We start from the raw sequence: 69313 nt of genomic DNA on the forward strand, positions 1-69313 counted from the left end.
CCCTGGTTACCCAGATACCTTAATTCCAGGATGGAATGGGGACTTGCCGGGGAGGGGAGGCAAACACTTAGAGAGCAAAAGCACTTTTGTCTGTTCCTGGACCACCACCTACCTCCTCCCCACCAACCCCATTCTCCCTGGCTGATAAACTGGTCAGGTGTGTAACAAAATCCCTTGGGAATTTGGCTAGTGAGAATTCTTGGTCAGATAACTTTTATCTGATCACCCGATCCCCAAGGGGCATACCGAAGAAGCTGCCAAGCTAAGGAGAGCGGGGGCAGAGGCTGTCTCTGTTCTTTTATTTGATGCCCATAGCAGCCCAGTGAGGCGATCACAACTATTATCCCACTTGACAGGTGAGAAAACCAAGGATGAGCCCTTCAGCAGCTTCCTCAGGTTGCATAGCAAATAAGAAGCAAGATTTGCAGGGGGCTACTGTTCTCCAGAGCAGATGCTGGCAACCACTGCGCCAGAGGCTCGTGCTTCCACTCAAACATACGCCCCCTCAGGGCCCTTCGAGGGCTGGGTAGCACCCCTTTCCACAGTGTCATCTCAGACTCTCTTCCTCGCTCACTGTGCTCCAGCCCACTGGCTCCTCTTCTCCTCCAAGGCCCTAAACCTGCTCTTGCTTTAGGGCCTCCAAGCCTGCCGTTCCTTCAGTCTGGAAACCTCTTTTTTTTTTTCTTCACATCCTACGGTCTTATTTTAAATATCACTTCCCCAACGAGTCCTTCCCTAACTCCTCTAGTCACGCAGCTATTCCCATCCTCTGTGCCCCCACTGGGGTCCCAGGGTGGTGTAAATGGTTAACGCACCTGGCTGTTAACCCAAAGGCTGGATGTTCCAGTCCACCTAGAGGTGCCTTGGAAGAAAGGCCTGGTGATCTACTTCTGAAAAACCAGCCATTGAAAACCCTGTGGAGCACAGTTCTACTCTGACACATACAGGGTCCCCAGGAGTTGGACATGACTGGACAGCAATTGGTCTTTTTGGTGCCCCTGTTAACTTCCATCTCAGCCCCTTGATGTTTATTTTTCCAGATGGCTTCACAATTTGTAATTGCTGATCTATTCACTTGGCTAGTGCTAACTTCCCAGGCCCTTGGTAGACTGTGAGTTCCCAGAATTTGGGTCTTTTCACTCACTTTGGTACCCCCTAGCACCTGCTGTCATACAGCAAGAGCTCACTAAGCATTTGAGGAATGAATGAGTGAACAAATGAACAAACAAGAAAATGAACAAATGAACTAGTGGATGAACGAATGAATGACCTTCCATGCCCCCTCTCAGGCTCCTGCTCTGGAGGCCCCTCAGGCCAGCCCCTGAGATTTAGGCCCATCAAGGGCAGCAGCAGATGGGAGTTATAAACCAGGGGCAGCAAATGGACTGTGCAAAGTTTTCTGAGAGGAAACTCAAAGATGCAGTGCTATTAAAAATTGATATTTCAATGAGATAATCCCTCTCCTAGGCTTTTAATTGATTGTCTAAAAAGCCTTCCTCTGTTGTTGTGCTTCTTTATTTGCAAGGACCATTAATTTTTTTATGGACGATCAAACCCAGATAGAGTGGAAGGGCTGCCGCTCGGCTGACTCAAAACAGTAACTGAGGCGCCAGGGGCCAACACCTGGGGGGCAAGCTGGGAGAGTGAACATGGCCGTGGAGCTGGCCTTGGCTCTGGACACTGGCAGGTTGGGTGTGACTCCCTTGAGGAAGAGGGGAAGCCCATGCATGTCCAGGACACACAGACATCTGCCCCCAACCCCAACAGATAGGCTTCATTATGGGAGGTGGAGCAGAAGGTGAGGATCCCTCACCAGGCCCTCCGCCTGTGGGGGAGAGCCCCTCTCTGGAATTTGGGACCACTGGGTTCCAAGTCCCCCTTGCCACTGGTGGCTGGTTCCTCACCACCTCCCAGCCTCTGTTCTCCCACCTGTCCCTTGCAGGGTGGGGCTAGAGGTAGACGAGGAAGACAGATGAGCAGGAGTCGGACCTCTGGGTTCTTCCTCCTCACCTCTCTGGGCCTCTGTTTTCTCGTATGTCCAGTGGAGGTGACCTTGGAACCTACCTTGCAGTTTGGCTTTGAGGGCCGAACAGCCTGACGCCTGGTGAGTGTGTGGTAAGTGGCCACCACTGCTCACACTGTTGTTCATCTCAGCATCCTTCTCCCTGGCTCTGTGGGCGGCCCTCAAATCTTTGCTCCTCCCTAGGGTGATCTTGGCCTCCTCCGTCCTCTTCCCTTCCTGAACGGCCCTGAATCAGTCCCCAGGCTCTGCTGTGGGCTTGTGGCTGCAGAGGTGTTCCGTGAGCACCTGTCTGCCGGTTCTCTGGCTCATTACGGTGATGGCACTTGCGTCTTCCCTACCCCATCCACCCATCTCTGCTGGCCTGACAGGCAGCCTCAAGGAGGCCCCAGAGGGTCCCCGGCTGCATTGGCAATGGGCCAGGGGTGGCTGCGCTGGCCCTCCGCCCTTCTTAACAGACTTTTCCCTGTGCTGGCTGCCCCTACTTTCTCTCTGCTGCTCAGTGCCCTAAACCTACGAGGGAGTGACACGCTAAGCAGGGCTGGTTTCATGGGCCTCATTTGTGGACTGAAGAAGTGATGTTTCACCTAAGCAGGTCTGACTCTCACCAAGTGGAAGCATGGAGGCCACAGAGCAGATGACGTACAAATTAATTTAAACGATCTGTGGAATTCATAATAGCTTTTGGTCAACTTGTATTTTTTTTCTCAGGCAGAGAATATTAAAGGTACAACTGCTTTGACCTTATGGATGCTGAAAAAAAAAAGGCTTCCTCCTCGGGAGCTGGAGTATCTGTTCTCAGAGGGCAAAGGGGTAGAAATTCCTGTAAGGAAGAAAATGCAGCAAAATGCAGCAAAACCAAAGACAGTTCTCATTTACAAATCTATCCTAGAAAAGTCTGCGAGCAGGCGTAAAGGATAAGTATGGGTCAAATGTCTGGCCACACAAGTGTGCAGGGTACCCATGGTTTATAAAAGCAAAAAGAGAAACAGCTAAATGGACAGCGATCGGGGGCTGCTGAAGTACATGACAGTGCATTTCTCCAGGGGGATGCTGGACAGTCAGCAAAATCGACCTTATTGTAGAAGAACGAGGGAGTGAAGAATCAGATTTGAATATAGCACACAAGGCCGGCCTGGTTTTCTGTCTGTGTCTGTGGAAAGAATTGACCCCTCAGTGTCAGCAGTGGTTATATGTTGGGGGATGGGTTACTGGCCATTGCTTTTCTTCTTTTTGACCCTTGACTCTCCTGGCTTCCAGTGGCCAATCATCACAGACTTAGGGACACTTGGGTTTCTGAGGATCCGTCAGCTCTGTCCACTGTCCTCCACGTTCCCTACCACCACCCAGGCCAAACCACATGCCTCTCTCCTGTGAGATCAGCCCTCACTTCCTATTTTGTACTCCCAAATCTACTCAGGCTCCCCTACCTATTCTCCACTAGCAACCAGAGGGATTTTTTCAAAACGTAAACTGGGTCCTGTCCCCTTTCCTTTTTAAAACCTTTGACTGTGTTGCCGTTGCTCTTAACATGGAGGCTAAGTCTTTGAGCTGGCCTTCAAGACCCTGCATGGCCAGCCTCATTGACCATCATGCTTCCTCTCTTCCCTCCATGCTCCAGCCATTCTGGCCTCCTCCCAGGCTCTTACACAGGCCAGGCTGTCTTCTGCCACAGGACCTTTGCACGTGCAGTTCCCTCAGCCCAGAACACTCTCTTTACCTGGTTAACTCACCCTTTCACTCTCACCTTACACTCTCAGCTCACCTCACTTTCTCGATAAGCCTTCCCAGAGAGGTGAAGTCGCCCCATATCTCTTCTAGCCCCAGGTAGCCCCTTTCTCTCCCTCTCTGCCCTTCTCACAATTGCACACTCAACTGTGGAATTCTTCAATCAATGCTTATCTCTTTCATTAGACCATGAACTCCTCAAGGGCATGAGCTGTTCTTGCTGGCCGCTGTGTCCCCAGCGCCTAGTGCCCAGATCCTGACACAAAGTAGGTGCTCAGATATTTGTTGAATGACTCAGTGAGGACAGGAGGCTGGCCCAAGCACCCTGATCCCTTTGATGCTGGCTGGCAAGCCTGTCCAGTAAGCAGTTGTCAGACCCGTGATTAGCATATCACACATAAGCTCAGGAAATCAGCCTGGGGAGGACTGCCCAGAGACCAGAGACAGCCATTGGCTGGGAGGCCAAGCCGGAATGCCGTCCTGGGCCTCCTTCCTGCAAGCTGCTCTCTGCGTCCATTGGAAATCGCCCCTCGCCCTGCCTCCTTGGGTGGAAGCAGAGGGATCAAGGGGCCCCATCTCCTTCCTCTCCTCCGCCCCTCCTGGTCAGTCCCCTTTGATGTGAAAGTTCCTAGTGAGGCTGGTTTGTGTCACTGTCAAGCTGGGGGAGGGAGACAGGACAGGCCAAGTCTTAACTGGTGAGCTGGCCCATATCTCAGGGCTCCTGTATAGCTGAGGGGCCAGGTTCTCCTGAAGGACGCCAGTGACTCACCAACATCATCTGAAAAGAATTCGCCAACCTGATGGCTGCGGTGGGGCTGCCTGGGATTCCAGGGACTCCTCGTGGCTCCAGATTTTATCACCTCTGGGTTAGGCTGGGTCAAACCTGCCCTTTTCCTAAGAGCAGACTGGGAGAGCTTGGAGCTTGCAAGAGGGCCCCTGGCGGGGCAGGGTGGGGAGGATGCTGACATGGCTCAGGGTCCCCATCATTCTAGGTTACGTCAAGTTCCCAAGAAACAGAGACTCAACAGCCACTAGTTTGGGTTCTGCTGTGACTGTGTCCTCTTGGACAGATTCTTTCCACTTCCACTTACTGGGCCTCAGTTTCTCTACCTGTGACTGCCATGCCTAGCCTGGAGGGCTGCTGTGCCATTTAAATGAGACAGGAAGTGTTTTCCCGGTATGGATTCATACCACTACTGTGAACAGGATAGTGTGGGTCACACGCCCCCAAACAGCCCTAACCCACATTGAGTGGCTCCATGAGAAAGTAGTGCCCTGTTCAGTTCTCTTTTCACCCTCTGGCTGCGGTCAAGGAGAAAGTCTCAGACAGGTGGTAGGGTGGGGTTAACACCTACCTTTTTTTTTTTTTCTCATACTTGCTGATCTCCTTAGTGTTTGTTTTTTTTTAATAATATTTTATTGTGTTTTCAGTGAAAGTTTACACAGAGAATCAGGTTTCTAACACATTTTTTTATACAAATTGTTCAGTGATGTTAGTTACATTTTTCACAATGTGTCAACATTCTCTCCGGTTGCATTCTGGTTGTTCCCTTCTCCTTAGTGTTCTTTAGGCAGGCAACACTAGCCAGAAGAAACTTAATGTGCTTGTCTTATTTTCAAGGTATTTTATTTATACAGTTTGCTCTTGAGACAAATCAATAATGTGATTGACTTAAAGAAAGGCATTAAGCAAGTACTAGTACAAAAGAGGCTTGAATGTGGCAAGAGTCACGAAGCGACTAGAGTGGTTGAGGCTTGGGAAATACTATAGTGGTATGGATGAAAATACTTTGAAAACCGTCAAGTGATGTACAAGTACTTGGTGGGGTCAGGGGAACTGAAGGTCATCGTCAGAGACAGGCTTTGCATTTCCTGGGAAAAAACCTTAGGCTTGAGTGGCGAAGGCCCAAAGAGTATTTATTTTATTTTATTTTGTTGTCGTTGACAATATACACCGCAGATCATACGTCAAGTCAACAGTTTCTACGTGTGCAATTTGGTGACATGGGTTACATTCTTCGAGTTGTGCAACCGTTCTCACCCTCCTTTTTCTAATTGTTCCTCCCCCATTAACATAAGCTCACTACCCCCTAACGTTCCTACCTAATCTTTTGAGTTGCTGTTGTCAGTGTGACCCCATATAGATAGATCTTAAACAGCACAGTGCTCAAGGCAGGCATTCTTTACTAGTTATGCTAAGCTATTGTTTGGTTTTAAGACGACTTCAAGGGATAGTTTTGGTTTAAGGTTTAAAGAATATCTCAGGACACTAGTTTCAGGGGTTCATCCAGCCTCCATGGCTCCAGAAAGTCTGGAGTCCATGTGAATTTTAAATTCTGTTTTATATTTCCCCCCTTTGAATCAGGGTTCTTCAGTAGACCAGAGAGTATCATTAATGACGACTTAAAACTAGTAACAAGAAATAATAGCCCTCCACACACACACTCTATATGCCAGGCATTGGGTAGATGCTGGCATAAATGGTATTTCATTTAACCCCATTGTTCTCATCTCTAGGAGAAGAAACTGAGGCTTCGAATGGTGAAGGATCTTGCGACAGAGCTGGGATTGGCTCCCAGAAACTGCCCTGCCTGTCTTTAGTTAGGGTTTTCTAATGCCTGTGGGTGGGCCCTCCTGCCTGTCTACTCCCAGAGGGACACCTGGGTTGGACCCCGAGGCCTAGGCTGCCCTCTGCACCCAGGCAGTAATCAGAATCACTATGTCCCTTCACACCCCTCCTCCTCCAAATAGCCCCACTGGAGAAGGTGAGGGAGAGGGGGAATTAATCAAATCCAAAAAAAAAAAAAATTTTTTTTTCTTTAACTTAAAGGAACAGATTTTGTATTTAAAACATTTTTTTTAGTTGCAAATGCTACACATGGCCATTTTAGAAAAATTTAGAAAACCAATAGACAAAACAGAAGGAAATAAAAAGAATACTGTGGATAATAGCTAACCCATTTTGGCCATGAGCTAGAGCGCTGTGCCATGTTGACACCATCCTCATTTAGCTTCCCTTAGTCAGTGCTAAAGGAGTCCTGGTGGCACATTGGTTAAGCGCTTGGCTACTAATTGAAAGGTCAGCGGCTTGAATCCATCAGCCACTCTGTGGGAGAAATATGTGGCAGTCTGCTTCCATAAAGATTACAACCTTGGCAACCCTATAGGACAATTCTACTCTGTCCTATAGGGTCACTTTGAGTCAGAATTGACTTGATGGCAATGGGTAGTCAGTACTAAAGGAGCCCTGGTCGTAACGGTTAAGTGGTCAACTGCTGACCAAAGGTTGGTGGTTCAAATCCACCGGCAGCTCCTGGGGAGGAAAAACCTGTAAAGATTACACCCTAGGAAACCCTATGGGGTGGTTCTACTCTGTCCTATAGGGTAGCTATGAGTTGGAATCAACTCCACAGCACACAACAACAGTCAGTGTTAACTGAAAGGTTGGTGGTTTGAACCCCTCCGGAGGCACCTTGGAGGAAAGCCTTGGCTATCTGCTTCCCAAAGGTCACAGCCTTGAAAACCCCACAGAGCACAGTTCTACTCTGCGATGTATGGGGTCGCCACGAGTCTGAATCAACTGGTTTGGTTTGTGTTTTTAGTCAGTGCTTGGTAGAGAGGAGAGCATTCATCTGTAAATTTAGGGGCAACCCTGGTCCCACCCATGACTTTAAACATGAGAGGCCTGAGGTTCTGGGAGGGGAAACTTGCTGATGGCCTCACAGTCAGAGGGAAGTCAGGCTGGGCCTGGGATGGACTCTCCAGCCTCCACCTAAGGCTTTTCTCCCCATCCACACCCAAAGGTTGAAAGTACATCTACTGGGGGCAACCTCTGAGTTCAGGTTTGAAAGTGGACCCTGAGGAGGGCTTTCAGAGTGGTATTTTGATTGTTGGTAGCACATGAACGAAACAGTTCCATACCATATATGATATAGGGTATACCTGTGTACGTTATGGAAACCCTGGTGGCGTAGTGGTTAAGTGCTACAGCTGCTAACCAAAAAGTCAGCAGTTCAAATCCACCAGGCGCTCCTTGGAAACTCTATGGGGCAGTTCTACTCTGTCCTATAGGGTCACTATGAGATGGAATTGACTCGACAGCAATGGGTTTTGGGAATGGGTATATGTTACATATATATACATATGTGTATATATATATATATATATATATAAAACACATATCATATATGAGCCTTTACCTAAGTGTCACACCTTATATAAAAATTAACTTAAAACGGATCATGGACTTAAATGTAAAATATGAAACTATAGAAATCCAAAAACCCAAACTCGTTGCTATCGAGTCGATTCTGACTCATAACAACCCTATAGATTTTCAGGAAAAAAAAATTTTTTTTTTCCTAGAGCTAGGCAAAGACTCCTTAGACCTAATAACAACAGCAAAATGTTTTTATCTAGTTTTTTATCTGAAATAAAACAAAAACAAACAAAACTAAACCATGTTAAAAGAATGAAAAGGCAAGGTACAGAGTAGGAGAAAACATTTTCAAACCATTAGACAAAGGACTAATATCTACAATACATAAATAACTCTCAAAACTCAATAGTAAAAATACAAACAATCCAGTTAGAAAATGGGCAAAAGACACAATGAGAAATTTCACTGAAAAAGATGTACACACTGCAAGTAATCACATGAAAAGATGTTCAACATCATTAGCCATTAAAACTCATTGGCATCGACTCAAATTTCGACTCATAGTGACCCCATAGGACAGAGTAGAACTTCCCCACAGAGTTTCCAAGGAGAGCCATTAGGGAAGTACAAATTAAAACCACAGCATGACTACATACCTTGCAGAAGGGCTAAATAAAAAATAGTGACAACACAAAATGCTGGCAAGGGTGCAGAGAAACTGAATCACGCATACATTGCTGATGGGAATGTAAAATGGTACAGTCATTCTACAAAATATTTAAACACTTGCTTTAAAAACTAAACATGCAACTACCATACAACCCAGCAATTGCACTCCTGGGCATTTATACCCAAGAAATAGACTTATTTTCACACAAAAACCTGTACAAACATTTATAGCAGCTTTATTCCTGATAGCCAAAAACTGGAAACAACTTGTCAGTGGTTGAATGGTTAAACAAACTGGTACATCCTTATCCTAGAAAACTACTCAGCAATAAAAAAGAATAAAAGATTGCACATGCAACCACTTGGATAAATCTCCAAAGAATTATGCTAAGGGGAAAAAGCCAATTCCCAAAGGTCACATTCTTATGGTTCCATTTCTACACAGTAATATTCTTGAAATGACAAAACTATAGACATGGAGAAGAGATTTGTGATTTTTAGTGGCTAGGGTGACAATGTTCACCTTATGAATAGCAGCGGAACATTGTCCGATATAGTGCTGGAAGATGAGCCCCCCCAGGTTGGAAGGCACTCAAAAGATGACTGGGAAAGAGCTGCCTCCTCAAAGTAGAGTCGACCTTAATGACATGGATGGAGTAAAGCTTTCGGGACCTTCACTTGCTGATGTGGCTCGACTCAAAATGAGAAGAAACAGCTGCAAACATCCATTAATAATCGGAACCTGGAATGTATGAAGTATGAATCTAGGAAAATTGGAAATCATCAAAAATGAAATGGAACGCATAAACATCAATATCCTAGGCATTAGTGAGCTAAAATAGACTGGTATTGGCCATTTTGAATCAGACAATCATACAGTCTACTATGCTGGGAATGACAACTGGAAGAGGAATGGTGTTGCATTCATCGTCAAAAAGAATGTTTCAAGATCTATCCTGAAGTACAACGCTGTCAGTGATAGGATAATATCCATATGGCTACAAGGAAGACCAGTTAATACAACTATTACTCAAATTTACGCACCAACCACTAGGGCCAAAGATGAAGAAATAGAAGGTTTTTATCAGCTGCTGCAGTCTGAAATTGATCGAACATGCAATCAAGATGCATTGATAATTACTGGCGATTGGAATGTGAAAGTTGGAAACAAAGAAGAAGGACCAGTAGTTGGAAAATATGGCCTTGGTGATAGAAACAATGCTGGAGATCGAATGATAGAATTTTGCAAGACCAACAACTTCTTCATTGCAAATATCTTCTTTCACCAATATAAAGAGCAACTATACACATGGACCTCGCCAGATGGAACACACAGAAATCAAACTGACTACATCTGTGGAAAGAGATGATGGAAAAGCTCAATATCATCAGTCAGAACAAGGTCAGGGGCCGAATGTCGAACAGACCATCAACTGCTCATATGCAAGTTCAAGCCGAAACTGAAGAAAATCAGAGCAAGTCCACGAGAGCCAAAATATGACCTTGAGTATATCCCACCTGAATTTAGAGGCCATCTCAAGAATAGATTTGATGCATTGATCACTAGTGACCGAAGACCAGACGAGTTGTGGAATGACATCAAGGACATCATCCGTGAAGAAAGCAAGAGGTCTTTGAAAAGACAGGAAAGAAAGAAAAGACCAAGATGGATGTTAGAGGAGACTCTGAAACTTGCTTTTGAGCGTCAAGCAGCTAAAGCAAAAGGAAGAATTGATGAAATTAAAGAACTCAACAGAAGATGTCCAAGGGCCTCTCAAGAAGACAAAATATTCTTAATGACATGTGCAAAGAGCTGGAGATGGAAAACCAAAAGGGAAGAACACGATCAGCGTTTCTCAAGCTGAAAGAACTGAAGAAAAAATTCAAGCCTCGAGTTGCAATAGTGAAGGAATCCATGGGGAAAATATTAAACGATACAGAAAGCATCAAAAAAAAAGATGGAAGGAATACACAGAGTCATTATACCAAAAAGAATTAGTCGATATTCAACCATTTCAAGAGGTGGCATATGATCAGGAACCGATGGTACTGAAGGAAGAAGTCCAAGCTGCTCTGAAGGCATTGGTGAAAAACAAGGCTCTAGGAATTGATGGAATATCAGTTGAGATGTTTCAACAAACAGATACAGCACTGGAGGTGCTCACTCATCTATGCCAAGAAATATGGAAAACAGCTTCCTGGCCAACTGACTGGAAGAGATCCATGTGATCCAACCGAATGTGGAAATTATAGAACAATATCATTATTATCACACGCAAGCAAAATTTTGCTGAAGATCATTCAAAAACGGCTGCAGCAGTATATCAGGAGGGAACTGCCAGAAATTCAGGCCGGTTTCAGACGAGAACGTGGAACCAGGGATATCATTGCTGATGTCAGATGGATCCTGGCTGAAAGCAGAGAATACCACAAGGATGTTTACCTGTGTTTTATTGATTATGCAAAGGCATTTGACTGTGTGGATTAAAATAAACTATGGATAACACTGCGAAGAATGGGAATTCCAGAACACTTAATTGTGCTCTTGAGGAACCTTTCCATAGATCAAGAGGCAGTTGTTCGGACAGAACAAGGGGATACTGATTGGTTTAAAGTCAGGAAAGGTGTGCCTCAGGGTTGTATTCTTTCACCATACCTATTCAATCTGTATGCTGAACAAATAATCCTAGAAGCTGGACTATATGAAGAAGAATGGGGCATCAGGATTGGAGGAAGACTCATTAACAACCTGCATTATGCAGATGACACAACCTTGCTTGCTGAAAGTGGAGAGGACTTAAAGCACTTACTAATGAAGATCAAAGACCACAGCCTTCAGTATGGATTACACCTCAACATAAAGAAAAAAAAATCCTCCCAACTGGACCAATGAGCAACATCGTGATAAATGGAGAAAAGACTGAAGTTGTCAAGGATTTCATTTTACTTGGATCCACAATCAGCAGCCATGGAAGCAGCAGTCAAGAAATCAAAAGACGCATTGTATTGGGCAAATCTGCTGCAAAGGACCTCTTCAAAGTGTTGAAGAGCAAATATGTCACCTTGAAGACTAAGGTGCGCCTGACCCAGGCCATGGTATTTTCAATCACATCATATGCATGTGAAAGCTGGACAATGAATAAAGAAGACCGAAGAAGAGTTGATGCCTTTGAATTGTGGTGTTGGCAAAGAATATTGAATATACCATGGACTGCCAAAAGAAGAACAAATCTGTCTTGGAAGAAGTGCAGCCAGAATGCTTCTTAGAGGCAGGGATGGTGAGACTGTGTCTTACATACTTTGGACATGTTGTCAGGAGGGATCAGTCCGTGGAGAAGGACATCATGCTTGGCAGAGTACAGGGTCAGCGGAAAAGAGGAAGACCCTCAACGAGGTGGATTGACACAGTGGCTGCAACAATGAGCTCAAGCATAACAACGATTGTAAGGATGGCGCAGGACCGGGCAGTGTTTTGTTCTGTTTGTGCATAAGGTCACTATGAGTCAGAACCAACTCGATGGCACCTAATAACAACAGGACAGGGTGAAGGCTGGAGGGAAGTGGGTGTAGCTGTAAAAGGTAACGCACAGATTCCTTGTGCTGATGAAGAAGGTCTGTATCTTCACTCTATCAATATGAAGGTGGTGATATTTTAATTACTTATTTTTTTAAATATAGTTAACACAACATTTGCGTTTGTCACTTGTACAATTCAATGAAACCAATTACATCAGTCATGTTGTACACCCATCACCAATATCTAGGGCCAAATACTATAGTTTTGCAAGATGTTACCATTGGGGGAAGCTGGGTAAAGAGTACACAGGGTCCTTCTGTATTATTTCGTATGACTGCATGTGTATGTACAAATATCCCAAAATAAAAATCTAAAGAAAAGTGAGTTGGCATAAAGAAATTATTTAGGAGACAATAGTAGAGATGGAGAGAGGACTGGGCAAAAAATGATGAGGATGAGAGAATGAAGATGTTTGGGAAGACCTGCTCTAGAGAAGACCTCATTTTATCGTGAAAACTGATTTTTCTCATTGGCCAAAACTACAGAGGTTTCTGGCGGCAAAACAGTACGCTGTGATGAATCAAGTGCCGGGGGTTTTATGGACTGTGGTTTGATGCAAAGCAGGTGGGGTCAAGTTTGGAAGATGCATGGGAGGTCAGAAGGTCGAAGCCCAGACCATTTTGGCCAGCAAGGACTGGGGTGGCCACCTCCCCCACCTGGCAGTCAGGGGTTGGTTAGCTCAGGCCCAGGGACCCCTTTGCTGGTCTCATCCCCACAGTAATTATCCCAGGACATTTTCAGGGGGAGGGTAGCAGCCCCCGTAGAAGATGTTCTTGGACAAGCCTAGACAAAGTTAAGACGCAGGTGTCTTGGAGGCAGGGGACTGGACTGCAATAGTGAATGTCATTCTTGGTCCCTGCTGCATTTGGTCTATTCATCTGGGAAGTCTGGGCAATGACTGGCCTTGAAGGGATGTTCTTCACTCAGGATTTTAGTTATTCACGTGCAGCCTATTGTTTTCCTTTGTACACATTATCTAAAGCAGTGGTTCTCAAAAGTTTGGAAGAATCACTTGAGGGGCCTATTAAAACACAGATTGCTGGCCACCACCCCCAGAGATTCTCATTTCACAGGTCTGGGGTGGGGCCAGGAATTCACAACTAACAAGTTTCAAGGGGATACTGATGCTGCTGATCCACAGACCAGGCTTTGAGAACCACTGGTGTAAAAGGGTGAGAACAGGGCTAGAGGGGTGAGACCATCCCTCCTGAGGGGCGAGGTCAGGCATCTTTCTGTCTTCCCTGCCCCACACAGCTGAAGAGGCCCTTGTGATCCCGGCATCGTGGTGACCCAGCACTTGGCCCGGGCCTGAGGGGCAGTGAGTGAGGTGAGTGTGAGTGAGTGTGTGTGTTTGGGGGGCGGTGACCAATGGGGTTTGGACTTGAGGGCAAAGTCTCAGGGGGACCTAGAATGAGAATACTGGGTGTTTTGAGGGTGGAGAGGAGGCCAGGGGAGTGAAGGAGAGGCTGGTAGACAGCCAGGGGAGCTGAGGGGTCTGGAATAGAGGCGATGATGCAACTACGGGAGTGCGGGGGCCGGGGTAGTGGTGAGAAGAGGGAGGTCACTGGGGGTCTGGGGGAGGCCGGAGTGTAGAGGGCCCAGGGAGTCTTGTAGGGACTTGGGGAGCAATGGGTTCCTATGCTGCTCCTGAAGAAGTTGGGGGAGTGAGATTTTGGGTCTGGGAGCTGATGCGTGTTTCAGTTTTCAGCGTCTGAGGGACGATGTGAGATTGGGATTTGGGGTCCAGGGCGCGGTCGTGGGGCTGAGCCACGAGTATCGAGGACTGTGTGTAGGGCCGCAAAGGCGCCGGGAGAACCGCGGAGAGCGGAGCGGAAGCCTGTGCCCCGCGGCTCGAAGGAATACGGCGGGGGCCGGCCGCCTAGAGGCCGAGCTGGAGGGGCGGGGCGGGGCGGTAGGATCGGGCCGAGGAGGGTGCGGAGCTGAGTCCCAGCCAGAGCTGGAGCCCGGCGGCCGCGCCTCCTTCGCCGTCCCCGCCCGGAGCCCGGCGCCGCCGCCGCCCCGCCGCCCCGCCGCCCCCGCCGGTCGCGCTGTGACGCGGGCATGAGCCTGCCCCGCGGCTCCGCCGAGCCTGCGCCCCCGGCCCGGGCCGCTGCGCCCAGGTAAATATGGGGGCGTGTGGCAGGGAGGGGACCTAGACCGCGTCCGAGCCCGCGAAACCCTCGGCGACCCCAACCCTTGGGGACCTTCAGTCACTTCCCGATCCTCCTGTGATCTGGTAGTGAGAACTCTCCAGCGCCATGGGATCTTCTACTCAGTCGGGGGGCTCAGAGACCCGCCCCCAAAAGGCAGCCCAAGGCCCCAGACACCCCCTGAACTATACCCACCCCCAGCAGTCCTCTTCTGCTGGGAAGTCCAGGCCGAGGTGGGGACCTGACATCGGCTCACTCTACACGCACGCTCCATCGAAGAAGTCCCAGGCACCTGTACTCCCCGCCCTGGGCCTGCCATCCGGAAGGGGCTGAAAACCCACTGCTACCCAGCCTCCTCCCTCCCTCCATTCCTGCTCTTCCCAACCTCCTCCCTCCCTCCGTTCCTGCTCTTCCCTTGCTTCCTGCTCTCAACTCCTCTGAATTCCAGGAGACTATTTCTCTAAACCTCTACGCCCTCTCACCTGCAAATGCAGTTCCAACCCCCCAGCTTAACCTCACGGTCAGCTGCCCCCTCTCCTCTAACCTTTCTCCCCTGGCCTGGGGTCCTGTCCACCTCCTGCCCCATACCCCCAGAGCCTTGTTTCCAGTTGAATGCTTTCTGTCACTGCAAAGGGGCCTGAGCGGAGCTGGGTACTGGGTGATGAGGGTTGAGCAGGGGCCCTGTGCAGCCTGCCTGTCCCAGGCTGTGGGGGCATGGTAGCTGCCAGGGCACTTGGATGGAGGGCTTGGGGTGCAGGGGTCTGATAACCACAGGCAGTGATGGGTCCCCTGGCAGGGGTCACCTCAGTGGCTAGATGCCGGCCTTTCAGAGGAATAGGCCTCTAGCTCAGGCCATTTCTGATGCCCTACTGGGGATGGATCCCAGGACTTGTGCCCCCACCCCCCTCCAAACAGCCACTTGCCTGTGTGTGCCCAGGTGCTGGCTACCCCGAGCCCTTCCCTCCTGGGCAGGGCATTGGGGTTGGACATGACCTCACCCAATCGCCCTGGCCAAGGTGGGGCCGCCCGCCTGACCAGGCATGGATACTGTGTCAGCAGTGTTCTCTCCTGAGGCAGCTTTTAACTCAGCTGTGGGTTTTGGGTCCCGGTGGTTCCCAGCAGCAGAGGTTTGCTAGCCATGACAATCAGTACTGGAATCCAAGGAGATGGGGCGGGGCGGGTGCTGCTGGTCTCACACCTCTACACTGGGTTGAACCAGAGGGACATTGGTGGTGGTGCAGGGGAAGGTGTGAGGAAGACAGGTCCTGGAGAGAGTTATGCTCTCAGTTGCCAACTGTCTTTCAAGCACCTACTCCACATGGGATGGAGTGGTTGACTAGACAGACGAGGCCCAGCTATCAAGGAGCTGGGGTTTTAGGTATGTATGGAGGAGACAGAGCAGCTGAGTAACAAACGGGCAGATGAAGGAACAAGAGAATTTCACAGTGATTCCTGTGATGAAGACAGGAGAACTGGATGCTGAGGTGTTGGTGCATCGGTGGGGGCGCCTTTGGCCAGGGTAGTCAGAGAAGGCCCCTCTCTGAGACCTCAGTCAGGCCGTGGAATGAGCCTTGTGACTATCAGAGGAAAGGTGGAGGAACAGCAGGTGCGGTGGCTCTGAGTGACCAGGAGTTTGGCGTGTTGAGAAAGGGAAAGAAGGCTAGTGTGGCTGGGCCACTGAGGTGGCCAGATGAGGTTGAAGGGCAGGTGGGGACCAGAGAAAACAGAGGTGCTGGCTTTAGGGTTGAGGGGCCCACCCTTCCTTTCTGCTCAGTATGGTATTTGATCTGTCTTTGCCCCCACCTTGGATGAGACCTGCAATGTTTTGGGTGGTGGCTCCTTGTGAGGATTGGGGGGTCGGGCAGACTCCCCACTGGCCCCTGATAAGAGTCACCCTGGGGGAGAGAGGGCCAGACCAGTTGGCAATGGGAAATACCCCTGGTGTTGGCAGAATCTCGCTGATAGAATCTCTTCCTGTGGGGTGGGAACATTGATTGACATGGGGGCCAGGTAGGGCTGTCCCTGAAGCCCTGATAATATCCGATCTGTCATGGGGTGGGGAGCCCAGTGAGGCAGGCGGCCGTTCCCACTCAGTCATTGGCTGCCAACCTCAGCGAGTAGCGTTTGTTCTGGAGCCAAAGCCTCCAGGCAGAATCCAGGTGCAGGTAGGGCGTGCTCAGAGTGCTGCCCCACCAGGCAGGTGGGCAGGAGAGCCCATCTGCCCCTCTGCTGGGTACCTAACCCCTCCCTCTGGGACACACCTGTCCTTTCTAGGAAGGGGGACATTTCTGAGCCTGGCTCCCTCTGTGGGGAAGCCAGTGGTCTCTGGTTGAGCAGCTGTGTTGATGCTGGGCTGGATGGAGGAGTAGGGGTCCCCTGGCTCACCCTTTGCAGCAGGAGGGGCTGCTGGACACCCTGCTTAGCTCCTTTGGCTGCTCAGAGCTGAGCTCATGGCCTTGATGCCCAGTGCTGGGGAAGAGTCTGGAGACCTCAGGGCTTCTCAAAGTAGTGGGGTATCCTCCCTGCAGCTGCCTGATAGGCCAGAGCTGGCGTTGGCTTAGGAGCAAGGGGAGCTAGGCGGATGAGGGGAATGGTGGTCCCAGGGGCAAGTGGGGCAGGGTCTGTGTCAGCCCAGTTCCTGGCTGCCGAGCCGCCACTGCCCTCCTCTGTTGGGTCTGCATAGCCTAAACCTGGGGGCCCCCTCTCTTGCCACAGTGCAGCCCCTGACGGGGGTAGCTTGGTCCCCAGTTCCCCGTACACCTGGATCCCATTGCCCCTCAAATTTGGGGGGCCACCTGTGTGTCCTCCCCTCTCCCTGCCTGCTCAGTCCCCCTTGGCTGTACCACTTTGGGTCCCAGGCCATGCCTTGCCTGTAGCCAAGCTCACCAGTGACTGAGTGTGACCAGGAGTCCCTGTGCCTCTGGGGCAGAGTACACTGCCAGGCCTTTTGCCACCTAGGCTGTCCTGCTGGTTTATTTCTGTGGGGCTGATTCTAGGGGTGGGGTACGGGGTGGGGTAGGGCCTATGGGCAGGCATGGTGGAGACACTCCTGAGAGCTTAGTGGCATAATCACTCACGGTGTCACTGGAAGATGGCTGATGGAGTGGAAAGGAGCAGGCCTGCATCAGGCAGGTGGAAGGCTGGCTTGTGGGGGCTTTGCAGTCCCTACAAAGAGGGGACAGATGCATGACCGGGCAACAGCTCTTAAAAAAAAAACAGCTGTCCTTGGAGTTTTCAAGGCAGAACTCTGGGTCCAAAATGGCCAGGCAGGTACATGCTCCTGTGCCCAGAATTTGGGATAAGGTGCCTCGTGGACTCATTTCCTCATTTAAAGAAGGTGGATTTATCCCCATTTATTTATTTTTTAACCAGTGGGGAAACTGAGGCACAGGGAAGTTAAGTGGCTTGCCCTGGATTCACACTCCATAAGCTCAACCCTTCCTGGCTGTCCACGTGGCCTCCTGGCTATGCCATGTCCTGGGCCACCTTGCTGGTCGTAGGTGTATTCTAAAAGGGCCTTCCATGGTGTAGGTCCAGCCTGCTGTCACCTTGGAAGGGAAGTTCACGGCAAGGCAGCCCAGAGGCAGGCAGTGGAGACAGAGCTGGGGAAACTGACTTATCTCTGACTGCCAGGGCCCAGGTGCCGTGTGGCTCTTGGGAGTCAGTGCCAGGGAGGGGACCTGAGACCTGACCTTATAGGAAGAAAGCAGGCCACTTGAATGTGAGAGGGTCTTAGACCCCAGGTGCCTGGGATAGATGGGGCGAATAGCAGGAAAGGAGCTGAGGGGTGCTGAGGAGGGCCTTCAGGGTGGGAGTGGGATGGGGGAGTGCCACCCTGTCTGTGCCTTCCCATGTTTTTGTGTGCCCACAGGGTAGCCCCATCTGTTCCTTGTTAGGGACTCAACAGACAAGCCTCCAGGAGATTAATTAATGCCAAGCTACTGGCAGATCCAGCAGCATGCCTGCCCCAGGGGCCCACCCTGGTAGCCCAGATGCCCAGCTGACCCCAGAAATGCTGCTCTCTTCTCATCCAGCAATCCTGGAGACACAGGGGGCCATGTCACTGGCTCAGTCCTGTCCCTGAGGCTGGGTGATAGAGAGGGCTTAGGTGATAGCAGAGATGGCTGCAGGACATTCCACTCCCAGGCCTGCCTCCATCGCCCATCCTGGCACTTCTCATCCATCCCTGGCTGTGCCCTTGATGTGCTGTGTGACCTTAGATACGTTGCTTCCCCTCTGAGCAACTTTCTTTTCCCTATCACTAAAATGGGAATGTTGGACTGGGTCATCACTGACGTCCCTCCTGAGTCTTTGTTATCCATTCTCTCTGCCTATTTCTGGAGTGGCCCTTGATGGCACCTCCCCCCCGCCCCCCCGCCCAGTTCTCACTCCATATTGACTTCTCCTTGGTCCCCCACAGTATCTCTTGCATCCTTCTGGGCTGTGCCCTCTGCTTAGGTCCCAGGTGATTGCTAGTTCTCCCTGTAATTAGCTCCACCTGTGCCCAGGACATGGCGGCCTGCCTGGTCGGCCCAACTGGGGCCCAGACCCTGCCCACACAGGCCAGCCCAGTCTCCCCGGCACCAGAGCCAGGGCAGGACGTCTGCTTTCACAGCGGCCACCTCCCAGCGGCCCAGCACATTCCTCGGGCTTATCTGGGGGCCCGCCCCACTGGACTCTGCCCTCCCACCCAGGAAGCAGTACCCTGAGAAGCTGCCAAAGAGTTCCAGGGACTGGGGTGGGGTGGGGGGAGAGGTGAGGCAGAGAGGGAGGGGCCAGAGTGGGCTCGAGGGGAGGGTTCTCGCCTCAGGTCTGGGGCTGGAGAGAACTAGATATAGGGCAGGGTGGGGCAGAGGGATTTGGGAGTTGGCTGAAGCTGACAAGGCAGATTGTCCTTAACCTCGGGGAGCTTGGGTTCACTCAGACGACAGAGTCTTTGCCATCTCCTGGGACAGCCTGCCTGCAGCTCTGGGAAGGCTCTCCCTGGGGACTCATGTGCATAGGAGGGGGCCTTGCTCTGGGCAAGTTGCCCTAAGCCTGCCCCAAAGTTGTAACAGGCGATAGAGCTGCCAGGGCCCGAGAGCTGAGGGACAGCAGCTCTGTGCCACAGCGCAGACATCCTGGTCACCTCCCTTCCTCTGCCCCCACCTCCACCGCCAGAGCCGAGCCAGTCCTCCCAGGAAGGGGTTAACCGCCAGCCATGAGGGAGGGGACTGGGCTGGACCATTTTCCTTCGCTGCTGCCTCCACCTCAGTTTTCCTGAATGGTTCTGTCGTCCTGGGGTGGGGAGGAAAGGGAAGGAAGAATGGCGGGCGGGTGGAGGGAGGGAAGGAGGGAGGAAAGGAGGGAGGAGTGTGGGAAGAGGAAGGAAAAAAAGAGAGCGAGACAGCGAGGGGAAGAGAAAGATGTCACTGTCTCTAATCTCCCTGTCATTTTTATATCCAGCAGGCGCCGGGCGAAGGAGCTGCTAGAACAATGTTGAGGCAGGCAAGGTGAGGAGCAGCCCGGCCAGCGCGGTGGCCCCAACGGAGTGTCTCGAACAGGTGATCGGAGGAGCGGAAACCGAGGCCACCTGGGCATCCCTCAGAGGCCACCTGGGCATCCCTCACCTCGCCTCAGCCAGCCCGGCGCGCCCCAGAGACGGCGGAGAACCATGGCGACCAATTTCAACGACATCGTCAAGCAAGGCTACGTGAAGATGAAGAGCAGGAAGCTCGGGGTGAGCGACCCTCCGAGGGGCACCGCCGAGGGATGGGTGCTGAGGACTCGGTCTGGAGAATCAGGGTGGCGGGGTGCACGGTGCCCCCCTGCTGCCGGGCGTCGTGCATTTGTAGTCCTGACGCTTCTGGCTGGCTGGCCACCTGGCATGTGCCTGGGCCCGGCTCTGCCTGCTGCAGCCCCCGTCTCAGTCCGGCTGGCTGGCATCCCAGCGGCAGGGCCGGTGGTGGCGGTGGCCGGTGGGCAGGAGACTCCCCTCCTATTGTTGAAGTTGTCACCACAGCAGCAGTGGCTGGAAATGCCAGGCTGTGTCTGAGCGGAGAACCAGCTTCTCACTTCCCTTTGCCTCCCTGCTTGTCCCCTCCCCTCCCCTCTTTTAAGTACATCATCTCCCCCTACTTCCAATGGCTTCTGTGCACAGATACATTTATTCATTTATTTTTGGATGTTGGTTTTAATGTCACAGCTGTGTGTGAAGAGGAGCATGGTTGATTGTGGGGGGCAGCACCATGAGGGGTCATTTGTCTGGTTTATGAATGAGAACTTGGGTGGGATGCCTGGTGCACTGGAGTAAGCTGCTTTTCCTCTGAGTTGTCAGCTGTGGGCTCCATGCTTACCCAAGGCTTAACCCCAAACTGGGGCTTGGAGGGGCTTCTCAGAAGAGGCCTCAGGCACACCCCTGCTGGGAGTGTACCCTCTCCCACCCCTGTAGGCCCCCTACTGGTGAAGACCCCCCCAGAAGGCATGAACAGGGACCCCAGGGACCAACTTAACTGATCTTGGTGAGCTCCCTGTATTCCTCACCGACCCCCCACCTCCACAGCCAATGAGGGCTCCAGCAGCTGCCCCCTCCCCAATAGGGAGGAAAGCTCTGGTGACTGAGGCGGCCCTTCTTGTTGTTTTACCTTGGACTCCTGCCCCTCCCTCTCCCACTCCCCATTGCCTTGGTAGGGAGTTGGGGGTGGGGGGGGGATGAGGAGAGGAGGAGCAGGGCTCTGATAGAGCGCTTCCCTGCCTGGGTACCAGATAGCAGGGCTGGCCTTAGCGAGGCTTGGTTCTGGCTCCCCCTCTCCCTCCTGTGGCCCCACAGGCCCCTGAGGGTTATGCCTTGTCCTGACAGGGTGCAGCAGCCTCACTGCCAGGTGGGCACTACTGGGGTCTCACCTGGATTTGAATTTGTAGCCTAGCTGGGTGGAAACTGGGCCCTGATGGCCATTGGCCCACTTCGCTGGTCCTCTGAGAGGGATGCAGCCCACTGACTTGGAGCAAAAAACAAAGGGAGGTTGCCTGGCTGAGGGAGCAGGGCCCAGCTTCTAGCATCACTTTTCATTCCTACAACCCCAGACCAAGCAGGTCCCCAGGGGTCAACTGGGCTGAGGCCCTGTGGAGGGCAGATCTTGCGAGAAAGGTGGAGGCCACAGGGACAGCCACTAGGGCTCAGTGTCACACCTGTTCCAGGAGAAGACCTGGGAACCCAAGTGCCAACAGGTGGGCACAACTGGGGGCAGGGGTTGGGAGCTAGGGCGAGGCCAGTTTGGGGTGTCTCCCCAAGGAATTTGGCCTTCCTCTGCAGACCTGAGTCCTACTTCCCTGGGGTGAGGGGCTTTGGTCACCCCGGACAGCCATTCTTCTCTCAGCCCCAAGGGGAGGGGAAGGGACTGAAAGCGATGAGGAGCCCACCCTCATATGTGCCCGGGCCTTCCTCCCACAGGAGAGCAGTGTCAGAGTGTTTCTGAAGCGCTGATCAGAGACCTGTGAGAAGTGGGGAAGGAGGGCTTTTGAGCGCCGAGGCCCCCTGGAGTGGGTGGGTGGGTGGGTGTGGGTGTGTGTGTGTGTGTGTGTGTGTGTTTCCTGTAACCAGGCAACCAGGGTCCTCAGGCCCCCAGGCCTTCTGCACCTGATATTGCGGGCTGCGTGGAGCCAACCTAACAGGCCATGTCTGGATAGTCAGCATTCATTCATTCATCTATCTATCCATTCATTCATTCAGTGTCCCTTAATGTGGTCATTCATTTGTTCAGTGAGCTTTGTTAAAGAGGCTACCTGGATGGGAGTGTGGACTCTTGAGAATCAGAAAGAGCCTCTGCCTTAAGGAAGCTCATCCATCCATCCATTCATTCACTGCCCTTCGTATGGTCATTCATTTGTTCAGTGAGCTTTGTTAAGTAGGCTACCTGGATGGAAGGATTCTGAGAATTAGATATATTCTCTGCCTTTAAGAAGCTCCCCAGCTGAGAGCTGAGGCCTGTTGTGCTTTAGCTGGAGAGGCCAGGGGCTGAGCCAGGGTTTGGGACAGACATGCCTCCTAGGGTCCCAGACAGGAGTCAGAAATGGCCTGGCTGAGTGGCTTCTTGGGATGGGGAGTGCCTGGGCCCACTGCGCCCCATGACCCTGCCTGCTGAGGGCCTAGCGTGTGTATGGCAAAGCAGGGCTCGGAAGGAGGCAGGGATTTGGGGCTGTGGCCCAGAGGACCCTCTCAACTCCTGCCCTGGGCCTGCCCCTGAGTCTCCCTACTGTTTGCCAGGGAGAGGCCCACTGCTCTTCAGCTAGACCAGAGGCTTCTGGGGGACAGGCTCTGCCAGGCTTCTGGATTGTCCACTGAAAGGAGTAGGTCAATCCTAGACACAGACTTGGGGCTGGAAGAGAGCCTGAAGCCTGAGGGAGGGAGCCCTGGAAGGTAGTCAGCAGACAGCACCAGGTGTCTGACACCCCAGTTTGCCCCTGTTGCCCTAGACGACAGCAGGTTCCATCCCTCCCTGGCTCCCTGACCCTTGGGAGGAGTCCATGAAGCTATAGAGGATTTAGGTGGTTTAAGGCACAGGGTCACTGGTAGCAGTTGAGGCAAGGAGGGAACCATGATGGGGTAGATGTGATCTGGAGGTGACCCCAGGTTCTTGGTTGTGTCCCTTGACCTCTCAGAGCCTCTAGTTTTCCACTTGGTAGAGGGAAATAAGCCTGGCCCCTTCATTCCAGGCTGCTGGAGAATGAGAAGAGAGGGTGAATGAAAGCCCCTGGGTGAGCCCTCCCCTGACGCTGAGAAAAAGAGCTAGAGTGATGTGCCAGGTGGGAGTGGGCAAGGGTCTAATCCCTGTCTTGGGAGACTCGCTGTCTTGTGGCTGGTATGCTGGCGCCCTGGCCAGAACGTTGCATGCACATGGGTACGCGTGTCGGCTCTGGAGCGAGACAGCTTGTTTTGAATACCAGCCCCACTGTTTATTAGCTGGTACTTAACTTTTTGGTGCCTCGGTTTGCCCGTATATAAAATGGGGCTGATAATAGTGGTCCTGAGGATTAATGGTGAAAGTACTAGTAACAAAATGTGCAAATAGTAGGCACTCAGGAAATAAGTAGACTTTTATTGAACTCAGAGCTGTACTCAGAGTAAATGGTAACTTAGGATATGACTCTTTGTGGAACAGCCTTTCAGGGCCAGCCAAGAAACAACTGCCTTTTCAGATTGAGGAGGGGCCTCTCTCCCAGGGAAGTGTCCCTGCTGGTTGGTGTCAGCCATCCCCAGGTTTTCTTCTGAGCTGGGGCTCCCGGGAGGGCTGTGTGGCACTGCCCCCTGTGGGAGGCAGGGGTAACTGCAGCACCATGCCTCCTGGGAGTGGTCCAGTGAGGCCTGGTCCCCTTGCCTTCTTGCCCCACAGATCTACAGGCGGTGCTGGCTGGTGTTCCGGAAATCCTCCAGCAAGGGGCCCCAGCGGCTAGAGAAGTATCCGGATGAGAAGTCAGTGTGCCTCCGAGGCTGCCCCAAGGTTAGGGGGCCTGGGCTGTACCTCCCCCAGCTTCTACAGAAAGATGATTTACTGAGTTTTGGGGGCTCTGAGGCACCTTCCTGGGGGTGCCGGAGCTCTGAGGGGATGCAGGGGGAGGTGCTTGAGCCTGGCTGAGTCCCTTGTGGATGCTGTCCCAGGTGACCGAAATCAGCAACGTCAAGTGTGTCACACGGCTCCCCAAGGAGACCAAGCGGCAGGCAGTGGCCATTATCTTCACCGACGACTCAGCACGCACCTTCACCTGTGACTCCGGTGAGCAAATGGGACTACAGGCCTCCTTCTGCCCTCCCCGGGTGGGTCATAGTCCAGTGATCCACTGGTAGGCGGGGGGCAGAGCAGGGCTAGCCATGGGTGGGTGTTATGTGTGGGGTGGGGAGATGCCTTTGAGGGAACAGGCCTGCAGGGCTGAGGTGGGGCGGGCAGACAGACTCCATGGCCCTTGCCCTCCCTGCCTTCCATAGTGGGATAACTCAGGCTGAGGCAGATGAGGTCTCTGGTGGGGCTGCTGGGGACCTCAGCCCACAGCATGATGAAGTATCATTTTCTCCAGAGCTGGAGGCGGAGGAGTGGTACAAGACACTATCTGTGGAGTGTCTGGGGTCTCGGCTTAATGATATCAGTCTCGGGGAGCCAGACCTCCTGGCCCCAGGGGTGCAGTGTGAACAGACAGGTGAGACCTGGTGCTGGAGCTGGGGGTGGGGAGGGGAGGAGGAGAAGAGGGGGTAGAGGAGGAGAAGGGGATAAGGGAGAGAAGAGGGGAGGAGGCCTCCTTCCTGGAAAGCCCCAGGCCTACTTGTCCTCTCCCATACCAGATCGCTTCAACGTCTTCCTGCTGCCCTGCCCCAACCTGGATGTGTACGGCGAGTGCAAGCTGCAGATCACCCACGAAAACATCTACCTCTGGGACATACACAACCCCCGCGTGAAGCTCGTCTCGTGGCCCCTCTGCTCGCTGCGCCGCTACGGCCGGGATGCCACACGCTTCACCTTTGAGGCCGGCCGGTAGGAGCTTCTGACCTCCCACACCCCAGTCCCACCATGGTCAGGATGGTGGCTGCCACTCTGTGTCAGGCACTGGGATAGGAACTTAATTTATCTGAAGAGCAATCCAAGGGGAACGCAGTATTCCCATTTTACCGATGAAGAAATTGAGGCTCAGAGAACTAACTTGCCCACAGCAGGTCAAGTGAAGCTTGTTTACCAAAAGTCAAACTGCCTGGGCTCAGGCGCTGGCACGGACACTTCCCAGCTCTGTGATTGTGGTCCTGAGTCTCAGTTTCCTCATCTCTCAAATGGAGGACAATGAAAAGTACCTAACCTCACAGAATTATGGTGATGATCGGCTATCCCATACCTTGAACTCTGGAGTCATCTTGCCTAGATTTAAACCCTATATAATCCCCTGTACAACCTCAGCTAAGATAGTCTCTGTATGTCTCATTTCCTCATGTGCAAAATGGCTTAAGAAAACTCACACTAATGACGAAACCTATAGAGTACGTAATACACAGGTGGTGGTGAAGAGCGGGTGGGTTAATGCTTGGAAAGCATTCTGAACACCACCTGGCACACAAAGTGCTCAGTAGGTTTGAGCCGTGTGGTCAGACTCTTGGAGAACAGCCCTGCCTGTTACCCCGAGTACCCAGCGCTGCATTAGGGCTGGGGCACAGGAGAGCCTGCTAAACCTGCATGTGTGTGGTGGGCTCTCCAGCACCTTGCCCCCTGTGCCACCTTTGACCACCTGGCACACAAAGTGCTCAGTAGGTTTGAGCCGTGTGGTCAGACTCTTGGAGAACAGCCCTGCCTGTTACCCCGAGTACCCAGCGCTGCATTAGGGCTGGGGCACAGGAGAGCCTGCTACACCTGCATGTGTGTGGTGGGCTCTCCAGCACCTTGCCCCCTGTGCCACCTTTGTCCCCAGGATGTGTGACGCTGGGGAAGGGCTCTACACCTTCCAGACGCAGGAAGGGGAACAGATCTACCAGCGGGTCCACAGCGCCACCCTGGCCATAGCTGAGCAGCACAAGCGGGTTCTGCTTGAAATGGAGAAGAATGTGAGGGTGAGGCAGCAAGCATCTCAGTCCAGGGTACTACAGGGGAGGTCAGGGGGCGGGTCAGCCCTCGGACCTGGGGCCTTCCCCCTAAGTCCCAGCATGTACACAGGCAGGGTCTTGGGCCTGCTGCTCTGGGTTAAGCCACTGCCCCCAGAGCTCATGGGAGGGACCCCTTCTCTGCCCACAGCTGCTGAACAAGGGCACAGAGCATTACTCGTATCCCTGCACGCCCACTACCATGCTGCCCCGCAGCGCCTACTGGCACCACATCACAGGTTCCCAGAACATCGCCGAAGCCTCCAGCTATGCAGGTGAGTCTCTGTCACGCCCTACAGGAGGGACTGTGGAGGGTGAGCCCTACTGGGCAGGGGTCTTCTGACCCAGATCTGGAGTCCTCAGTCTGCCATCTGCCCACAGGTGAGGAGTATGGGGCAGCCCAGGCCAGCTCAGAAACGGACCTCCTCAACAGATTTATCCTGCTAAAGCCAAAGCCCAGCCAGGAGGACAGCTGTGAGGCCAAGACTCCATCCCAGTGACGGGAGGCCGGCGTGCATCGATGACTGCTGGGGCTGCCTGTTGCAGGGCTGGCTGCAGTGACTATGGATAAACCTCCACCGGCAGCTGGCCGAGAGCCCAGAGAAAGCGAGCAGCTGTCCCTTCCTTGCCCCCAAGGGTAAGGCTGGACCAAGGCACAGGGCTGGCCACACCGCCTGAGCATGTGTGAGGGGCTAGAGCTACCATGGGACTATATACTGTTAATGATTTTAATATATATGGCTTATGATATATTCTATATTAATGAGACTTCCCCCTCTCCCTCCCCGCCACCACATACATATTTCATGATCCCGTGACAAGGCCGTGGTCAAGGCTGGTTTTGAGCCTGAGGGCAGCTGTCCTGTCCTCCATGGCGTAGCCCTCCTGCTGCCAGGGCCAGAGGGGGACAATCAGAACATGAGGCTGGGACTCTGACCACGGGCTTTTCCCAAGCAGCCCAGGGGCCAAGACAGCAGGTGGCTTCTCTGTTCCTCTGAGCCCAGAAAGGTACCAGAAAGCCCCAAACTTCCACTGTGCCACTTGGCAGCCTTGCACTTGGAGTTTTAAGCTGAGGTGAAAATCTGGTTTTAAAATGTACTTTCTGCACAGACTCCTTCCTGCCTAATGGGCTCAGGTGCCCTGGGGCTAGGGGTGCTGGTTACCTCAGCCAGGTGGAGGACGGCCAGTTTTGAGCTCTCATCTACCCCAGGGCCAGGCCAGGAAAGAAGGCCGTGGCAGGACTGCTGTGGGGAGAGCCCTTGTTGCCCTTCTCATTCAATTGGGGTGTGCAGTGCCCCAGTAGAGGGGTCCCTCTGCCCTGCTTGGCAACCCCACGGCCAGCCAAAAGCACTCAGAAACTTCCCCTTCCCCTCCTCCCCACACGGTGCTGAGGCTCCCTGCTGAAATGCAATTAAAGCAATTGATTTTCTAGTGCTGGTATTTATTGACTACCGTGCAGAAGGGCTATCTTTTTATTCACATCAAACCTTTGGTTGTGTGTTTTTTTTTTTATTATTATTTTTTAAATTAAATACCTTAGGGTTCTGATTTGTGGGGACAGACCTTCTTGTAAATAACCACTATTCCTAGTTGTGGCAGGAGGATGATCAAAGAGGCCCCCTCTCAATGGAGCCCTGGAGCCAGGGAGGTGGCTGCAGCCAACTCAGCTCTGAACCTGACCCAGGGAATGACCACCCAGAGGAATACACTAGCGTGAAGAGGGGAGCCCGGGTCCCAAGGCCCTGGGGAGGGAGGCAGAGCTGGCTGGCTCAGCTAGTGGCACGATGACGCATGAAGGAGATTATGTTGTGCTCTTTATTGCCAAAAATAAAAACTTTTAAAAAGACAACTACTGTTAATAAATATCCCTTCCTTTCTGCACTGCATCTGTGGCAGCCTAATTAACTGCTCTGGGTATGTTCCTACCTGGAGACAGGGCTAAGCGGTCAGGGCCAAACACCGTCATAAAGGAGGAATGAATGGGGGTGGGAGAGCCTCATTCCCCCTTCCCCCAACTAAATGACCAGGCTATTGGCAGTGAAGGAGTTCATAACTGGTAGGTAGAAAATGAAAGAATGTGTTTATTGGCGGGGGGCGGGGGACAACCAGGGTCTAACACTATTCCCAAAGGGTTACTTATCAATGAGCAACTTGGGAATTTGAGAGAGGCGCCAGTAGGCTGGCCCTGGGAAAGGGACTGGAAGGGTATATGTGCAGCCTGAATGGGCCTTCTAGCATGAAATCCTAGCACCAGAACCCTAAGGTACAACTGCTAACTTTTAGACAGAAAGATAATCACTGTAAAGCTCTAGAATGAGCAGGAGCAGAGGGAAGTCCAGGTGAGTGGTTCCCAGCGGGGAAGCAGTATGGCCCCTAGGGCCACAGGAGGAAATGAGGCGGAAGGGATGTTTTGGTTTCCAGATAGCACTACTGGTACTTAGCAGGAACCAGGATGCTAAATGTCCAGTAAAGAACTGGCCTGCCTCAAATATCTAGCAGCATCCCTGATAATCTATCTGCAATCAAGAAAGGCTGGGATGGGCCAACCCTTCTCGTTGGTACTGATGGCCCACCAAGAAGCTTCAGCAATGGAAGTCCCCAAGGCTAGAAGTCAGGAGAGCCCTGAAGTCCAGCTGGCTGCTGGCCTGTTTCCCCTTTTTTGCTGAAACAGCTGAGTTGCAGCTAGTTTATGGTCAGGACATCACTCTGAATCTCGTGGCTTAATTGAGTCTGTAAGTCACTCAGCTTCTTCTTCAATCCAGATAGGGCTGAGAGTACGATGGTTTCAGGGCGCAAAGAGCCACAGGACTCCACATTGTAGTAAAACCTAAGAGGCAAGAGCTGGTGAGAGCCCTCCTAGAGGCGGGAGCTTTGACCACTGGCCAACCATTCCCGACCCTTCCTCCCTTCTGGGCCTTGACTCCTTCCCTATTGGGAACGTGACCCTGGCCCACAGCTGACCTCCCTTCACCCAAAATCTCTTGCACATAGTGGGCCCAGCCCACTCTACAGGCTTTCGAAAAGGCCACAGCTGCCTCAGAAAGATACTGTGAAAAATCTCAAATTCCTCAAAATGTAAGTGTTCCACACTGAGGGCAAAGTAGAAAATCAAATAAGTGATAACATGCTACAGCACTTCAAGTTTCTCACTATAGGACTGTGGTCGAAGCTTCCACCCCTAGCTTGGACCTGAAGGTTCCCTTCTTTGGAAGCTGAAAATCAGGATAGGAACAACTCAGAAAACTGGAGGACACCCCTTTCTCAGAGGACCCAAAGGGGGATGATAAGCTCCCCACTCAGGATGTGCACATATGGGTTTAGCAGTTATCGGCCCCTCCTCATCGGACACCAGGCAGAGGGTCTCCCTAACTCAGAGCCTGCACCCAAAGCTGACCTTCTTAAATACTCTACCTTCAAGCGTCGGGCCAGCGCCTTACCTCTCTGGCTTGCCATTGGGGTCATAGGGTGCCTGGGACTCCTCCTCATCCAGCTCCGAATATTCACTCTTTGGCCTGAGGTCAAACACAGGTCAGCACAGGGTTGCTGCTGCTGCTTCTAGGGCAGGTTAGCTCCTACCAAGCCTGCCCCTTCTGAGTCACTAGCAGCCACTTACACACCCACCACCCCAAATGCCTGCCTGCACTCCTGACCAGAACATACCATTCCTCTGGCTTGGGGTACACCGTGTGTCTCAGGGCGTTGTCTGGATCATATTCAAAAGCCACTCCTGCCGTAGGGTTCCACTTGGCGTGTTCCTTGCCAAAACCCTTTTTGGCATAGGCTCGAAGTCTCAGCTCCTGCCCCTTTCTGAGCTTGACGATGAGGATGTCTGCAAGGAGTGGCTTAAATCACTCAAGAGCCAGGGGAGGCCCTGTCTCCCGCAAATGCTGGCCTTGTGAGCCGCTGAAAGACCACATGCATGTGGAAAAATGCGTCTAAAGCCCGTTCTTAAGGAGGGCAGGCAGCACAAGAGGCTGAGTCTGGTCTCGGTTTCCCCTCTGGCCTGCGGACCAACAGGGGGCAGATGTCTACACACCCACTCCAGCCCCTTACCATCCTGCTCCACATAGTCATTGGGGTCATTGTCTCGGTTCCGGGACGTCACCTGTAAGGAGCCCAAAAAGAAGAAAAAATTAGCTGCTAATCTCCCCAGTCATCTCTCTGGAAACCTACTTCCAGCACCTCCAGATGGCAATTTGCCAAACCAGGGAAAGCTGGCCTGGGAATGAGGTGGGATAAGTCCTACCAGGATCCCGTCTGTGCTGTGTTTGGACTCCAACCCCCTTCACAGCATTCTACTCACCTTCTTAGTCAAAACAATCCCAGGACTTTTAAGAGGGCACTTGGGTGACAGGGCATACAGCACCAACCATGCTTTTGCCCAGCCAGGCAGGAAACCAAACTCAGTGCTTTAGACATCAGCTTAAGGCAGAGGACAGCACAGGGAAAGTACGCGTCTTAGAAGCATCTGGAGCCCTGGTGGCACAGTGGTTAAGAGCTATGGCTGCTAATCAAAAAAAAAAAGGTCGGCAGTTCCAATCCACCAGCCGCTCCTTGGAAACACTATGGGGCAACTCTACTCTGTCCTACAGGGTCACTATGAGTCAGAATTGACTTGACGGCAACGGATTATAAGGGTCCATCCCAATCTGGCCCACCTGGAGTCGGCAAACGAAGGGCAAAGGTCCTGGGCAGGAAGGACACTGAGACACTGACCGGAATGACACGAGGGCTGTTGGAAATGAGGTCTCGGGATGTGACGTGCCGAGTCTGGTCTTCATTGCACCGCACATCGAGGGTGAACTCCACCGAGCACTCAGGGCAGAACTCTTCACATGTGCAGTCCTGAGGCAACAGGAAAAGCAAGGATGGATGAGTGGAGAGGTAGCAAACCCTGACTTGGATCCCTGGTCCCAGTACCCGGTTCCTTAAATTTCTTCATAAGTAAGATGCGGTTTGCAGTTTGAAGGCACTCGTGGGCTTGTCAGTCTGAAACGCCGTTCTCATGAGCTTCTCAAGTGTAGGCACTTCCCAGCTTAGAGACAACCTACATACACCCATATTTCCTTTCCCTCTCTGCCCACCACCCCACCCAGCTGCCAGCCACTACTGGGAGATGCTCTCCTAAAATCTTACTCGGGCCCTCAGACCACTCTTTAGAGAAGCAAGACTACTAGTGAGAAGATGATACTTTCATACTGTAGAGTTCAGCTTCCCAGGAGTAAACGGACCAGCTTGGGAATACAGCCATCGTTTAAAGTAAAACAGGGAACAAGAGGGGAAAGCACAACTCAAGTTCTAAAGTACTGGCCTTTTCTTAAAAAAAAAAAAAACTTATGGATAAGTTCACCAACACAACTAGGTAACAGTACAACGGCTGCCACCATGCAATGACCTCTCAACTTCAATAATAATCAGCCTAGTGCCATTCTTTAAATAACTGACTCTTGAAACCACCCATGCCCATGTTAGGGACTATCTGCTGCACTTTACCTTCAGGTAGGAGAGTGTTACTAGAATACAATCAAACAAACTATTCTCCCCCTCATATCAGTAAGAAAAACCCAACAAAGCTCAAGTTTAAGAGGTGCTGAGGGAGAAAAACAATTGGAGGCCGACAGCTGGACAGCTGGCGAGGCAGGAGGCACGTCCAGCCCATCCCACCTCACTCACTGGCAGCCATGTCCACACCCACCATCTAAGTGCTGGCCTTCGCTCACTACAGAAGTGGCCTCTGAGACAGAATCATTCTCTTAGTGAGAAACATGAAGTGGAAAAATCTAAATGTAATGGAAGATAAAAAGACAAAAAGGTCCACGGCCTCACACACACAAAAATTTGTTTTGTACACCAATATTCATTATTCACAACAAACAAAAGTAAACAAGCCAAACGTCCATCGGGAGATGAATGGGTAAACACAGTGTGGGCTACATGTACAGTGGAATATTACTCAGCCAGAAAGAAAAATGAAGTTCTGCTGTATGCTACAACACAGATGTACCCTGAAAACATGCTGAGTGAAATAAGTCACATAAAAGGACCAATACTGTATGAGCTCACTTAAAAGAAGCATCTAGAAGAGACAAATGCATAGAGACCAAAGTTTATTAGTTGTTATCAGGGCAAGTGGGAAGGGAAAAGGAGAATTACTGCTTAAGGGGCACTGAGTTTCTGTGTGGGTTGATGAAAAGCTTTTGGAAGTGGACAGCGGTGATGGCTGCACAGCGGGTCCAACATAATTAACATCACAGAATTGTACACATAAAAACGGCTGAGATAGCAAATGTCTTGTTATATGTATTTTACCACCAAAAAGAAAAAAGTAGTGAAGGGAGAGGAGACTGTTTGAGATTACAAGAAACATAACAACGAAATGAAATGCATGAACCCTGACTGGATCATAGCCCCACAAACAAAAAACAATAAAGGACATTTTGGGGACAACTAGGAAAATCTAAATATAAACTGCATATATGTATCATGAATTAATGCTAATTGTCTTAATCTGTTGCTGTTGAGTCGATTTCGACTCATGGCGACCCTAGAGGACAGAGTAGAACCTTCCCACAGGGTTTCAAGGCTATAAATCTTTGTGGAAGCAGACTGTCACATCTTTCTCCCACAAGCCGCTGGTGGGTTCAAACCACCCTTTCAGTTAGCAGCCAAGTTTTTAATCCACTGTGCCACGACGGCGCCTCTAATTGTCTTCAGTATGGTAACAGTGTCGTGGTTACACAGAATATCCTTATCCTTAGTAGATGCATGCTGAAGTAGTTAGGAGAGAAGTATCAAAATGGCTGAGCAAAACTAACAATATCTATGAAAAGTAAAGCAAATGTAACAAAATATTAACAAGTGGCAACTACAGCTAAAAAGTAAATGAGTGATTTTTTTTCTATTTTTTTCAAGTTTTCTGTGAATTTGAAAATTTTCAGAAAAAGACAAGCAAAAAAAGAGAAACATACCATCTTTTTTTTTGGACAAATACTAAAAAAAAAATTAATGGAGGGAATTGCTAGGTCATAGGACATGCATATGTTTATATAAGATATGGCCAAATTGCTCCTCGACTGGTTATACAACTGTCCCCTCCAGTACGTGTGATGATTTATTTCTTAAAGACAAGAATCCGGAGATGTGAAGCAAAATGGCAAATCGCTGGATGGGACATGCTGTTTGGCAGAAGCATGGGTATTTCTTACTGTTCACTCCATGCTTCTCTGTGTGCTTGAATATCTTTTAAAAAATACATATACAAGATATATTAGCCACGACAGAAATGACATGCCCTTGGGAATATTAGAAAACGGGTCAATTCAGTATCAGCCATCACCCAAAGCCATCATGAGGTAGTAGCCTCAGGCTGTTATCTAATGCAGCCTTAGTGAGATGATGCAGGTAACCTAACCCTGTCCCACTCTATCCCCAGGCTGAAGAAGGCCTGTTAATGAATCACCAGAGAGCAAGCACAGCTGTAGAGGAAAGGGGCCAGACAACAAAGTTTGGCCATGTGTAACTACCACCACTTATAAGGGAGGGCATGAATCTGGCAGACGCCAGGACACTCATCCCTCAGGTGTTGTTCCTATGGGACAATTCCCTTTGCTCCTGACCCTCGCCCACTCCAACCTTCTGTTGGCTCCTTGTAGCCACCTACGCCCCAATCGCTGGGAAGAGATATACTGGAATGCAGAGTATGAGCAGACCAGACTGAAAAGGTACTGCCCCTAATGTTCAGTATAAATGAGCACTCTGGGTTATACTCCCGTCTTGTGTGGCTGGCTGATGCCCCCTGAACCTTATCAATCTCAGGCCCCATCAGACTCGAGGACCAAGGCCAGCCTCAGGCACCAGACGCCATCTCCACCTTGTCTTTCTAAAACTCCAATCTAGTACAAGCTGGACGTTGTCAGGACAAATCACTCTGAGAAACAAAGGCACTCCCTCCCCACCACATTCCACCCAGTCAGGCAGCATACCCGGGAGTACTGCAGCTTGTCCACAATGTCGTCACTAATGAGGGGGATTAATCCTGTAAGACACAGAAAAGCACTTTAAAGACAGTCAAGTAGTGAGGCCCAAAGGAGAACCTACAAGGCCCCTCGGAGGCGAGGGGAGGCTTCCTCCTGAGACCAGGCACAGCACCCCAAGCCCAGCACTCACCGAGTCTGTGAGCAATGAACTCATCATGAAGGACCGAGGAATTGGCATCAATCTGCACCCAGTCAATGGCTGAAATACGAAGGAAGCGGAGATGCTGTTTAGTCACTGAATTCACCTAAAGACTTAGAGCAGTGGTTCTGGTGACGGAGGCAACATCTGACACTGATTCCACTGCAGATGCAGGATGTTCTCTGTACAACTCGGAAAATGCCAGTGGCTGGACCCTGTTTCTCTGAGCTGAGTATTTCCAGGAGAAGCAGTTACATCTGCTACCTTAAGTCTACCAACACTAAGTCCAAGAACACAACTATGTGGGCCCTAAGTGGGGGGAACCTCAGACTTATGGTCCATACCTCATTTTCTGATATAAAGACCAGATCACCCAATTTAGCACTTCATTATCACTCAGTCCACTAATGTTTACTGAATTCTTTTAATAGACAAGACATGCTGAGCAAAAAACCCAAATCCCTACTAGCAATGAGCTAGTAGGAGGGCGGGGAAATACTCTCACACACACTTGACTTAAACACACATGTATTCATTCATAAGTAAACATTTACACAGAAGCAATTAAACCTAGAAGTCGAATGACACTGGAACCCAACTGCCAGATGTCTCTCACACTCAAAGATCAGAAAAAGGCAAGACACAGCCAGGCTCCAGGCTGCTTCATCCTGCAATGCTTTCAACTGCTTCTTCCACCCAAGCCATTCAGTCACTCAAAAAAGAACCATGGCCCAAGCTTTTCTGCCTCTGCCTCTTTACTTCCCTCACCCCCTCCTCCCATCATCCCCTTATCCTTTGATACTCTCAACACCAAGTCTTGTCCGTCCTCGATGATACAGAAGCAATCACGCCCTTCCTTTAGGCTCCTCCCTCACAAAACTCCATCTGGACTTCTCTTAAGACACTTGCCATATTTTGCCTTGTGTTGTATTTGTATACGTCTTGTTTCTACCTCTAGCTTTAAAAATTCCTTGAGCCAGATCTTGAAATCTCCTCATATGCCCAGCCATGGCCTGGGCTATAACAGGTGCTCGATGTTACTTGTAGAACTGAACTTATGGAAAAAGTCACACTTAGGTGCAGAATGTTAGAGTTGCATCATAAAGTCCAATTCCCTCATTTTACTCCTCATGAAACTAAACTGAGTGATTAGGCAGGGGGAGGGTCAGGTGCCAAGCTCTGAGCTGAAGAAGTGATGGGGGAGGGTGGATAAACTACAGTGTTTTCTTGTTTACCAAGCAGTGCGCCTGCTTACTTCCCTAAGAGGCCACACACCTGATGCATTATCTATGACTTATATTTTTTTTGCTTAAGCCAAATTCTCTGAGCTATCACTCAGAAAATACTTGTAGCATACTTGTCAATACATAAAATACCTGAAGAGGGGTGGCTGGAACCAGAGAAGAAATAGATTCTCCTTCCTTTAACTGCCGAAAGCACTGCAGCTGTTTCCCTTGAAATACCCATCAGAGTCTACATTGTATTAGTGTTATCTGTGGACTCACTGCCCACCCCTGAAACTTCACTGTGAGGTCCATGAGCCAAAACCCAATGCCGTCGAGTAAATTCCAACTCACAGCAACTCTGCAGGACAGAGAACTGCCCCATAGGGTTCCCAAGGCTATAAATCTTTACAGAAGCAGACTGCTACATCTTTCTCCCCTGAAGTGGCTGGTGGGTTCAAACCACCAACCTTCCAGTTAGCAGCTGAGTACTTTAATCACTGCCCCACCAGGGCTTCTCCCCGTGAGCCAAAGACCTCATTTTATATAGGTTTGTACTCCCAGCACCCAGCACCACGCTTGGCACTTACATGCATCATAAATGCAACTGAAGAGTCATAAAAAACAATGACATCTACCAGGACTGAACACTCACTAAACGCAAGGCCCTGCATATGGACCACCTCCCTTAATCCTTGATGTCACCCTGATAAACACTATTCGTGTTACAGATGAGAAAACTGCAGCACAGAGAAGATTAATAACTTGCCCAAGTTTCACTGAGGTGCTAGGTTAAACAGTATTCGAACCCACGTCAGTAGACCCCCGAGCCCACGCTCTTCACCAATGCACACGGAAGGGTAGACCTAAGTGGCGTGAGAGCTAGGGAGGGGGCCAGCAGTGGTCGCTGGGCCAAGGGTTCATGGTTTTGGCAAGTTTCCAACACTGCCCTTTTCTCAGCGGTCCAGATTATTCCTCCGCCTCCCGTCCCAGGCCGCACCAAGGACTGAAGGCAGGAAGCCCAAGGTGGGTGGGCGGAAACCGAAGGCGGGGGGCTGGTCGCCCAGGCAACGAGGAGGTAGGGGTCGCTTACCTATTATGGGCACTTCAGCAATGAAGACCCTCCGAATAGAATTGGCCACCCTGAGGGATGAAAACCAGACGGGGTGAGGGCGCCGGGCGGCCCCGTGCCTCATGGTTCCCAAAGCGACGGCCCTGGCACAGGCGGGGCAGTTCTGGAAGGGACCACCCTCACCCCATCCCCGCCCCGGGTTTGAGGCCTTCCAGCACTCCCAAGCCACCAGCCTCTTCCTTCGGTGGCCTTACGCTAGATCCGTATTCTCGATGATGAACTTGACATTCTCGTCGGTAAGCTCGGTGATCCGCACCGTGGGCTGGTTGGCGTAGGGCATCGCGCCGCGGAGTCCCTGCAGTCAGCTTAGCTGCGCCGCCGCCGCCGGAAGTCAGCCAGCGCGGCCGTCGCCGCCTCCGCAGAGACTCGCTCACAGCGCCGCCTGCCGATCGGAGGCTAGGGCCGCTGCGGGCCAGACGTTTAATCGGAAGATGCTTTTGTAAACCCTAAAAAACCACACCTGTTGCCCTCGAGTCGATTCCGACTCATAGCGACCCTATAGGACAGAGTAGAACTGCCCCATAGGATCTCCACGGAGCGTCTGGTGGATTCGAACTGCCCACCTCTTGGTTAGCTGCCTGAGCTCTTAACCGCTGCGCCACCAGGACTTCTTTGTAAATCCAGCCTGCTTTAAAAATGTACCAGGTTCCACCTTAGAGAGTAATTTTGCCAAGAAGTGCATTTGCCCTTTGACTCAGCAATTACACTTCTAAGAATTATCCTGCAGAAATGTTTGCATTTGTGAACAGGCATACGTGTACAGGGATGTTGGCTGCAAGGTTGTTTGTAAACCAATTGTCCATTGATAGAGATCTGGTTAAATATACACACATAGGAATTAATGAAGACTTTAAAAAGAATGAAGTAAATTTGTAAGCTCTGTGAAGAAATAAGATTATACTTTAGCAATAAGTATGCTTCGGCAAAGTACACAAATAATAGACATCTGCCTTTTCGCTCTCACCGTAAAGTCTAGATCATGCATGTGGCTCCTCAAACTGCTGGAGGCAGGGAGCTCTTTAACAAAAGGACTGACGCCTATTCTTGAGACAAAGAGAAAGGGTACTGAGGGGGCCCTTGCTCCACAGTCTGTGTAATGGACTGAACCATGGTCCCCCCAAAAAAAGCTATGTCCCTGTACTCATCCCCAGAACCTGTGAATGTGACCTTATTTGGAAAAAAAGTCTTTGCAGATGTAATAAGGATCTTGAGATGAGATCATCCTGGATTATCTGGGGGGGCTCTAAATCCAAAGACAAGCGTCCTTATAAGACATACCCAGAGAAGACACATGCAGAGGAGAAAGCAATGTGAAGATGGAGGCAGAGACTGGAGAATAAGGTCACAAGTCAAGTAATATGGACAGTCGCCGGAAGCTGGAAGAGGCAAATGAAATCGCCCCTAGCGCCTCCACAGGGAGCATGGCCCTGCAGACACCTTCATTTCAGACTTCTAGCCTCCAGAACTGTGAAAGAATTGATTTCTGTTTTTTTTTAGTTACCAAGTTTGTGCTAACTAGTTATGGTGGTCATGGGGAATTAATTTAGCCTGAAGTAAGAAACCACACATTTGGGAGAGCAACTCTATGGAAATAAATTTGAAAAACTAGAAAATCTAGATTTCTTATATTCTTTGTGTATGATCAGCACACTCTACTCTGTCCTATAGGGTCGCTATGGGTTGGACTCGACTCGACGGCACTGGGTTACTGGGTTATGATCAGTACATACAAATCAATTTGTTCCTTTAATAATTAATTTCATCATATGAATATATCATAATTAATCAGTTCCATACTGATGGACACCAGCAATATCCCCCCAAGCACCTATCGGTTTGTCATACTGTGGGGGCTTGTGTGTTGCTGTGATGCTGAAAGCTATGCCACCGGTGTTCAAATACCAGCAGGGTTACCCTTAGTGGACAGGTTTGAGCTGAGCTTCCAGACTAAGATAGACTGGGAAGAAGGATCTGCTAGTCTACTTCTGAAAAGCATTAGCCAGTAAAAACCTTATGAATAGCAGTGGAACATAGATGCAGTGCTGGAAGGTGAGCCTTTCAGGTTGGAAGGCATTCAAAAGACAATGGGAAAGAGCTGCCTCTTCAAAGTAGAGTCGACCTTAATGACATGGATGGAGTCAAGCTTTTGAGATCTTCATTTGGTGATGTGGCATAACTCAAAACGAGAAGCAGCAGCTGCAAACATCCATTAATAATTGGAACATGGAATGTATGAAGTATGAATCTAGGAAAATTGGAAATTGTCAAAAATGAAAAGGAACACATAAACATCTATATCCTAGGCGTTAGTGAGCTGAAATGAACAGGTAGTAGCCATTTTCGATTGGAAAATCATATGATCCACTATGCTGGGAATGACAGCTTCAAGAGGAATGGTGTTGCATTCGTCGTCAAAAAGAACATTTCAAAAAATCTACCCTGACGTACAATGCTGTCAGTAATAGAATAATATCCATATGCCTACAAGGAAGACCAGTTAATACGACTATTATTGCTGATGTCACATGGATCCTGGCTGAAAGCAGAGAATACCAGAAAGATGTTTACTTGTGTTTTATTGACTGTGCAATGGTATTTGACTGTGTGAATCATAACGAATTATGGATAACATTGTGAAGAGTGGGAATTCCAGAACACTTAATTGTGCTCATGACGAACATGTACGTAGATCAAGAGGCAGCCGTTCAAACAGAACAAAGGGATAGTGCAGTTTAAAGTCAGGAAAAGGTGTGAGTCAGGGCTATATCCTTTCACCACACTTATTCAATCTGTATGCTGAGCAAACAATCTGAGAAACTAGACTATATGAAGAAGAATGGGGCACCAGGATTGGAGGAAGACTCATTAGCAACCTACATTATGCAGATGACACAACCTTGCTTGCTGAAAGTGAACAGGACTTGAAGCACTTACTGAAAAAGATCAAAGACTACAGCCGTTTAGTATGCATTATACCTCAACATAAAGAAAACAAAAATCCTCACAACTGGACCAAGAAGCATGATAAACAGAGAAAAGATTGAAGTCATCAAGGATTTCATTTTACTTGGATCCACAATCAACAGCCATGGAAGTAGCAGTCGAGAAATCAAAAGACGCATTGCATTGGACAAATCTGCTGCAAAAGACCTCTTTCAAGTGTTAAAATGCAAAGATGTCACCTTGAAGAGTAAGGTGTGCCTGACCCAGGCCATGGTGTTTTCATTCGCCTCATATGCATGCGAAAGCTGGGCAATGAATAAAGAACACTGAAATATTGATGCCTTTGAATTATGGTGTTGGCGAAGAATATTGAATATACCATGGACTGCCAAAAGAACAAATCTGTCTTGGAAGAAGTACAACCAGAATGCTCCTTAGAGGCAAGGATGGCGAGACTTGTCTCAAGTACTTTGGGCATGTTACCAGGAGGGCTCAGTCCCTGGAGAAGGACATCATGCTTGGTGAAGTAGAGGGCCAGCAAATAAGAAAACCCTCAACAAGATGGACTGACACAGTGGCTGCAATAATGGGCTCAAGTATAACAAGGATCATGACGATGGTGCAGGGCCAGGAAGCGTTTTGTTCTGTTACACACAAGGTCACTATGAGTCGGAACTGACGTGATGGTACCTTACAACAACATACTAATGGACATTTAGATTGTGGCTAGTTTCTATTATACATAGGGCTACATTAACATCCTTGTTCACAGTTGTGTATCTGTAGAATAAATTTCTTGAAGTGGAATTTCTGGTCAAAGGGTATATGGACTTTTTTTAGAAACATGGTCAAATAGCCCTCCACATAACCCTCAGGTTTTGTGATTTCCCATCTCTCCCAACAGTGGGTATTATCAAATATTTGATCTTTGATAATCTGGTAAAAATAAATGATCTTGTTGAATCATTTTACATTTAACTAAAATGTACAATTTTTATAATCAAACTGGTCTGTAGAAAGATTGTACGAAGTTCATTAACACAGTATTAAGAGTATTTCTTTGTGGAAACCCTGGTGGCGTAGTGGTTAAGTGCTACAGCTGCTAACCAAGAGATCAACAGTTCAAATCCTCCAGGCGCTTCTTGGAAACTCTATGGGGCAGTTCTACCCTGTCCTATAGGGTTGCTATGAGTTGGAATCGACTCGACAGCAGTGGGTTTAGTTTTGGTTTATTTCTTTGCAGCCTTGCTAATATTAAATCCTGTTTTCAAGTACTTAAAGAATGGGTATACACCCTTTCCCTTTCAGCCTTATCAAGTCTGAATCATGCATGTCATTTTGGCTTCTGAAAATGCTGGGGAAAAAATACAATACTCTTTAATAAAATACATCATCCACAGTTCTGTGTAGTTGCTGGGGAGGGGGTTTTTCATTTCTGCACTCTCAGTCCCCAGCAGCTTGCCCCATACAGGGCATATACTCAATAAAGAATCACCAACGTCCCCTAACCAGTCTGCAGAGAGGTTTGAACAGGCCTCAAAAAGGTGGCAGCTGAAATGGTAGGAGTGGCTGCGACCTTCAGAATCACAGCACTCATGTAGAGAGGAGGGCCTAAAATAGAATTTGCCAGGGACTTCATTTACAGGGCATAACGAAGAGTAACCAGGAGAGGAGATAAAAGCAGTCTGCCTTAGCAAGGAGCGACACCTCTTCCTGAGACAGGAAAGGAAGGGCATTGAGGGGTTTCTTGTTCCACACCTATTTCTTCTCCATCAAGTCAGACTTCAGGTTGTCTGCTGAGTGAAGATGGATGCCATGAAGGATAAAGGAAAGACTGGAATGAAATTTGGAACAGCTACTGCAGTGAACTTGACAGGGTGCTAAGAGATGAAAAGAACTAGAGGTGCAGAAAAGGCCCAGTGGAAGGCCCCCAAGAAGAAAGCTGAGACTGCTACTAGCTCATGACTTCCTCCGTCAGTACTCAGCAGACGTAGGCAGGAGAGGACAAAGCAGGAGACAGCTAACCAGACTTGCAAAGGCAGTCCAGCCAGTTTAGAGGCTGAGAAAATTGTGAAAGCTAAATAATGCCTCATTGTAATGGCTAGACGTGGCTGGGTGGGCAGACAAGAGCAGCTGAGGGTCTGGGGGAAGGCCCTGGGACATTTTACTGATGGGGAGAGCTGGCTGAGAGGCAGAGTTGTCGTAATTACCCAGTAGTTATTAGGCTATGCCAAGATCAGAGTGCAGGTCTCCCAGGTGCTAGCCTCAAGCCTTTTCCACAACACTGCTACTGCTGCCTCTCTTGGGTCTTGGATACCCTCCATGGCCCATATAGAAACTAACTACACAATAGGAAGCTGCTTCGAACATGTTTATTGTCATTTTTATAGGCTGTAAATTCACTAATAATCCTGCAATGCACGCTGGTGTAATGCAACGCCAGGCCTGGGATCACATCTCGGGTCAAGCTGAGCACCACTGCCCAGCAGGCACCTGTCTCAGGTGAGGCAGCTCTCTGAGGGGCTCCCAGGTGTGGCATCTCAAGACATCAGAGAGGGAAGACAGCTGTAAGGACAAGTGCTACCTTGTGGTGGCTTCAAACCTTGACCCTGGGGTGGAAGCCTCAGAGAGCATTTCTAGGACGATTAAGATATGAGCGAGGTGCCTGTGGGACCATGAGGGAGACGTGCTGTTTCCATGGCTTGAATGCTCGGATGAGATCCAAATTTTTTATCCACACAGCTGCAATGCAGAAAGGCATCAGGAGGTTTGGCCTGGTATTAGAAACTGAAGAAGTGGCCCAGTCCTGGGCCAGAACCGTATCATCAAGTGTTCTGCAGTTTCCAGGTGGCTGCGGGAGTGACTGAGGTGTCCTTCAGTGTTTTCTCAGTAACATTCTACATGTGGCTGGCACATCATCCTCTGCAAAGCCCTTTAAATATATCTGCTGGTTTTCTTCTGGGCGCTCTAGCTGACACCCCTTCTTTCTCACCGGCGCTGGTTTAGACCTGCCAAGTTCTTGAGCTAACACAATAATGGAAACAAAGAGTAGTGAGGGCCCTGCCCTCCTTTTATGACTCCAGTGAGGAAGAGTAGGTTTTCAAGGTGGCAGGCATGGCTAGGATATGGTGACTCGACAGACCAGGGCCCTGAGAATCAGCTATTTTTCTTGGGGCCCAGTAACAAAATAGAGAGATGGGGTATTTGGGACCAAGAAGCTGAGTGGCTGAACCACTGTTCATTTTATTATTAGCTTTCCAGTTTAAGGCTACAGAATTTGTTGTTGGTGACACATGTTGTACCTGTCACAGGGTCAGGGTGGGGTGAGGTGGGGTGGGCAGGAATGAGCTGGGTGATACTCACTGTCACAGCTGCACCCATGAGTCCTTGCACCAGTGCCTCTCCAGTGGACTTTACCTAGAAGGAGTCAGAGTCAGGTTCCCATAAGCCCCCAACACAATCTCAAAGGTGGGGCAGGTAGGATGAATCAGGAGGCCAGCGAGCCCCAAGAGATGGGGTCAACAGGGCCCAGCTTACTGGCGGAAAAGCCTATGGTTCACACAATCAGAAACAGGCAAAGCCTGGTCCTCAGAGCAGTGCTGATGTGAGGAAGAACTGGTCAGGCTCCTTGGGAAGTCCCCCAGGGCCATCAGCTGAGGCCAAAAAGGAACAACAGGGAGGTGACCAGTTGTGGTCTTAGGAAAACAGGTGTATCTAGCGAAGAAACTTCCTAAATGGCTAGCCCCAAACTACCTGCTTGGCAGTATGGCCCATGTTCATTGCATCATTAATCCGGTTTTGCAGGAAGCACCAAGTGTCCTCGAAGTCTGGGGAGGAGTCCTGCATCATCACCAGCTCCGTGGTGTTGTAGATGCCAGCCAGCACGGCTCGGCGGGTGTACCAGTTAAACTGCAAAGGAAACCACCCAGGCAGATGGGTTACCACCACTGCTGGCTGTAGTCTGGGGCAGTTCCCACAAAGGCCATGGGGACTCATGGGCTCCCTCCTTACTTCTTTCCTTCATGGACACACATGGTCCTCTGGACAATGTGAGTTATACTACCCTTCCCAAACCTGGCTAGGTATCAGAATTACCCGGGAACAAGTAAACATGCAAATAAAAAACGTAAGCTCCTAGGCCCAACCTCTTGGTGTTTAGAGTCAGTGGGTTTGAAGTAAGGCCAGGAATCTGGATGTCCAGTAAGTGCCCCAGGTGATTTTGCTACACCCAGCCCACATTGTAACTGCTGGTGAAATGGCTAAGTCTTAGGAAGCCTGGGTCCCAGCCCATTGTGACCAAACCTTGGTGTGCTCCTCAGTAAAGTGAGGGCTGGGCCAGGATCACCGACAGATCAGAATACCTGGGAAGAACTGAGAGTTCAAGTCCCTCGACAACTTCTGGCTGTCCTCGCAAACTACTCTTCATAGCTCCCGCTCAGCTGCTCCATGTTTTATTCCTTTAATTTCTTTGCTTCCTAATTTCATTTTCCCACCATCTCAGTTGGTGGTATATTCCCACATGGGTGAAGTTTATTAAAGCGCTTTGTTATAATGGTGGTGGGAGTATCTCTTTGCCTCCCCAGCCTAGATTCTACAAAGCACCATCACATATTAATTTCTTTTATGATGGGATACGTTTTCTTTTTTAATTTCCTACCAGAAAGATGACGGCATTAACAAGTCAGATTCTTTCCTGGTGCCTGTTTAAAGGAGCTTATTGATCTCTTAGCAAAGTGAGGCTGGGGAAAGGGAGTTTCTTTTTAAAACAAGGGTGTTTCTGTGGCATTCTTTTTTTTTTTTTTTTTTAAATCAGCCTCATTAAAGACACACCTGAGAGATTCTGCTGCAGAATCTAAATCTTACAAGAGTAAGAGGAAAGTGGTTATAAACAGGCAGACCAATCACAAGGTCTTCTGACGCCTTGTGTCACCATGGTAGGCCAGAAGGGATGATCACTGTTTTGTGGCTAGAATGCTGGTCCCTGAATGAAGACCTAGATCGCACTTTGGCTTGCTGAATGACCCTCCTCAAACCTTAGTCTCTTGGTGTCTCCCCTGCAAAATGGAAATGACACTGCAGGCCACCTGAGGGGACTTGTGATCACATGAATTTCACAACCTTCCAGAAGAAATGCTTAGCATCAGCCCAGGGCAGAGACTGGATTCCCGTAGCCCAAGCCTTTCCCAGAAAGGGCCTGCAGAAAGCACTCACATCTGTGGACTGGTCCCCAGCGTAATGCCACATTTCATCCACCATGCTGGTGAGCAGGTTCAGGCTGGCCGGGATGTTGTGAGGGAGCATGAGGGTGCTGAGAGCCTGAGAAGGGAAGGACAGGAGAATAGGTGCCGCACACAGGTAACCAGGGAGCACGGGTGGCTGGCAGTTCACCTCCCACAGAGGTAGAAAGGGGCCTGCCCAGCTTTGGTTCTCTGAGCCCCACCATCTCCACCCACTGGCGTGAGCTCCTGACAGCTACTGACCCTTACTATAGCTGATGCGAACCAGGGGCAGATTCCTGTCCTAACCTGGCCCAGTCAGATTCTCCATCCCTGGCATTTGGAAATGGGAATACAGTACTGAGAGTGAGGATGAGGGAGGGCACCCAATTCTGTAACAGGAAGAAACAAACAAACAGGAGGGGAGTCTGGGGTTTTCCAAGTTCAAATTCTAGGCCACCGTCATAGCTTAGGGCATTGCTGCCCTGATGCACCACTGTAGCCTCATGATAAATTCCTCCCCTTTTTGTTGCTTAAGCTAACTCAAGGTGATTTGTTGCCTGCAACCAAAAAACCTTCAACTAACAAAAGCAATAAAGCAAACCAGAGACTCCTCCACTAGTGGACATCAGTTTCTCCTGGTCTGAGAGTACAAACTTTGGCCACGTTACTAATTCTAAAATCCACCGGCTGTGCCTATGGGAGCTGGTCAGAGAAGTCTTGGCCTGGCTGGAATGTCTTCTCTTAGCAAAGCAGCCCAGAAGGAAACACTGTTCTGAATCAAAAAGGCAGCCCAGGGCCTAATGCCTGCACTCTCACTGCTCTTATGGTGAGGCGAGGGCCTCACTGAGTGAGTCAAGGCCAGGGCTGAAAACCAAGTGGGGCAAGCACAGCTAGGGGATGGGACCTGACTTTCAGCTGTACTCCCCTGGCACCCAGCCTGTGTTCAAATGTCAGTTGATTGATTGGAACTCCAAACTCATCAGGCTCTCCCAGCTGAGCAGAGGACACCAGATGACCTGAGTCCCTTGCATTTCTGATGTACTTTGGCTTGATACTTTCTTAACTGAGAAAATGGCCCAGCACTGTTAACATGCTGGGAAATGGAAGCTTCAGAGAAGGGGAAAAGGCCCTTGGAATGAATACTCCAATCCTGAGCACCACACTGACAATGCAGCCCCAGTCCACTGAGACCTGGAACATGATAGGGCAGTTACTGAGACGAAGATGGTCAATTCAGTCCTCTGCCTCTTCTAACCTTTGTCACAGATCCCTCTTCACTGAAGACCTGGTGATACACTCAGGCCACTAGGACCCCACCCAGGTTGTGATCTCCTAGCCAAGGCCACTCCCATTTCCAGGAACTGTGACACAGATGCCTCAGTTACTTTCTTCGGCACTCCCAAGTTTGAAACCTAGTTCTACCCAGTGCACTGAGTATCCCTGGGCTGACACAGATGATTAATGAACCAGGAGATCAATGAACTAACTTCTGAACGGGGGGTAAAGTCCTGAGTGAAGGGTGCTGAGAACTATAAATATTAATATTATCCTTGCTGCTAATACTATTGTCGCTCTGGGGCCTGGGTCTGGACTCTGTACCCGGGGCCAGTGCTCAATGTACGGGATCAGCATTCGCAGTCTGGTTTCCACTGCATCCTTCAGGAACTGGTCTGTCTTCCTCTTCCTGGAAGAGAGAAAAGAAAACACTGTGTCTCTGGGTCAAAGGCATGGGCTCGGTGCTTACTCAGCCCTAGGGCGGAGGTCCCAGCAGCTCTGATGCGGTCCTGACTAGAGCTGTCAGAGCCAGGGTGCTGGGCTTCAGTCTCACCAAAGCAGCAGGGCTGCTCAATGCTACTCTCTCCTGGCCCTGCTGAGTCCACCAATCCTTAGCTGCCACCCTGAGTAATAATGCCACAGGACTCACTCTGCCCGGCCCAGCTGTACCAGCTTCTGCTCCTCTTCTAGCAGACGGGTGAGTCGAGCATTGCACTGGGTCACAAAATGCAGGATCAGCTCACTGCCATCACTCCCGAACATGCTGGCTGCCGCACTGGAGAGACCCAGAGACTAGAGAAGGAGAGAGAGGAAGCAGGAAAGCAGTGGGCAAGTGTGGTGGGCATCTGTTGCCCGTTCATCACTGGCGCCCTCTTCTAGTAATAGCAGCCTGATATTCAACGGGCACCCCCACTCCTCATTCTTGGTCTGTGTGATTTGGGTGACGTGGACCACAAGTCGCTCCATATCCCATCAAGTGTCTTTGTGTGTGCCATGCACAGGAGCCAGGCTGGGTAACTGAAGTTCACAGTGACCAGCTGAGGGATGGGTATGTGACTAAGTCCAGGCCCTAAGGGCCTGCCTCAGGACTTCTGATAGCATGACTGGGAAAGAGGTACTCTCTTCTTGCTGGGCTGCTGAGCCATTTTTAGTCCTGCCTGGGAACTCCTGCTGAGAACGAAGCTCACAGAGAGGAAGGCACAGCAGAGATGATGGAGAGAGGCAATTCTCAGCAGCATGGTTTAAGAGCACTGGGCCAGAACTACTTCCAGACTTTTCTATTATTAAATGGGCCTAAACATGTCCTCTTGCTTAAGCCAGTTAGAGCTGAACTTCTGGCACTTACAACCTAAAGAATCCTAACTAAGATAGCAAGGGTCCCGGGAAGAAAAAAAGACTTAAAAAGAACTCATAACTCTTTCTGACCAATTCACTTAACCTCCATCTCTTGGAAATTGGATCTCTGTTTAAAAACAAACAGCAACAAAGTTTTCTCAATGAGTTGTCAAGGCGTTCACAAAGCTTAGAGGACCCTCTGCTATTCCTGACACACAGAATCACAGAGCATCTACAGGAGGCGAACCCTGACGGTAGAGGGGGTGGCGCAGGAAAGGAGCAACAACAAATTAAACATAAATACCCATTGTTGAAGGGGCCCTGGTGGTGCAGTGGTTAAGCAGTCGGCTGCTAACTGAAAGGCTGGAGGTTCAAACCCATCCAGTGGCTCTGCAGGAGGGATACCTGGTGATCTGCTCCCATAAAGATTACAGCCTAGAAAATCCTATGAGGCAGTTCTAGTCTGTCACATGGGGTCACTATGAGTCATAACCAACTCAACGGCACCTAACAACAAAAACAACACCCATTATCGGGGGTGGGGAAACAATCTCTTCTTTCACAGAAGCACACAGCCTTTCTGGAGGGCAATTTGGTAAAATGAACTATGACAAAGGAGTTGCAGTGGCAGCAACAGTAACGGTTATTGTGTGCTTACTGTGTGCCAGGCACCTTGCTAAGCACTTTACATACACTATCTCACCGAATCCTCACAGCTCTATCAGGTGTGTAAGTACTATCACCCACATTTTACAGATGAGGAAGCTGAGGTAAAGCACTTAACCACCATGCTATACTGCCTCCAATATGTACGTAACAAGACCTTCAAAAATATATACACCCATCCCTCACTTACTGACATGGGTTAGGTTCCAAAGACCAGGTCATTATGCCAAAGCTGGTGTTACGTGAAAAAGGAGGGTGACCATATCAGATCACAAAATGGAGGAACTGCATCACTACACAACTGCCAAATTACATCGCTACATAACTGCCAAACCACTGAGAATCAAGTCCTAGCCAAGCTGACACATAACCTTAACCATCACAGCCAGCGTTACCCTCACCTTGCACCCTGGGATTCGTTACTGCCGGACATATGTTGTTAGTGTGCAGAACAGTCAGACAGTAAATTTTTTACTATTGTTGTAAATGCAAAATGTTGGATAACAAGACAGTCGATAAGTGAGGAGTAGGCGTATGGTCTCTGGGAAAGGCATGAAGTTACTGTCGCTCAGATCCAAGCCTGCTCTTCCGTGCTCTGCATTCTGATGCAGGGGCTGGGACTCTGCAAACCGCATTGCTGGCTCCATATGAGGGTCTGCCAATACGGTGGACAGGAGAGACTGCAAGGCTGGAGGAGGAAGAAGGAACATGCTCCTTCCTGTTTACCTCCTGTCTGCTGTGGTCCCTGTGAACATCACCTCTGCAATGTATCTTTATCCTGGCAGCAGCTGTGAATCCAGCTTGCAGCCTTCCCAGCATTTACAGAACCAGGTTCATGAACCCACTGCTGCCTCGTCCTCCCTCACCAACCATTCACCAGTACCAGAGGCCAAGGCCCTTCCTCAGAGATCTGGGTACCAGCCCCAGGAGGCCTTTCCTCCACACTTAGAGACACCAGCGCCAGCTGCGTAGCTGCTCTACCTCAGAGACCAGAGTCTCCCCTCCACAGGAACTCTCATCCAAGCTTCTACCCAGCGCTGTCGACTGGATTCCGACTCATAGAAACCCTATAGCACAGAGCAGAACTGCCTCCAAGGCTTTAAGGAAGCAGACTGCCACATCTTTCTCCCACGGAGCAGCTGGTAGGTTCCAACCTTTTGGTTAGCAGCTGAGCGTTTAACCCCTGTGCCACCAGGGCTCCTCCTCCAAGCTTCTAGATTTAATAATTCAACTCCTGCCTTTGCTCCCTTAACTCTGAAGATGGGAGCTGCTTGCTGCAGTTGCTACCTCCATGATATCTTAGAGTTTTATTTCTATCCTTTCAGTTACCTGGGTACCAATTTTATACCTAGTTAGCAATTCTTTCTACTACAGTCTCTCTATTCGAACAACTGGTGTGGCTTCTGTCTCCTGACTGAATCCTGACTGGTCCTGAAAGAGCCATTCCACTTCTCAGAATTTGTCCTAAAAAGCTAATCAGAAATGTGCTCAAATGTGTTATACAAATATGTTTATAATTCTAAAAAATTGGAAACAGCTCATGTTGTTTATTAATTGACATCAAGTAACTATAATAGGTAGTAGGTAGCTATGATGAATGGAGATATGCAAAGTGAAAAACAAGCCAGATAACCACAGAATACTCAGTATAATCGTATTTTCCAAATAATCCTGTTACATCTCTGGCCTAAACACGAGCTGATCACTTAGTCTAAAGCAGCAGTTTGTTCTGCTAATGGAGGAAAAGCTGACAGTTGAACTTACTGGGAAACAACAGCACGTGTTGGCCTCCACGGAGGTGCCTGCTTGGAGGTTTTCAGACACTGTATTTCATCACTTGTAAGGTGTACTTTTTTTTCCACTTTAAACAATCAGTGTGAGTTGTACACAGATGATGCGCCATAGTCTAATGGGCAGTATTTTTGCTTTTCTAGTGATGCTGGTACTTCTTATGTATTGGCATCTTAGAGTCAATGAAATGTGACGGTTTTGACCACAAACAATTCTTGCCTAATGGACTGCTTTTAGAACCTAATTCCCAAGAACTAACTTCATGGTGCATTTCTTTTATATTAGTAATAAGGAAGCTGTTTCCACCCTATTGGGAAAAACAAAGAAATTTAAAAAACCCAGAAAATCCTGTAGCCTCAAGGGGTCAGAGCTGGGCTGGAAAGAGGCCCTCTGCTCTGCCTGGTGCAACTCCCTCCTGGCTGGCCTTGGTCACGCTGCCCTGCCCTTGCCTAGACACACCTTGGCTCCTTCTGCGATGGCCTCTGCCGTCCACCCGTGGGCGGGCACGAACTCCAGGGCTGCCGTCAAGATGCGGTGCTGTAGCTGCTCCTCACTCTCATAGTCCTCTTCCTCCTCGCCACCCTGGTCTGTGTACCTGAGACCCAAATCCCAGAGACATGGGGACAGAGCCCAGCACACCTCATCTCACTGCCTACAGCTGGCATGCAAAATGTGCCTGACCAAAAACCAAAGACTCTGTGTCTCCTCTAAGCTTTTGTGTCAGTAATGTTTTAATGCCAACAGGGTAAAAATGGTACTAGCCTTCTTCGCTCACATAGTCACTGAGAAGGAATCCAGTGGTTGGGGAGGTCACGTGGTGCAAAGGTAAATGCTCCAAGTTGCTGTGTGCCATTAAGTCGATTCCGACTCAGAGCAACCCTACAGGACAGAGAACTGCCCTCCAGGGTTTCCTAGGCTGTAATCCTTTCAGAAGCAGTTTACCAGGTCTTTCTCCCCTGGAGCAGCTGATAGGTTCAAACCACCGACCTTTCAATTTAGCAGCTGAGCACTTAACCATCACGCCACCAGGCTCCCTTGGCACATAGCAGATTCTCAAAAACTATTTGTTGAATTGAAATAAAAAGTACTTTAATCAAGAAACCAGAAAAATGATGATAAACACTAATTTCAAGCCTAGAGAGAGCTTCTTAAGGCCGGCACTGAGAAGAAAAAAAATCTAATAGAAACGTAAATTACTTTTACCTTTCTGGAGGGTAGTTTGGCCCCACATATAGATCATAACGCTAAATGTGCATATCCTTTGACCTAGTCCTCCCAAGTCTAAGATTATCACATTGTTTTTCATGCCAGTGAAGAAAATCTAAATATTTGTCAATAAAGATAGAGTAAATAAATTTTAATACAGCCATTTATTTGCTAGAATGTTAAAATTACGTAGGCTTTGAAAGCCATTAAAATAACATAGAGTTTGAAAGATGTTCAAAATGTACTGTTGGGTAAAAAAGAAAAAAAAAAGTTCTGGAACAGTGTGTGTAGTGTATAGTATAATTAATCACTTATTATATACATGTATTTATGTATGAAATATGCTTCAAGAAACATCTAAAAGGATATTCACCAAAATATACGCAGGGTTTTCTCTGGGTTTGTGATTTCCAGTAATTTTTAAAATTTCTGTGTTCTCCTCTGATTTAGATATTTTAGGATGTACAGACACTGCTTTTAATAAAAACAAAGACAGCCTTGAAAACAACGAGGGGAAGGAGGAGGGGTGGAGAGGAGAGAGGAAGTAGGGAGGGAGGAATAGAAACACCCAAGGCTGAAAAGTAGCCAGAAATGGGTGGACTGGGGTTTCTGGTGCTTACCTGGGGGGTGAATGAGAAGACTCTGGGTTGGGTCCTTCTGTTCCTCGTGTCTCAGAGGGCTGCGCAGATAAAGGCGGGGGACTTTGCTGCTTCTGCTCATCTGCAGGCCTTAGCCGCACAGCTGAAGCATGGAAGGCACGTGGCACCGGAGGTGGTCTGCGGTAGAACACTGAAACAGAAGCTGGGCTGCTCAGTGATGGCCACTTCCCTGAGAAGAACCTTTGAGACCCAGCATGGTATAAGGATGGGGAGGAGGAAAAGCAGGGCAGAGTCTACTCCAGAACCACTTATCTAACTGTTAAGTTCCCACACGAAAATCTCAGATAAACTGGCAACCTTGGAACATAGTGTGGTGGCCAAAGTGGTAAGTGCTTGGCTTCTAGGCCTCTTTCTACCATTTATTAGTTGTGTACTAATGGACAAACCATTTCAACCCAATATGCATGATTTTAAAATCTGCAGATAATCTCTACTTGCTCAATGGGAGTGTTTGAGGCCCAAGCAAAAAATGAAAGTACCTAGAAAACATTGCACATTTATATACTATGGCAAGGGCACTGGACAGGTTCTCATCTTTACCTGCTTTCTTATCTGCAACATTTGTGACATCCTACTTACTTTATGAAAGGGCTTTCCTAAGCATAGACCAATACTATTTTTTTTCTTTCCCAACATTTTACTGTAGAAATTTTCAAACATACAGGCAAGTTGAAAGAATCGTGGAATGACCACCTGCGTGTCTACCACCTAAATGCTACACATCTATCCATCATATCCTTCATCTCATTCTTTGATGCATTTGTTACCCGTTGCCACTGAGTTGATTCTGACCCATAACAAAGCTATAGGACAGAATAGAACTGCCCCACAGGGTTTCCAAGGACCGGCTGGTGGATTCGAACGGCAGACCTTTTGGTTAGCAGCCAAACTCTTAACCACTGTGCCACCAGGGCTCTGCATTTTTTACAGACCTCAGTATTCTTCATCCCTAAATACTTTAGCATGTATATCATTAACCAGAGTTCAATATTTCTTTATGGTTCTTTTATTGAGGTGGCATTTATACACAATGAAACGCACAATTCTTAAGTGTACCATAAGTTTTGACAGAATTATATACGTTCTGACAAATGTATATATAAATTTTGACAAATGTATATACTTGAGTATCCTGAGCCCCTCTCTAGGGCATTACCATCACCCCAGAAAGTTCTCTCACACCCCTCCCCAGTTTCCACCCTACACTGTTGTGAATTTTTTCCCCCTAGATTACTTTCGCCTGTCCTAGAACTTCATGTAAACACAATCATCGGGTATGCACTTTTTTGCCTAGTATATTTTTGAGATTAATCCATATTTTTGCATAAATCAGTAGATCATTACTTTTTATCATCAAGTAGTGGGAAAAAAGACCTGACGATATGCTCCCACAGGAATTACAGCCTAGAAAACCCTACTCTGTCACACAGCGTAGCTATTGTCGGAATTGACTTGACAGCAAACAGCAAGTATTCCATTAGGAGCCTGGGTGGTACAAATGGTTTTTTCTGGTCTCCTAACCTAAAGGTTGGCGGTTCAAACCCACCCAGTGCCACTGCGGATAAAAGGCCTGGCAATCTGCTCCCATAAAGGTTACAGCCAAGAAAACTCTACGGAGCGGTTCTATTCTGTAAACATGTGGGGTCACCATGAGTTGGAATCAACTGAACAGGAAAGAGTTTTTTTTTTTGTTCTTATTTCATTAAGAAATACTATTCTTCTTGATGGCTTCTTGGTCTGTTTCAGCTTTTGGATGTTATATATAAACATGCTATGAACATTCTTGTATAAATTTTTTTGTGGACATACAACTTTATTCTCTTGGAAAAACAGCTAGGAATGGATTTGCTGGGTTATAGGCATTACTTTTATTAAACATATTTAGTTTGGGATTTTGTATGAAAACAACAAAAGGGGATTCATTTTTGAGAATCCATGGAATAACTCAGGGAATAATGATTTTGAAAAGAAAGAACACAAAACAGTATGTGTAAAAATATCAATATTTAAGCATATGTACAAAGAAACTATTATTCGTCATGCTTGGTCAAGTAGAGGGTCAGTGAAAAAGAGGAAGACCCTCAACTAGATGGACTGACACAGTGGCTGCAACAATGGACTCAAACACAGCAACAATTGTGAGGATGGCGCAGGACCAGGCAGTGTTTCGTTTTGTTGTAGATAGGATCGCTATGAGTTGGAACCAACTTGATGGCACCAAACAACAACACAAAGAAACTGAAGCAAATATTCATAAAATGTTGAAATTAAGGGGGAAGGTCCCAAATTAGGATTTCGGAACCACTGTAGTTCATGAGAAAGGGAAATATTTATGGGTGACACTGGTTTTCCATTCATGGTAGTGATAAAACGTCTTCTCTTTTAAGCAAGTGTCTATATTTTCAAAACCTCAGATATACAAATAAAGATATAAATGTTGTTACGTGCCCTCTGTTGATTCCAACTCATAGGGGCCTTATGTGACAGAGTAGAACTGCCCCACAGGGTTTCCTAGGCAGGAGGAGATCGTCAGGTCTTTTCTCCCACGAAACTGCTGGTGGGTTCGAACTGCCGGCCCTTCTTAAGCAGATGAACACTTAACCTTAACTTTTGCACCCCCATGGCCCCTGACTTTATATATAGTGACACAGATAATAGGAAGCTATCACAGAAATAGTCAAGTGGTGGGAAATGACTAACATTTGAGAAACACTGGACTAGGCGCTCCCTGGCTGTTTCCAACTTTGTACCTCGAGTGGTCCTGGACAGTAAGTTTGAAGTTAAGAAGCTTGGTCTGCGTCTGCCGGTTCCGCAACCGACGAGCTATGGGACCCCGAGAGAGCAGGCACCCCCAGCTCTCTTTGGGACTCTGTTAATTCTATAAAACGGAAATGACAGGGCCTACGCTTCTGCTCTTGCCCCTGACAGCACGAAGCTGGGGGCCGAAGCCCCGCTAGGCAGCCAGTCAAGCCTGTGACAGTTACGCCGGCGGCCCCAAGCAGATGTCCTTCACCTCACCTTGTTCGCGGGCCGCCACGGCGGCCTCTTCGCCCCGTGCACAGCCCAGATCGGCCTCGTGCCCCCTTCCCGCTCCTCCCCGTTCCCCGACTCGGCCGCCCCCTCACCGGGCCGGCACTGCAGCTGCAGGAACCTCCAGCCCGCCCGGCCGAGCAAACCAGACACCGCCGCCGCCGCCATCTTGGAAGCGGGCACGCCTCCGCGGCGTCGCCGATGATGACGCAACAAGTAGCGCCGGGACCACGGTGTTAGCACTTCCGCCCTCCTTGCGCAGCTGGAGCCTCCTCCTCTCGCGAGCGGCGCGAAGCGAGAAGCCGGCTGCTGCGGAGAAACCCGGAGCGAGCTGGGTTGCCAGGTGAGCGCGGGGCCCGAGAGCCCGATCTACCGCAGCGGCCCCGCTCCGGTGCGCCTTCGTCCCCACATCCCCTCATTTCCTATTCCCAGGCCCTTCCCTCGGTGGGAATATAACCGGGGCCACCCCCCTGAGGGCCCTCGCGGGCTTCAGACCGGGAGAAACCGATGACCGGCCCTGCCTGCCCCGGGCTTCTGACGCCCAGGCTCCCTGCCCTTCGGGGCTGCCTCGTCTCTCGCACAACCGACCTGGGTCCGAGTCCCCGAGGGCACTGCGCTGGGGAGGAAGAGCCCTGACCCGGTGTCCGGGAGACCTGGGTCTGAGACCCAGCTTCTAACTAACATGGGGGGAGCTGAAGTTACGGTTTCTGCGGGTACCTCGCAGCAAAGAACGAAAGCCTGGAGGTGCCCGAGCCCACAGGTTGTAATTTTGAGCGTATGACTTGCCTGAACCTCCAAGGTGTTGAGTTGGTGTAATTATTTCCTCAAACGTGCCAAATTGGAAGAACCATTCCAAGATGCTTGCTTGTTAGTAAAACGATACTCAGGTATACCTGGACAGCTGATTGAGTATATCAGGGTACAGTCGAGAATTTTAACAAGTGTCCCAGGTGATTTGTAGCATCTGTAAGTTTGGGAAAGGCTGGTGTCGCTCATTCTGACATTGAGTACAAAGCTCTGGGTGGCCCAAGGAGATGGTGGTCCAGTCACTAGACAGGAATGTAAATATGGATTGCCTCGGTGGGGTATCATCAAACCAGACTCATAGCGACCCTATAGGACAGAGGAGAACTGCTCCATAGGGTTTCCAAGGAGCGGCTGATGGATTTGTACTGCTGACCTTTTGGTTAGCAGCCGTAGCTCTTAACCACTGCCCCACCAGGGCTCTGGGATATCATCAAGGGAGGCTTAATAGGAAGAAGTAAGTGGTTTTTAGATTGAGCATAACTGACCAGAGGAGCTAAGCATGTGAGTCTGTAAATTTTTTGTGTTTACAGTTAGACCCTTGTTTTTGTATCTTTTAAAGCTGTGTTTTGTACACTCCTTATCAAGTCTGGAAACCCTGGTGGCATAGTGGATAAGAGCTATGGCTGCTAACCAAAAGTCGGCAGTTCGAATCCACCAGGCGCTCCTTGGAAACGGTATGGAGCAGCTCTACTCTGTCCTGTAGGGTCACTATGAGTCGGAATCGACTGGACAGCAGGGTTTTTTTTTTTTTTTTAATCAACTCTATCCTTTTCAAATCACCCTGCTGTCTTCTGTGTTTGGTCTAAGCCAAGCCTACTCCCCAAATGTGAAGATGTCAGATCCATATTTCTGGATTTAGCCAAGTACTACTGATCTCTCCATGAGATTTTGTTTTCTGAGTTCTGCCCACCCATCTTTGAAAGAGCCTTCCTGTGCAAACTGTAGTTCAACTGGGATATCATTTCTGAAACTTTTAACTCCTGACACATGCCTAAGTAGCCTGGAGACAAAGTCTTCCGTTTCTTTGCCCTACTGATTCCCACCTTTTTTTGTTTAATTTCCCTTTGTGCGTGTGTGCCCATGTGCTTCAGTCAGGTCATTTTCATTAAAATTCTGCTTTCTGACAAACAGTTGTCAGTATTCTTGGAACTTTTTTTGCACCTAACTTAAAAGGATTGAACTGAAGCCCAAACTTGAACCTTATTATTATTATTATTTTTCCAACCAACTCCCTTCACCCTTACACGGGGTCCAGTGCCTCAAAATTGGATGTTTACCAGGTACTTTAAAAATAAGCAAGCATATCTCCAGAAAGTATTGAGACGTCTGCTTTTACTGCTTACCAGTAACATTTCAGAAGAGCCCGGAGCATGTGTGTGCAGCAGTCAGAGTTGGAGAGGTGCCTAACGAGGCCAGTGACATGGCAATGCCTTCTACCCCACCACTCTTTAGATATTAAACCCGACTCTAAGTCACAGCTTCTAAAAATGTTGGCTTAGGTGCCAGACGTTTTTCCTAATCGTTTTTTTTTAAAAGACAGATCCGTAACAACACCTTCACAAAACTCAAATAATGAAAAGTATCATACTTTGGCTTTCAGATACTTAAAAGAGCATTGTCTCCCATTTTATCTGGAAGATGCTGACTGAAATTGGTGGGTCAGTGGTTAAGTGCCACGGCAGCTAACCAGAAGGCTGGCATTTCAAATTCACCTGCCGCTGCTTGGAAACCCTATGGGGCAGTTCTGCTTTGGCCTCTAGGGTTGCAATGAGTCGGAATCAGCCCGACGGCAACAGGTTTGGTTTGGTTTTTGGTTTGCTTTTTGAGGGTTAATGTTTCATATATGCATTTTACGAGCCCCTGCGTGCCATAAGAATATTAGGTTTGGGGGATATGCAGTGCGTAGCATTTTACGTTCTTCTGATTTACTGACACAAGCCCACCCGAGTACTGTCCAAGCTGTTGTAAAGTGTAGCTCTTATACCGAGTAATGCTAACAGTGGAAACGAAGCTTCACATCACTCCCTGAGGAGTCCTCCTCCCAGGTATGGCTGAGGAGGATCAGGTTTTATATGACTATTTGGAGCAAAGCCAAATAAACTGTCCACAGAAGAGTGGAGGCCCACAGTTCTCTTAAGGACATTATTTTATTGAGCTTTATGTGCCAGACCCTACTGAGTGCTTTCCGTATTTTTATCTTCTCATTTATTCTGACAGCAGCTTTGCAAAATACCAGGTATTATCCCTACATTATTGATGAGAAAATAAACTCAGAGAGGCTAATAACTTACCCATGGTCGTATAGAAGATCCAGTGGTAGATAGAACCCCTGTGCGTGCGTGTACTCAAAACCTGTATTCCATAAAACTCTGCCCCATAAATGTTACTGAAAAGGTCTAGATATCTGGCTTTCTGTCTAGTTAATAAGTAACCTTTGCCCCTTGTTTTCTTCATGAGGGTTTTTCTGTGAGTACAAGTCCAAGATTGTAGTAGTCACCGTTGGGCAGGGGGTTTGTCATTCCTTTCAGTTGTCCCGAGGGAGAACATGTTCCAACATCAGTCTAGAAACAGGTCATTTATTTCTTACAATTTAATGCCCAGCAATCCATACTCCCCTCTTCCCTGGTTGGTTCTGAAATGTGAGGTTGAGCCCAAGTTACTCACTTTAAAGATTTGCAGCGGCTTTCTCTCAACATTATGTGACAGATAAAAGCTTAAAAGCGTCAATTCTTGATGTGAGCTTTTTAGGGATTTAAAAACCAAAATTAAATGATTAAGGAATGCTGCTTGTCTGGTAGCACTTGGCATCTTTTTCCTGGTGGTTGGCAGTGGTGTCAGGATAACAAAAGGCTGACATTCCACATGGAAAGAACTAGAAAAAAGCATGATAGAGTGAAAATGCAATGGTTTTCATAGAACAAGGAGAGATCTGCTTTGGCTGGAACTAAGCCGTGTGAACAGGAGTGGTAGGAGATACAGGGGGAGCCAGATTATGGAGGGCCGAAATCCAGAAGGCCGAGGGGTTTTGACTCTGCTGTAGAAACGTAAACCCTTAGTAACTCCTCTAGAAAATGAGTGACGAGATCAAAGTTCTATAGTATTTAAGGGTGACTCTAGCTAACCTGGACATGTTTTGTAGGCAAAGAGAGGAGAGTCATTTCAAAGTGAACATATTTAAAGAAGGAAGAGTGTACTGGACATGGCTTAAATTCCGTTCCAGAGTGTCTGTAGTGGCATAATTATCACTGAGTTAGCCACTTCTGCAGAAATCACAGGTGTTCAGCATAAGACTGATCCATGCCTGACGCCTCTACTACAATTTCTGTCTGTTTTATTCACTTGAGCCCTTTTAAGTCAGAAACTTCGTGGCATTAATGTGTGAAAAAGAAGGAAGGAAGGAACTGAGTAGAGTGCTACCTCCTGACCTCGTTTCATTGAGTACATCCTGTATTCACCTCAGTATCAAGTGGAAGAGAAAGCTGACCCGTGGGGAAAAATTTCCATAGGTTAAAAGGTTGGGCTTCGCAGTCAGATGGATTCAAGTCCCAGCTGTTAACACAAGTTGTGTGACCTGGACAAAGTCAACTGCTTCTGTTTCCTGACTATAAGATGAGAATAATAACTAATTTAAAGCTGTTTTGAGGGTCCAGTGAGATAATGTGTGTAAAGTGCTTTGAACAGTCTGGCTACTCGTTAAAGGTTGAGACATAGTAGCTGCTATTGATCACTGTAGATCCAATAGAATTGAATTTTCACATTTATTTTGACAAAAGAAGAAATAACTGTATTCAGTTTGCTGGATTTAAGTGTGTCATTTCTTTTTTTTGTTTTTAAATTAAGCTTGTGGCTGATTTATGTCTGCCAATTTATTTGCCTTCCTTGCTGACTCATACTTCTCCCTAATTAATGTCGTTTCTTATAGTCTGTTCAAGCTGAGTTGTCTCCTAAAACAAAGAGGAAGTAATTTTTCTGCCTCCATCCTTCTTACTTGACTCTAATCCTCTTTTCTTGACTCTGCAAGGTCAGGATCCTCTCTCTGCCTTTTTTGGGAATGTTGGGGTCATGAAACCTTGAGATAATGGGTTCATTTGTTCAGACTAAAGAGCCTGAATAGCATCTACAGTAAGATTTTCTGATGTTGTCAGCAGAGTTGGTGGGAGGTCTACATTGGGTCATGATTCTAACCTTATCTGATAATATCCCATGATTGAAGTGTACATTTGTCTCCTCAGTCTTGCTTCTGCTTTGCCTTTAGGTCCGTCAGTGCTGCAGGAATGGCAGACTTTGGGATCTCAGCTGGCCAGCGTGTGGTGGTGGTCTGGGACAGGTCGTCCCCAGTGGAAGCTCTGAAAGAACTGGTGGATAAGCTTCAAGCGTTGACTGGCAGTGAGGGGCACGTGTCAGTGGAAAACATCAGCCAGCTGTTGCAGTGTAAGTAGCTGTACTCTGTAGGACAGAGTAGAACTGCCCCGTGTTGTCTTTCCCGGAGTGAGGGCTCTTGACGGGAGTGCTGCGTTTCTGCAGCTCCTGGGTCTCTGAGGGTTTGTTCTGAGAGGCACGTGATAGTAGTGGCCAGTCACTTGTCGTTTTCATTTGAGAGGTAGCAGACCTGGGAATGTGGTCGATGGTTTGTATAAGTAGTTCTTATTTCTTCTTAGCTGTTCCACATTTTTTAAAGAAGTTTACTCTTCACAGCATCCTTTTTTACTTCCTTTCGCTGAGCATATAAAGGGATATGGAATTAGTAAGACCGAGGGAGAACAGGGCAGCAGATTCATTGGCCCTGTTGCTGGTAGTGATGGTAGAATAGTGTCTGCTGAACAGGTAGGTGTTCATTTTCCCAGGGCAAGGCCTATGTCCTTTGTGGGGTCTTGGAAGTAATTAGGAGATTGCTTCTCGGGTTCAGGTGATTGCTGAGTCTTCCTGCTTTTCAGCTGCCCACAAAGAATCCAGCTTTGACTTTATTTTGTCGGGTGTCGTTCCGGGAAGCACCACCCTGCACAGTGCTGAGATTTTGGCTGAGATGGCCCGGATTCTTCGGCCTGGTGGATGTCTTTTTCTGAAAGAGCCAGTAGAGACGGCTATAGGTAAGAAAATCTACACTCGGAAGACTAGAGTTGAATAGGGTTGAATTTTGGGGTATGCTTGCTACACCTCCCTGAGCAAGGAATAGGGTTTGGAGATCAGTATTTGTACAGCAGAACCTTCTTAGGGATAAGCTGTTGTTAAAATTTGAAACAACAGCTCAGAAGAAATTGTGATCTTTGCTTGACCTGTTAGGTGGTAAAATAGAAAGAAACTGCCCATTTGAGAATGGCTGGGTCCTTCAACAGGTACATGGTTAAGCAAACTGCGGTATATCCATACCGTGGAAAACTATGCAGCAATAAAAAAGAACAAACTATTGGTACATGCAGCAACTTGGATGGATCTCAAGGGAATTATGCTGAGTGAAAAAACAGTTTCAAAAGGTTACATGCTGTATGAGTCCATTCATATGACAGGCTTGAAATAACAAAAGAATAGTGTTGGAGAGTGGATTAGTAGTCCCCAGGGCTTAGGAATGGGAGGGCAGGTGTGTGTGTGTGGCTTCAAAGGGCAGCACAAGGGATCCTTGTGATGGAACACTTCTGTATTTTGATTGTGGTGGTGTTCACACAAGTCTACATGTGATCAAATCGTGTAGAACTATGCACACACAAGCGATTTGGGTAAGCCTGGTGAAATCTGAATAAGCCACATGGACTATACCAATGTCAGTTTCCTGGTCTTTAGGTTGTACTGTAGTTATAGGTGATGTTCCCATGGGGAGGAATTGGGCAGAGGGTACACGGGACCGCCTCGAACATTTTTTTTTTTTTTTGCAACTTCCTGTGAATCTGTAATTATTTCAAAATAAAATGTTTTAATATAATGGCCGGAAGCCTGGGAATGAAGAGGTAATTATTGATTCACGTGAAGCTTAACAGTAGGTCCAAGAAAGAAAAACCTCTTTTTTGCCCAGTGATGTAGCTGTCAATCTAGAATCATTCAATTCTGGAATTTTAGAAACCCTGTAGGACAGAGTAGAACTGCCCCGTAGGGTTTCCAAGGAGCAGCTGGTGGATTCAAACTGCCATCCTTTTGGTTAACAGCCAAGCTCTTAACCACTGCACCACCAGGGCTCCTGTGGTGTGTATAAAAAAAAATTAGCACTCTTTGCTGGGAATTTAAACCTTGGGTAATTAAACACAGTGTCTCTTTGTCAGAACTATCCAGAGAGAATACCTGTATTTTGGTACACTTTACAGTTTATAAACCTCTTTTGTAATCTAACAACCCCTGGAGGTGTATATGCTTTCCAGAAGCAGAGAGTGATAAGGAACAATAATAATGGAATTTAACACTTAATAGCATGTAGTTAAGAGCATTTTAAACAACCAGAAGAATTGGTCAAATGAAAATACTATCACTAAAATCCATATGCCTTACACGGAATTGATTATTACTGTTTTGGTGTCTGCTGACCCAGGTAGGATAGAGACTTTATCATTTTTCCTGCTTTGACCTGTAAAGCTATTAATTGGCGTTTTCCTCTTGGCAGTTAACAATAGCAAAGTAAAGACAGCATCTAAACTGTGTTCGGCCCTGACTCTTTCTGGTCTTGTGGAAGTAAAAGAGGTATGTTTGTAGACAACCTTCTTTGCTCGGAATTTAAACCTTGGGTAGCTAAACAGAGTATCTCTTTTTGAACTTTATGGAGAGAATCAGGGGGAAATAACAGCCCTGAAGATGAGATGATAAGTGTTACTTAGGAATATGAAACATATTTAGAAATACAGCAAACTGAATGAGATACAGTATGCCTCAAGGAATAAAACTTCTGGAAACTGGTCTCCTTTGAAGAGACTCAGCTTGGGCCCATGTGGGTTGGGGAATGTTCTGGTCTCCTCAGTGCTGGATGAGTGGTGGTGACTGCTGAGGCAGGGAGAGCAGCTTCAGACACAGCTCTTTAAATGGGCACAAACCTTAGGCCCAAGTGAAGCACCTAGATCATCCATCCATCATGCTCAGATTTTTGGTGGGAAGCTGGAGTAGGTCAACGGGTGCAAATCCTATTTCTGACAATTCAGTGGAGTAGTTAAAGAGGCGTTTCTCTCTCTCCATTCCTCTCCAGTGCTGACGTTTTCTTACGTGTGTGAGAGATGATAAGTGTTCGCTGCATAACCTAGGGCCTTCATTTCTTTATGCCTACCTCTTATTTTTTTTCCTTTAATTTTAAGGTTTTCTATTCTTTATTCTAAAATAAGGAATGTTCATAAAAATTCCGAAAATGCAGAAGAATATAAAGTGACATCTCAGTCTGTCTTCATACTTCCTTCCCCAGAGGAAGCCAGCAGTGTATTTTTTGATTGTCCATTCAGACCTTTTTCTGTGTATTTACAAGCATACCTACAATCATGTTCACGCACTTCTTTTTTAAAATGCAAATAAGGTCATACATATATGTCGTTGTGTCACTAGCTTTTTTCCCAGTCTTAGGTATCTTAGACATTTATCTAGCTCAGCGTATCTCCCCTCAGTCTTACTGGCGGTGTAACAGTTTTTCATGCTGTGGGTGGACTATGATTCATTTAACCGCTCTGTAATTTTTGGATGCAGAGGTGGCATGCCCGCCCCACATACACCTTTTTTTACCTTTGCTGTCTGCTGCTTCTTCCCAGGGAACCTAGAAAGCAGCTCCCTCCCCTGTCGTTCTCTCTTCTTTAGGATGTAGATTTCTACCATCTTTGTTGCGAGCATGTGTCCCACTCTGGGTGTTGACCCTATTCAGTAGGACCACATCTGAATCATCTTTGTATAATCATAAGCAGTACAGCCCCCACAGTGACTGACACAATGATGTGACCCTAATAAATCTTTGATAGAAATTTTCCAAAGGGTAGGCTCAAAGTAAACATATGGACAAAAGTTATAGTCTAGGGCTCTGCTCAGTGAGAAATTGAATGTGAAGCCTAAAGTGCTGTTACCTTCAGCTATTACACGCCTAACACACAGAAACGAGGGTTTGACGCGGACACAGTAAAGCATGATCTCATAGGCGGAGTATGGACTGATCCTTTTGATGTCTGGAATTCCAGCTGCAGCGAGAATCCTTAAGCCCCGAGGAAATGCAGTCTGTCCAAGAACACCTGGGTTACCAGAGTGATGGCCTGCTGTCTGTCCAGATCACAGGCAAAAAACCAAACTTTGAAGTGGGTTCTTCTAGTCAGCTTAAGCTTTCCATTGCTAAGAAGTCTCCTTCAGGTAAGGCTGCCGCAGGGACATCCTTCCATTCAAATGGGTTTGGAGGGACGTAGTAGAAATTGAGCCAGAGATATAAATGAGGGGGCATTATTTTTAGAGGATTCTTCTTTCTTTGATTCTGGTCATTTCTAAATGGAAGAATGCTTAATGTACTATTATTCTGGGCATATTCAGATCCAAAACCAATAATAGACAGTTACTGTCAGATCAGCTCCTTCCTCGCAACCAGAGGAGGCCGAGGTCTCCTGACTCTAGAGGAGTCTCTTAGTTTAGTTCATGGAGTCTGTCCAGGCCCAGGAAGGCAGCCGTTATCCTCAGAAGACCTCACAGGTATGGTAATGGTAGAGAAGGGTGTCCTGTCCCTCTGCGTCCTTTTTTTCCTAAGTAAGCTTTTCTGCCTGGAAAATCACAGCCCCCTCCCTGCTTTGCCACCACTCTCGTCCTTCCTAGTACTCTTTTTTAATGCTTGAACTGAGAAAATTATCCCAGCTGTAAGGTATGCAAAAATGTCCAGATATTTATTGGTACATGCACACTGTATTGTCTTGACCGTCCAGCTTAATCTTCAGGAAATCTTTGGGATCCTAACCTTGGGTGGGAACAGCAGAGATGAGCAGTGTGCTCTGCGGAAGGTCTGTAGTCACAATGGGGCTGTGACTTGGAGCTCCCTTACCCCAAAGGTCCTGTTTGAGGCTCTGCCGCAGTCCGAGTCTGGTGGTCTGCTCTCTCAGGCTCTTCCCTGCATTCTCCTGGCCTGCAGGAGGTGTGAGGCTGTGTCTGCCGCTGATGTGTGTTCCACTGTCACCATCACCTCCAGAGCCCATTTCCTTGTGTTTAGCAGGTTCGTGTGAGGCTAAAGCTTTGCTGTTTATAAAGCCTTTTGACACACTGTCTCATTTAATCCTCAGAACACCTGCTGTAGGGATGGAACCTAAGATAAGGAGGGAGAAGCAATGTAGAGTGGAGGTTAAAAGCATTAGTTTGGAGTCAGACTTTTATTTGTGGCAGGTTTTTTAAATGCTCTGAACCTGATTCTTCATCTGTAAAATTAGGGTACCAAAAATACACTTATCTCAAATTGTTAATAGGGTTACATTAGATAATGCATGTGCTTAACAAACGATGACGTCTTTACTATCATAAAGTGGTTAGCCCCAAGGTCCTGCCTTTTGTAAGTGGTGGAGCTGGGTGTTCTCTTCTGCATGTAGTTCCTCGGTAGAAAGCGCTTGTTGTTTGTATCTGGCTGCTCTCACGGAACTTTTTCTCTCACTGGCTGGACTCAGTGAAGCCTGCTGTGGACCCTGCTGCTGCCAAGCTGTGGACACTCTCCGCCAACGATATGGAGGATGACAGCATGGTGAGTTGCCACCGTGGTCATTTCTTCTGGGCCCCATTTTGGGTATGAACAGCCATAGTTTTCAGTGGACTTTACGGACTGGTTAGGGTGAAAGTCATGTCTGTGCCTGTTACTGGTGTCTTTTGTTGAGGTGAAATTCTGCATTGGTGGCATTGTAAATTTCTTTTTAGCATCCCTTTTCCCCGCAGACTTTCTTGTTATTTCATGTGACAGTTTAAAGGCTGTCGTGGGCATGTGCGAACCTGAAGAAGAGTTTGCCAGTGAGCACGTTTTTATTGGCCCCTTTGTCTGGGCAAGTCAGTGAAGGCTCACTGTCTCAAGAGCAGCACTTTCCATCAATTAAGTTCTTCATTTGTACAGCTGTTCAGGTTAGAGTGGCCAGCAAAGTAGGCTATGCCTTCATAGAGTTTACAGACTGCCCGTGTGCTTCTCAGAGAATCAAACAAATGTGTGTATAATTATTTGCCCTCTTCTCTGGAACTTCACAGAAAGTATTTGATTCCTTTTTCACATGACAGCCCTTTATTTAAATAAATAGAACCTTTTTTTCTATCCGTAACTCTCCTCCCCTCATAAGCACACATGCATGTGTATTCTCTACACACTGCTGGCCGGGTCTTACAACTATTTCTCCTGTAAATGAGTTTCATCCTAATGAGTCTTTTGTGGACAAAGCTTCGCTCACAGTCGGTTACTTGAGTGTGGCGGTCAGACTGAACATGCGATCAGTCCAAAGGAGGGCGGGACCTTCGCAGTCGTCTTTCCACTGCAGCGGTTAATCTGCCACTGCTGCCTGTGATCACTTTAGCTTCTCCTTAGCGGAGACTGCGACTGGGTCACTGATTGCTTTGAACACCCTCCAGGATCTCATTGACTCAGATGAGCTGCTCGATCCAGAAGATTTGAAGAGGCCAGACCCAGCTTCCCTGCGGGCTGCATCATGTGGAGAAGGGAAAAAGAGGAAGGCTTGTAAGAACTGGTAAGCGTTGGAGGAAGCAGAGTCTGCCATGCTGCGCCCAGTGGCTCCTGGTTCCCAAGTAACAGCAGTATTTTACTGTTTTTAAAATATATGTTTTATTGTGAAATGTATCATGCACACAGAGAAATATATTAAAAGGTCCACTTTAAAGAATAACAAAGCAAACACCCATGTACTGATCTCCCGGGTTAAGACACAGAAACTTCCTAGGAGGAGAACTCACCGTACATGCTTCCTCACCTGCATCTCCCTCTCCCCACAGGGGTGACCACTCTGCAAAGTCTGTGTTAGTCAGGCCCTGGCTTTTTTGGTGGCTTGCCACCTGTGATGAATTTCCAAACAACATGCTATTTAGATGTGAAGAACTGAGGAGTAAGCCCGAAGCTGGTCTGTAGGGGAGATCGGTATTCCCATTATTGTATGAAGGCTCCCAGGAGAAGATGAGCTGCACAGGGTCTTTGGCTCATGGTTTGGTCTCAGCTTCTTTTGAGAATCTGTAAGAGTCCTGTATCAGCTTCCTAGAGTTGTTGTAACAAACAGCCACAAACATAGTGGCTTCAAACAACAGAAGTCTCCTCTCACATTCCGGAGGCCAGAAGTCTGAAATCAGGGTGTCAGCTGGGCCAGGCTCCCTCTGAAGGCTCTAGGGGAGAATCTTTCCTTGTCTCTTCCAGCTTCTGGTGACTCCAGGCATTCCTTGGCTTGGAGCTGCGTAACTCCGAAATTCTGCCTCCACATGTACTTCTCTGTGTCTCTGTGCCTTCTCTTCTGTTTCTTATAAGTACACTTGTCATCGGATGTAGGGCCCACCCGGGTAATCCAGGGTGATCTCATCTCAAGATCCATAATTACATCTGCAAAGCCCCCTCTTCCAAATAAGGTCCCACTTACAGGTTCGCAGGCGTGACTTTCTGGGAGCCGCTGTTCAAACCCCTACAAGCCTCTTCTAGGGAAGGCATGAGCAAGTTCTAGCAATGCAAGGTGGGCCATAACTAGAGCACCTGACAGAGCTGGAGGATGATGCAGTTGCTGGGAAACCAGCAGAAACACCCTTAGCGGCAGTGGGCTGCTCTGCTTCCTGCTGGAAGCTCACTAAAACCCACCCAGAAACCCGGTGCCGTGAGGCTCACTAGAGCCTACCAATCTCAGGAGTAGATCAAAGCAGAGCGCTTCTGTGGGGGTTAAATGAATGTCCTCAGCTGACCTGGGCGTCAGGGTGTAGACGGGAAAGATGAATGTTATCCGTATGTGGTCAGGACAAGCCAAGGACAGTCTGGGCCAACGCACCTGCCCTTGGGTTGAAAGGCTGGTTACGGTGGCAGCGGGAATGGTGACGGCGGCAGCCTTCAGCATGTCCGTCTCCTGGGTCGCGCTGCTCCTCCATGCACGTGGGACTCTGGAACAGAGCTGACGCCTTGGCATCACTTTCCTTGTTCCCTGTTAGCGTTCCTGTTTCCTGTATCCTGGTCTTCCTCTTTTCTGGTTTTCTTTTGTTTTGGTGGAATAAATCTTCTAGTAGTTTCTTAGAAAGGCTACCTGGGAGATCATAAAGCTTTGTGTTTTTTTGTTTGTTTTTTTTTTTTTGAGATTTTGCATGTCTGAAAATGCCTTTTTTCTGCCCTCATTTGGGGTTGGAAATAATTTTTACAGAATTTTACTGACATTTCTATTGTCTTCTTTCTTTCAGTGATTCTGTTGAGATGTCTGAGGCCATTCTGTTTCTTGATCCTTTCTGTAAGACCTCTTTTTCCATTTGGGAGGCTTGTGGGGTTGTCTTTATCCTCTGTGTCATTTTACAAGGAGTCGGTTTTCATCCCTTGTACTAGGCGTTTGATGCGTCATTTCGGTATAGAAAGTCGTGTCTGTAGTCCTGGGAGTTTTTCTTTCATTTTGTTTATGATTTCTGTCTTCTCTGTTTATTTTCTCTTTCTGTAGCACCTGGTACTCAGATGTTGGTCCTCTTAGGTGTAATCTGTACTTCCACATTTTCTGTATTTTCCTTTTGCCCCACTTTCTGGGAGATTTTTTTACCTTATCTTCTAGAACTTCTATTGAGTTATTTCATTTCTAGTATCATGTTTTTAATTTCTAGGATTCATTTTTTTATTCTTAAATAAAATCCTGCTTTTATTCCATGCACATGATAATGTCTTTTTTCTCTTAAAGATAGTGATGGTTCTTTCGAAGTTTTTTTTCTCCCGGCATAGTCTGTTTCTTCCAAGTTATTTTTTTCTTTTCGTTTTCATCCTGACTTCCATGTTAGAAGTTTTCTTAATATGTCTGGTGATCTGTGGTTGTCGTCAAGATTAAGAGTGGGGGCAAAAAGCTGATTGGGAGCTCGAAGCAGAGAGGTAGTAGATTTGTTGAGTGTGTTTTATTGAAGAGGACCTGGGAGGCCTTTGAGAGGGCATCCCAAAGTCATTACCTTTGGACCTTTCCTCTTGGATTGGTTAGATTTCTCACAGAGAGTCTTCTAGCCTCTTGGTGCTACCAATTCCAGTGCCTTGTGAGATTTCAAGGCTGTAATTTGGGTGGGTACTCAGTGTTCCTCACTGTTGGCTTTGAGTTGGCTTTCTTAAGTTCGTTAGATCAGCTGTCCCTCCTCCACCTGCTTTTCAGTTTCCAACACTATGGCTCTCATCTCCTTCCCAATATTCCCTGTCTTTGTGGGTTTATGGGGCCCTGGAGGCACAGTGGAAACCTGATGGCATAGTGGTTAAGTGCTACGGCTGCTAACCAAAAAGGTTGGCAGTTCAAATCCACCAGGCACCCCTCAGAAACTCTATAGGGCAGCTCTGCTCTGTCCTACAGGGTCGTTATGAGTCGGAACTGACTCGATGGCAGTGGGTTTGGTTTTTTTTTTTTTCCGGTGGTGCAGTGGTTAAGAGCTCAGGTTGGTAACCAAAAGATCAGCAGTTCGAATCCACCGGCTGTTCTTTGGAAACCTTATGGGGGAAGTTTTACTCTGTCCTGTAGGATCACTGTGAGCTGGAATCGACTCCATGGCAGTGGGCTTGTGAGTTTATGTCTTCATAAAAAAAAAATTTCCTTTACTGGAATTGTGGGGGGGTTTGAGGGAAAGCGAAATTAGATGTGTGCATTCCATTTGTCCTCTCAGCCTGGAAGCCTCAGTGTTACTATCTGTATATTAGTTTGATAAGTGGATGGAAAGGGTGGTAAAAAGTTAACTGGTGGCCTGCAGGCTTATTTAATTATCAGAGTGGTTGGTTGGTTGTTTTATATGAAAGTTGCCAGCATTTATAAATCAGCAAATTTCAAGTAAAAACTCAGGTTTTTTTTTTTTTTGTTAGATTTGGAAAACGTGGCCGCACTGAGTATG

At 48.4% G+C, this 69313-nt stretch overlaps 4 protein-coding genes across 6 annotated transcripts in view; 2 read left to right on the top strand and 2 right to left on the bottom strand.

The window, feature by feature from the left end:
• The first annotated feature begins 14209 nt into the window (after nucleotides 1-14209).
• Nucleotides 14210-27919, top strand: DOK4 (docking protein 4). 2 transcript variants are annotated; one of them, XM_064273988.1, is made up of 9 exons: nucleotides 14210-14273; nucleotides 19749-20022; nucleotides 23672-23779; nucleotides 23938-24052; nucleotides 24351-24470; nucleotides 24613-24802; nucleotides 25722-25860; nucleotides 26042-26165; nucleotides 26272-27919. In XM_064273988.1, the coding sequence occupies exons 2-9, from the start codon at nucleotides 19957-19959 to the stop codon at nucleotides 26388-26390; spliced, it is 981 nt and encodes a 326-aa protein (XP_064130058.1). In that variant the 5' UTR covers nucleotides 14210-14273; nucleotides 19749-19956; the 3' UTR covers nucleotides 26391-27919. The 2 variants fall into 2 exon arrangements, with proteins under 2 accessions (XP_064130058.1, XP_064130059.1); XM_064273989.1 differs by lacking the exon at nucleotides 24351-24470.
• Nucleotides 27920-27947: 28 nt separating this feature from the next.
• POLR2C (RNA polymerase II subunit C) lies at nucleotides 27948-36751 on the bottom strand. Its single transcript, XM_003416285.4, has 9 exons — nucleotides 36615-36751; nucleotides 36382-36431; nucleotides 34057-34125; nucleotides 33873-33925; nucleotides 30607-30735; nucleotides 29944-29995; nucleotides 29551-29719; nucleotides 29328-29402; nucleotides 27948-28717 (listed from the first exon to the last, which is right to left on the bottom strand). Exons 1-9 carry the CDS (start codon nucleotides 36698-36700, stop codon nucleotides 28573-28575), a joined length of 828 nt encoding a protein of 275 aa, XP_003416333.1. The 5' UTR covers nucleotides 36701-36751; the 3' UTR covers nucleotides 27948-28572.
• A 4965-nt stretch (nucleotides 36752-41716) lies between these two features.
• COQ9 (coenzyme Q9) lies at nucleotides 41717-54726 on the bottom strand. Its single transcript, XM_003416286.4, has 9 exons — nucleotides 54640-54726; nucleotides 51476-51644; nucleotides 50109-50244; nucleotides 46507-46649; nucleotides 46182-46266; nucleotides 44575-44679; nucleotides 43117-43272; nucleotides 42727-42780; nucleotides 41717-42387 (listed from the first exon to the last, which is right to left on the bottom strand). The coding sequence occupies exons 1-9, from the start codon at nucleotides 54710-54712 to the stop codon at nucleotides 42352-42354; spliced, it is 957 nt and encodes a 318-aa protein (XP_003416334.1). The 5' UTR covers nucleotides 54713-54726; the 3' UTR covers nucleotides 41717-42351.
• A 52-nt stretch (nucleotides 54727-54778) lies between these two features.
• The window catches only part of CIAPIN1 (cytokine induced apoptosis inhibitor 1), a 15588-nt gene continuing 1053 nt past the window's right edge, over nucleotides 54779-69313 (top strand). Inside the window, exons 1-8 of one of the 2 annotated variants that reach the window (XM_064273990.1) lie at nucleotides 54834-54887; nucleotides 56952-57147; nucleotides 59607-59782; nucleotides 60286-60438; nucleotides 61935-62011; nucleotides 63472-63637; nucleotides 64921-64994; nucleotides 65858-65973. In XM_064273990.1, the coding sequence (XP_064130060.1) occupies nucleotides 57119-57147; nucleotides 59607-59782; nucleotides 60286-60438; nucleotides 61935-62011; nucleotides 63472-63637; nucleotides 64921-64994; nucleotides 65858-65973 (791 nt within the window). In that variant the 5' untranslated portion in view covers nucleotides 54834-54887; nucleotides 56952-57118. Of the gene's footprint in view, nucleotides 54888-56951; nucleotides 57148-59606; nucleotides 59783-60285; nucleotides 60439-61934; nucleotides 62012-63471; nucleotides 63638-64920; nucleotides 64995-65857; nucleotides 65974-69313 lie in introns of both variants that reach the window. The other variant, XM_003416287.4, reaches the window with a different exon arrangement.

This window comes from Loxodonta africana, chromosome 21 (genome assembly GCF_030014295.1).
Source record: "Loxodonta africana isolate mLoxAfr1 chromosome 21, mLoxAfr1.hap2, whole genome shotgun sequence".
Taxonomy (NCBI): Eukaryota; Metazoa; Chordata; class Mammalia; order Proboscidea; family Elephantidae; genus Loxodonta; species Loxodonta africana.

Coding starts and splice junctions, on each gene's coding strand:
- COQ9 (XM_003416286.4), bottom strand. CDS start 54,712: ATGGCGGCGGCGGCGGTGTCTGGTTTGCTCGGCCGGGCGGGCTGGAGG. Junction 46,267..46,506: donor GTACAGCTGGGCCGGGCAGA/GTGAGTCCTGTG, acceptor TCTCTCTTCCAG/GAAGAGGAAGACAGACCAGT. Junction 44,680..46,181: donor ACATTGAGCACTGGCCCCGG/GTACAGAGTCCA, acceptor TTCCCTTCTCAG/GCTCTCAGCACCCTCATGCT.
- DOK4 (XM_064273988.1), top strand. CDS start 19,957: ATGGCGACCAATTTCAACGACATCGTCAAGCAAGGCTACGTGAAGATG. Junction 20,023..23,671: donor TGAAGAGCAGGAAGCTCGGG/GTGAGCGACCCT, acceptor CTTGCCCCACAG/ATCTACAGGCGGTGCTGGCT. Junction 25,861..26,041: donor AAATGGAGAAGAATGTGAGG/GTGAGGCAGCAA, acceptor CTCTGCCCACAG/CTGCTGAACAAGGGCACAGA.
- POLR2C (XM_003416285.4), bottom strand. CDS start 36,700: ATGCCCTACGCCAACCAGCCCACGGTGCGGATCACCGAGCTTACCGAC. Junction 34,126..36,381: donor TGCTGAAGTGCCCATAATAG/GTAAGCGACCCC, acceptor TTCGTATTTCAG/CCATTGACTGGGTGCAGATT. Junction 30,736..33,872: donor ACAAGCTGCAGTACTCCCGG/GTATGCTGCCTG, acceptor CTGTTGCCTCAG/GACTGCACATGTGAAGAGTT.